General features: G+C 41.5%; 1 protein-coding gene across 6 annotated transcripts; it reads right to left on the bottom strand.

Moving 5' to 3' along the window:
- Nucleotides 1–11,117: 11,117 nt before the first annotated feature.
- On the bottom strand, nucleotides 11,118–55,740 carry LOC134208695 (serine/threonine-protein kinase 3). Of its 6 annotated transcripts, none has more exons than XM_062684502.1 (6): nucleotides 55,585–55,740; nucleotides 37,753–38,070; nucleotides 18,923–19,731; nucleotides 18,499–18,858; nucleotides 17,944–18,437; nucleotides 11,118–11,789 (listed from the first exon to the last, which is right to left on the bottom strand). In XM_062684502.1, the coding sequence occupies exons 2-6, from the start codon at nucleotides 37,764–37,766 to the stop codon at nucleotides 11,619–11,621; spliced, it is 1,848 nt and encodes a 615-aa protein (XP_062540486.1). In that variant the 5' UTR covers nucleotides 37,767–38,070; nucleotides 55,585–55,740; the 3' UTR covers nucleotides 11,118–11,618. The 6 variants fall into 6 exon arrangements, with proteins under 6 accessions (XP_062540486.1, XP_062540487.1, XP_062540485.1 ...); XM_062684503.1 differs by having other exon boundaries at nucleotides 37,753–38,067; nucleotides 55,585–55,722; XM_062684501.1 differs by lacking the exon at nucleotides 55,585–55,740 and adding an exon at nucleotides 38,520–38,663.
- Between the last annotated feature and the right edge of the window lie 3,584 nt (nucleotides 55,741–59,324).

The raw sequence follows: 59,324 nt of genomic DNA, 5'->3' as shown, positions 1-59,324 counted from the left end.
CCATCGTCGCCTTGATCAACCGTATCAGTTTATCCGGAAAACCGTGTTCGTGCATTAGCTGCCATAGCTGGTCCCGCTCGATTGTATCATATGCGGCTTTGAAGTCGATGAATAGATGATGTGTGGGCACGTTGTATTCGCGGCATTTCTGCAGTACTTGGCGAATGGCGAACACCTGGTCCGTGGTGGAGCGTTCGCCCATAAAACCCGCCTGGTACTGCCCCACGAACTCCCTTGCAGTTGGTGCTAGTCGACGGCATAAAATTTGGGAGTGTACCTTGTAGGCGGCGTTCAGCAATGTGATTGCGCGGTAATTGCTACAATCCAGCTTATCGCCCTTTTTGTAGATGGGACACACGACACCTTCCATCCACTCCTGCGGCAAAACTTCCTCCTCCCAAATCTTGGTAATGACCCAGTGCAGCGCTCTAGCCAGTGCCTCACCACCGTGTTTAAATAGCTCTCCTGGTAGTTGGTCAACCCCAGGGGCTTTGTTGTTCTTCAACCGGCCAATCTCCTCCTGGATTTCCTGGAGATCCGGAGCCTGGACGATTATGTCCTGCGCGCGTTCTCCCAGGTCCATCACCATACCGCCATCTTCGTCTGCCACATCGCCATTCAGGTGTTCTTCGTAGTGCTGCCGCCACCTTTGGATCACCTCACGCTCGTTCGTAAGAAGGTTCCCGTTTATGTCCTTACACATATCAGGCTGTGGCACGTGGCCCTTACGTGAACGGCTTAACTTCTCATAGAACTTTCGTGTGTTATTAGCGCGGTACAGTTGCTCCGTTTCTTCACGGTCTCGATCTTCCTGCTGGCGCTTTTTCCTCCGGAAAATCGAGTTTTGTCTGTTCCGCGCCTGTTTATATCGTGCCTCGTTCGCCCTCGTGCGGTGTTGCAGCAATCTCGCCCATGCTGCATTCTTCTCTTCCACTAACTGCTCACATTCGCCGTCATACCAGTCGTTTCTCTGATCCGGGGCACCGTGCCAAGTGCAGCGGTTGCGGTGCTACCAATGGCGGATCGAATATCTCTCCAGCCATCTTCAAGAGACGCTGCGCCTAGCTGCTCTTCCGTTGGGAGTGCCACTTCCAGCTGCTGCGCGTATTCTTGGGCTAGTCTACCGTCTAGTAGCCGCCCGATATTAAGCCGCGGCGTCCGACTTCGACGCGTGTTGTACACCGTCGAGAGTTTTGAGCGCAGGCATACTGCAACGAGGTAGTGATCGGATTCAATATTCGCACTGCGGTAAGTGCGGACGTTCGTGATGTCGGAGAAGAATTTACCGTCGATTAGAACGTGGTCGATTTGGTTTTCCGTTTCTTGGTTAGGTGATTTCCATGTGGCCTTGTGGATATTTTTGCGGGGAAAGAAGGTGCTTCGGACTACCATTCCGCGGGAGGCTGCGAAGTTTATGCATCGTTGGCCGTTGTCATTCGATACGGTGTGCAGACTATCCGGTCCGATGACCGGTCTATACATTTCCTCCCTTCCTACCTGTGCGTTCATGTCACCGATGACGATTTTGACGTCCCGCAGTGGGCATCCATCGTATGTCTGCTCCAGCTGTGCGTAGAACGCTTCTTTCTCGTCGTCGGGTCTCCCTTCGTGTGGGCAGTGCACGTTGATGATGCTATAGTTGAAGAAACGGCCTTTAATCCTCAGCTTGCACATCCTTGCGTTGATTGGCTGCCACCCAATCACGCGTTGGCGCATCTTACCCAGCACTATGAAGCCGGTTCCCAGCTCGTTGGTGGTGCCACAGCTTTGGTAGAAGGTAGCCGCTCGATGCCCGCTTTTCCACACTTTCTGTCCTGTCCAGCAAATCTCCTGCAGCGCCACGACGTCGAAGTTGCGGGGATGTAATTCATCGTAGATCATCCTGTCGCAACCTGCGAAACCTAGCGACTTGCAATTCCATGTTCCAAGCTTCCAATCGTGATCCTGTATTCGTCGCTTAGGTCTTTGCCGATTATATCGAGTCGCATTATCTCTTATATTGTTCGTAATGATTGGTTTTCTAGGCGGCTTATTGGGCCTGCGCAAACCTCCTGTCTCGTCGGAGGGCCGTCGTGTCAGGGCTGTTTAGCGTCCCACCTAACACCAGGACTTGGGCTTGTGCGCTTTGAGCGGCACACGGTCGCTTTGGTGGGGCCTACTTGCGGATACATGCAGCTTTTTATAGAGGTTTAACAGGGCCCACTGTCAAACCCCACCACATCCTAGGCAAGCCCCACAACTCGCAGATGGCCTGGGGAGGGATCGTCAAGCCCTTGGACATAGTCCCTGCTGCCCGCAAAATACAAATTCATACGAAAAAATGGCGTAAAAAATGTCACTCATTTTTCGGGAACTTATTCTCAACCGATTTGCTCGCAACAAGTTGCATTCGATGCAGAATCCTGTCCTATGTTTCCTGTTTGAAATTGGCCAGATCGAACTATGGGATCGAAAGTTATGGCCAAAATACAAATTCATACGAAAAAATCGCGTAAAAAATGTCACTCATTTTTCGGGAACTTATCCTCAATCGATTTGCTCACAACAAGTTGCACTCGACGCAGAATCCTGTCCCTTTGTTTCGTATTGAAAATTGGCCATATCGGACCATGGGATCGATAATTATACCATTTTTTTTATGAAAAAATCGATACAAAAAATTTTCCCTAATTTTCCAGGCACTTTTCCTCAACCGTTTTGCTCGCATTAAATTGCATTCGGACTATGGGCTTAGATGTTATGGTCAAATAACTATTTATTGTGAAAAAGAGTTCAAAAAAGTCTAGCTCATTTTCTTAGCATTTAGACTTCATCTATTCCCCAAGCAACACAATTTCAACAAATCTGGTTGCAGTAACCATATTGTGACTGAATCCGGTCATATATAAGTTACTGTGATTGATGTGCAATATGTGTGCTTCTTAGGTCTTTTGCAATTCGACGCAGAATCTTGTCCTATTGTTTCCTATAGAAACTTGGCCGGATCGTAAAATTGGGTCAAAAGTTATGGCGAAAATACTAATTTTAAAACTACTAAATAAAATGCCATTTTTTGCTCTTATGCTCATCCGATTTGTTTGCAACAAATTGCGTTTGGCGAGAATTTTCTTATGCATATAAACAAATATGTAAAATAAGACCAATCCACATATTGGTGTTATTTGAAATTTTTCCAAACCTTTTGAACGAACGAGAAAGGCACCATCACCGCTAGGTGGATTAATCTGGTTTTTTTTTTATAGTTTAACATAAAGAGCATGTCTGATCTCTAAAATATTTTTATTTTGTTTGTAAACCTTTTATTTACATTTTTGTACAGCAAACAATAAGCCATTTCAATCGATAGAATGGCACTAACATTCATAGAATGACAATTGGCCCATAAGAACAAATTTTTAGTCCCATATAAGTTTGAAATGTAAATTAAAAATAGTTCCGATGCTCCAAAAATCCTGAAAAATTGGAGTTTGGCTCAGTTTTTCATGCAGATTCAGAATATGTAAAAACATCTATACCCCTAAACAACCCAATTCTTTCGGAGATTTCTCCAGATTTTTTTTCGGAAGATCTTCCAGGAAATCCTTTGAAATTTATTGAAAACGAAGTTGTTTGCAATGTAGTTACTTGTTGAATTTTCGAAAAAAAATCCTGATAATAAACAACCAACACTAAAAGACTTTCGGAAAGATGAAGGCATTTTCGAAGAAATTTCTGCAGGAAGTTTCGTAAGAATTCCCGGAAAATGTTTTAAAGGAATTGCTGGAAAAAGTTCTGAAAAAATTCCTTAGGCAAATTTTGAATGTATTCCTCATGGATATCTAGAACATTTTTTCTCCAGCGATTCATGAAATAATTGCTAAAACAATTTCAAAAGGTAAAGTTTCCGAAGAAATTCTCAAAAAACGAATGGATTTTTTAAAGGAATTCCTTAAGAAATTTCTGCTTACTAAAGAGACGAAATTTCCATAACTAAAGAAACTTCCAAGAGAATACCCGAGTGCCCGAAGGAGAATGTAGGAATACGTGGAACAAAATCCGAAAGCATTCCTTAAGCAATTTCCGAAAAAAAAATCGTAAAGGATTTTCTGAAGAAATCCGTAATGAAAATTCTTAAGGAATTTTCGAAGAAATTTTGTAAGGAATATCCAAAGGAATACCCAAACAAATTTTAGGAATAATTCCTAAAATAATCTTCTAAGGTTTTTTAAAAGTAACTTTTCGGAGGAATATCTGAAGGAATTATCAAATACATTTCTTGATTTGTTTCCTAACTAATTTCTGGAGTATTTTTCGAAGGCATTCAAAAATGAATGTTTAAACGATACTTCTCAGAAATTCCAGGAATTTTATAATAAAGCTTTTATAATACAGTATTAAATCATTTCAAGACAATAAAATAAAATAAAATTTTCGTAATGTTAGAAAATACCTGACGTTTTAACTAAATAATTTGACTAAATACTATACAAGGCGACAATGCCCCAGTTATGGGTCACAATGGCTGTGAATATAAGTGTTTTTAACTTATGCTCGTAATATTTGCTCAGCAATATTTGCTTTGCTGATGCTCAGCAAGTGGGTTCGTCAGTTATATTCAGAAATTGATTTCAAAATATAAATTACTTACTCGGGATTAGGATCAAAAGAATCGGTAAAGCATTCACAACTATGGAAATTAGTTATTTTGCTAAATCAGTTTGCCTTATAAGCCAGCTGTCTTAATATCACAAATCTTCAAACAAAGAAAACTGATTAAATAGGTTGATTCAAATAAATAAAAAAATTATTACTGTCAAAATAACTAATGTGCAACTCAACTTGAAATTTCTAAACGTCAATAATTTTCCTGCACCTGTAAGAGGTGAGCCAGCCTAGGGCTGCAAACCTCTATAATAAAGATATAAAAAAAAAAAAAATCCTGCACCAATGCCAGATCCTTTAATAATGGGGACGGTTTGGGCATGCATCCAGGTCCTACAGAAGCTTATGAACAATAAACCCATTTTGCGAGTCACCTACAAGTTTTGGTGCCCGACTGAATGAAGCCTTGGCTTCATGACGCATTCCAAAGATCAGTTTAACAATTCATGTATTACAGTATCCCCCCGCTTACCCGGACCTCGCTAATCTGACGACTCGTTAGTTTCGCTAATTCAGAATTTTCCGGATTAAAAAATATCAACACCCATTTAAACACATTATGGTGCCAGTTTTCACTTCAGTTGTTACTTCACCGACTTAGAGACACCATCGCTTGAGGTAGATTTGAAATTGAATTTTAACGAGATCCACCTTAACGACATTTATGAACTGCCTTAAGACTAGTTTAATACTACTCCAATTAACTCCACCACGCTGTATTTCTTCACAGATACGTATTTCAGCATCAAGCATTAGGCCGTTTTCAGTATCTCATGCTTGACTCGACTCGACTTAAGCCTATTGATTTTTTTTATTACGATTAGTCATCGGCGTGGCAAAATTATGATCAGCGGCGCGCCGACCCAAAATCGTCAGCGGCGGCGGCGCGAGTAAAACCACCGGTGGCGGCGTGGCGCGGCGGCGCACAGGTCTAATCGAATAGATCGCTTCTCAAGGTGCGTATCGAACTATTTACAGTGGTAGTTCAGTTAATCAGACTGCTTCCATTTAAATATTTAGGTAAAGAATAGTTGTACGGATTTTGATCCTTTGATTCGAAATCCGTCCACGGTGGACGAATTTTGAGTCAGGAGAAGTTGATTTTATTCATGATTTTATCATGTTTTTCTTAGTTTTTAATGAGTAAATGTGAAACACTTCAAAAGTAGAAGCCTTCATGCTCCTGTGTCAATGACAAACGTTTTATTTACATTCGATTCCTATTTTCTAATGACTTTTTCATATATTAAGGTGCTTAAGTGTATGGATTTCGATGCCCCACGGTATGCTAAATCTAAAATCGTCGGCGGTGACGTTTGCCGTATTTTCGGGCATTCTTCGGTTAATTCTTCGTGGAATTCTGCAGAGTTTACACAACTTTTTATAGGAATGACAACCAAGGATGTTATCGATCATTTAGTAATCTGCGTTCGATCACTTAGTAATTTGTCAATAACTCATTACAAAGGCTAAATTACAAAAAAGGGTGTATGGTGTACTTCTTGACAACGGCTTACGGCTAGTAAATTTCGCTGCTGCCAGAGGGATGGCCATCAGTAGCACCTACTTTGAACGAATGAATATCCGAAAGCACACCTGGAGACACCCAAATGGTGAAACTTGCAACCTGAAAGACCATGTTTTGGTGGATGGGCGCCATTTCTCGGATGTTATCGATGTGCGGACATTCAGAGGTCCGAACATTGACTCTGATCACTACCTCGTTGTCAGTAAAATTCTACCACGGTTGTCAACTGTATCGAACGAAAGATAACAGCGAACGATGCGTTACAATATCCAGCGATTGTCGGCGGAAGGAGTATCGGCTGAGTACCGCCAGAAGCTCAACGAACGGATAAGTGCAATCAACGTTAGCGACAACATCAACGATCTATGGTGAGCACAACAGCACGAGAAGTGGTAGGCACTGCACAGATGTGACCAAGGACGGGTTGGTTCAATGTAGAGTGTCAGAGAGTGACAGACGAGAAGAACGTTTCCAGAAGCCGGATGTTGGTGTCGGGTAGCCGATCGAACAGAGATCGGTTCAAGGAAGCAAGAGCAGCCGAAAAACGAACCCACCGCAGGAAGAAGAAAGAACATGAAGAACAAGTGATTAGCGAGGCGCAGGAAAAAATGGAGCAGAACGATATGTGGAGGTTCTATGAGTCTGTAAATGGCGTGCGGAGAAAGACGGCGCCATTTCCCGTCATGTGCAACGACCAACCAGGTGGCTGCCAGGTGGAAGCAACACTTCGAGACTTTGTTGAATAGTGGAAGTGACGGTGCATCGGTGAGCAGAATAAATATTAGCGACGATGGACAAGCTGTGGAGTCGCCCAAGGTTTCTGTCAAAAGTATGGGCAGGGCTATAACGAGGTCTTCGCTCCAGTAATAAAGCAGACGACATTACGAACACTCCTGGCTATTGCGTCCCAACGGAATTTGATCTTGAAGCACTTTGATGTGAAGACTGCATATCTGTACGGAAGGCTAGAGAAGGAGCTCTTCATGCGATAACCGACTGGATTCGAGGTCAAAGGAAAGGAGAAGCAGGTATGTGGCTGAAAATCATTTACGAGTTGAAACAGTCAGCTCGTTGCTGGAATCATAAGCTGCATGCCGTTCTCCGAGGGCTGAAGTTCAAGCAGAGTTGAGCTGAGCCATGCCTATATACCATGATTGTGAACGGGAAACGTTTATATTTTTTGGTATATGACGTCGATGACATAATGATTAGATGCGAGAGCGAGGAGGAGATCGAAAAAGTTTACGTGGCCCTGAGGAAAGATTTTGAGATGATAAATTTAGGAGATGCGAACTATTACCTTGGGATTGAAATCTCGAAAGAAGATGGCAAATACGGTATTTGTCTGGAAAGCTATATTGGACGAGCTGTGGAGCAGTTTAAATTGGGTGACGCCAAGAATGCAAAGACCCTAATGAAGTTCTCTACTACAACCAAATATGCAATATCGGAGTCTGTTCTACATCGCTGAATGTGCTAGACCAGACATCGCTGCAAGTGTGTCTATTTTGGGAAGTGTATGTTCACCTACAGAGGCCCTAGCTGCTAAACGTGTGGTTCGCTACCTGAAAGAAACGAAAAAGTGGAAGTTACAATACGGAGATCCTGGAGGTAAGCTGACTGGATACTCAGATGCGGATTGGGCGGGTGATTTGAAAACTCGGAAGTCTACCACCGGAATTGTATACATGTATGCCGGAGGAGCAATTTCGTGGACAAGCCGTCTACAGGATTTCGTAACTTTGTCATCGTTGGAGTCGGAATATGTGGCGCTAAGCGACGCAAGCCAAGAAGCGGTTTGGTTATTGAACCTATTTGAAGATTTCGGAGAGCCGTCGTTCAAGCCAGTCACGCTGTGGGAAGATCGATCGATCGATCGAGACACATAGAGACACGTTAGTGTTAAGTTAAAGAGTTGTGTGATGTGAAATTGTTGGAGTTGCTGTATTGCCCACCGAAGACATGGTCGCAGACATACTCACCAAGGCGCTTGGAATATAAAACTGCGGAAGTTCGCCGGTATGTTGGGATTGACCGTCGAAGATCGTTGAGGAGGAGTATTGGAAGGAACAACGATCGAGATGCTCTTACTAACAGAGCTGTGCTGTCATGTTAGCGTTTTGCATTTGGTAGCACCGCCTTGTGCGCTTGTTACATTATTTATTGAAAGCGTTGTTCGTGTGTTAGGACGCGTGTTTCAAATTTAGTTTATTTTAATAAAGTGTTCTTGTTTAATTGCTATATTTCCTCGCATACCAGTTTCCATTGCCGAAAAGAAATTCCCAAGACTCTTATGAATTATATCAGGAAATTCTGACAAATGCTCATGTGAAATTCGTTTGGATTTTCACGTGATATTCTCTGAATTTCAAAAAAAATATCGGCTACAAAAAACTGAATAAGTTTTCAAGTAGTAAAATCTGTTTAAACAAAGTGATTATAGTGGATGTAAATGGAATAGTAAGTTATATAATTTTGTAACATTTTCCCTAAGACGCTCAATAAAAATTACCCATCATTAAGAGCAAGTCTTGAACTTTATGTGATTTCTTGTTGGACACGCAACGCCATGAGCTTTTTTTGTAGGGCTGCATTTTCTGTCGGAAATCGGCGGCATTCATTGGCTTTCCAAGAATCTGCCCAGCTAAGGCTCGTTTTAAATAGGAAGCTAAATTGAGAAGCTGAGGACGTAAAGTTGATGGAAGCCAATATTCGACGCTGGTCATCAATTACATATGAAAAGGTCTGTTTCATTATATTTATCAAACCAATGAAGGGCATGCTCGTTTGTCTTTTCGCGAGTCCTCTATTGCACGTCACACGCAAAAAAAAGCGTTCATGAATTCGTGAACTAAAGAGTTCACGGTGTATTTTTAGGAACAACGGTCACGGATTCGAGAATACAGTAACGTTTTCTGAAACGTTCTGGAAAACGTGACTGGTGTTCCCGAATCCATGAATTAAATCACGGTGTATTTTGCTGGTTCATGAATTCAGGTCTCAGGAACGCTTATTTTTGCATGATGAGCAGAATCCTAACCAAAGCGTAGAGGTTGCATGACTTCCTGCTGTCAAAAACAACAATAATTGTGCACAGTTTCTTATTTGATCCATCAAAAGTCTCGAGCGTAGGGGGGTCCCGTAGCGTAGTTGGCTACACGTTCGCCTTATAAGCGAATGGTCATGGGTTCGATTCCCAGCCCCTCCACAAAAACCTTTGTCAGTCGCCGGAAGCGCAGTTCGTACGGTGGCGTTTTGGGAGACGCGCCTAACCGACACAGCTGTCTGATGACGACTGACAAAACTGTTCTTCTCGGAGGCATTCCTCCAACGATCCTCGATAAATGGGCAACCGGACAAAGCAACGATTATTGGATACACCATACGGACAAATGGACACAATGGACTCACGATGCGATGAGCTGGCAAACGACAACAATAACGAATTAGGGATATCTAAAAACATAGATTCTGTGTGGATTCTGTGCAGCAGAATACCACAGTAGATCACAACACAGTAACGGTTAAGAACACAGAGTGCCTACCAAATAAATACACGAATAAAAAAAAAAGTCTCGAGCGGAATTGACTTTAAGTTCGGCAAATTTTTCTATTCTTAGCTCTGGTGGTGGATGCTTTTTCAGCTCATGAAAAGTTGATGCATTATTCACATAATTTGCGAGAGCCGTAACGTAGGCAAATATATGGTGGGTGTACTAATCGTCGCCATAGTTAAGAACAACTATTTTAAAAAATATAAATAAAAGGCATATGGGTGGTGTTGATATGTCATGCGAAAGGTTTCCCTTCCTGCTCCTTAGAACAAATGTGAAAACCGCATTAAAATTCGTGATAGTACCCAAAATTGCTTAATCCATAATAGAAACGCATGTACCAGTTGTGGCATTATTCTAAATTTTGATTCCTATTATGGCAAGTCCTATTGTTTTCTTATGGGATTGGCCATAATAGGACCAGTCTGGTGCAAAGGACGACAAAAATTAAGCAAAATCATGTTTAACAATTATGGTTTGTTTAATTTTGTATTATCGTGTCATATGAATATGATTCACTGAACAGAAAACATTTTGTGGTGATGTGATGTGCTATTTGGTGTATAATGCACTAGTGCGACAACTGGTGCTATAGCCACGACTGGTACATCTAGCCCTATTTGTTTACTTTTAATGAAAATCGCATGTTGCAATTTGGCAACGAATGCTACTAATATTGTCCCAAACAATTTTGGTTAATCGTGTCACTATACTAATGAAAAATGTGAATTTAATACGAATACTAAAATAGTGTTATTGTAATCCGTTCATCAAATGTGCGAAAATATGTCCATTCAGAAAACGATTTTGCTGAACCAAAGAATTCAAAGTAATTTTTCACGCAAGTTTATTGCGTTATCAGCTGAAAAAGTGCATGAATCTAGCGTACTATAACTAGAATATGCACCAGGGTTCGACGGGAAAATTTTAGTTTTGGGAAACTGGGTCAAATTCATTTTCATAGGTATCTCTGTTGAATATAGCAAAAATAATCTACTGGGCATGATTATCACGTGATCCTGAATGGTGCTTTTTCTGCAATAATTTTACTGCCCATTTCCATAGAAAAAGTGGTACTTACCCGGAATAAAATTATAATATTTTCTACCTACAAAGAGTTCGCCATTGTTATTGGAACAAATATTGCAATGGAGCACCAATTTTACCGAAAATATCTTCAAGTGAGAGTGTTGAAGAGACAATATTGTATAATATAGAAATTTTGGCATCGACAGATTTGAGTTTTAGATAATACGTGTTCCACGGGAAACAATTCTTTCCAATGAGGACGGAAGATAAGACAACAAAATTTTGATTCCCAACGACTTGAAGTGTTTGAAAAATGAGAGAATTGGTTTGACCTACTACATGAGAGAAATAAATAACTCACTCCATCAGTTTGGCTTACTTGATATTGTTCGAAGTAAAACAAATTTAATAGATATTTTATGGTTCATAAATTCTACAGATCTATGCTTTGCTTCACCGTTCGTTCTTTTTAAATAGCACTAAGGTTTTTTTTTCACTAAAATGATTCCGTTTCAGGCTTGCAGGCAGTCGGGAAATCGTTATTCCGTGGCGCGGGACATTTTGTATAAATAAACATGATCTAGGTAATTCACAAATTAAATTTTCTCTTAAATGCTATGCACCGGATGAGGGAGGTGATCCCTCCCAACCGAAAGAGCACAATAAAAACTTAGTAATGAAAACGTCAATCAATCAACGATTTGATTCGGTGAAAGCTCACTAAAATGGTTTCCTCTTAAAATTAGTCAATCTTCAACTAAACCAACCGCACTGTTGGTTCCTACGCATTCATATAGTTGTTTCCTAGGTGTGGGATTCTTCCTGTGATAGCACTTGAACTACGATCAGCACGACGCTGCGGGAACTCAAAATTCCTCATGCTTTTGCTGTCGCTTCTGCTGTTTGGCCTCGATGGCATCGATGATGGGCTTCCGCTTGGCGTGGTAGCGTTTATTCGTTTCCGCTAGTTCCTTCTCCATCTCCTTGTCGATGCTGGCCAGCCGCTGCTCGAGCTGTTCGTAGTTGAGGAATTTCAGCTGAATACGAGAAGGGGAGAAAGAGGGAACAATTACGCGACATTAGTCGTTCGTCAGCATGGACCTTAATGATTATTTGCCTATCTGATTATTTGTTGAATAGAAACAACAGCAAACTATGTCGAATTTGATACATTTTTTAATTTGATAGCAACTCTACTAATTGTAAAATGCATTTGAACATCAAATCATTATTAAATCAGCTATCATATTCCATTTTTATTTGTTTGAATAAGAAAAAGCGATGAACATGCTATCGAAAGTTAAATTTATTTAACAGTTTTTTTAATGAGTTCGAGACAGACGAGATGTGTCTCAAATCTAGTCATGGTTCATCTAATTTTTTTTGGGACTTGTTAATAATCCGGTTAGCATTCTAATCGAATCTAGTCATGGTTCGACTCAAATCCGGTGCGAATGTGGTTGGACCGAGAGCTGCCTTCAATCCATTCTGGATTCTTCTTTGACCCAATCGGACTAAACTCGAATCCAGTCGGAGTTCGTTTCAAATCAGGTCTTCAGTCGCTTCGAAATCGAACGGAATCATTTTGCAATCCGGTCAGTTTTCACATCGACTCCGGTCAGGATTCGTCTTGTATCCGATCGGCAATCTGGTTGACTTTCGTCTCGAATACTGTTGGGATTCGTTACCAACCAAGTCGAGACTCGAGTCAAACCCGGTCGAATAACGACTGGAATCCGGTCGGGCATCGACGAGAATTTGTTCTAGATAGACTCGAATCCGATAGGGTTTTGTCTCAAACCCAATTGAGATTTGTTTTCAATTCGGTCAGCTTTTGCCTTGATTCCAATCAGGATTATTCTCAAATCCCTTTTAGGATTCATCTTAATTCCGTTCGAGACTCGTTTTGAATCCTGTTAAGATATGTACTGCCGTGAATCGCATATCTGTCCCATCTTTGCTGGGTTTCCTATGCATATGGGACAAATATGCGATTCACGGCAGTGTACATATGTTGGGATTGAACCCGAATCAAGTCGGAATCCGACTCGCCATTATTTGACTCGAATTTGGTTGAAATCTGACTCGACTACAGCCTGTCTCTTATTGTGGTCGAGATTTGTATCCAATCTGGTCGAAGTTCGTCTTGAATCCGTTCGAGAATTGCTTCGTTTCGTTTCCGGATTTGCCAAACAAGATTTATCTCGAATTTTGTCAACCTTCGTCTCGAATACTGTTGAGATTTGTTACCAATCACGACGAGATTCGACTCAACATCGGTCATGAAATTCTAGAAATTCGATCGAGATTTGTCTAAAATACGGACGGCATTTGTCTCAAATCGCTTTGAATCCGATCATAAATATTTTGCAATTCGGACAACTTTCAGGATACGTCTTGAATCCAATCCGAAATCCTCTCGAATCTGTTCGGGATTCGCCTAGAAGCTGGTCAAAATTACTTCCGAACCCAATCATGAATTGTTTCGAATTCGAAAGAAATTCGTTCCGAAGCTGATCAGGATTTGTCTCTAAACACTTTCTTGTCAAATACTGTTGGGATTCGTCACCAACCAAGTCGAAACTCGACTCAAACAATTTGCAATTTTCGCCTTTACTCCGGTGAGGATTCATCTTGAATCCGATCCGGAATCCGTTCGTGATTTGACTTAAATCTGGTCGAGATTCGTTTCGAATCCCATCAGGAATTGTTTCTAATCCGATCAGGATTTGTTTTCAATCTGATCGACTGTCGTCTCGAATACTGTTAGGATTCGTTAGCAATGAAATCGAAATTCGACTCATACCCGGAACGGAATCGATCGACTCGATTTGAAACCGATCGGGATTCGTCTCAAATCCGGTTGGCATCCGATCGAAATAATTTCGCTTCGACTCCGAATTGGGTTTGGTCCGGATTCGCCTTCAATTTGGAATTCGTTCGGAAGCCGATCAGTATTTGTCTCTAATCTGGTCTCCAATCCAGTCAAGATTCAACCCGATCATTTGATTCCAATTCGATCGGGATTCGTCTCAAATCCGGTCGGCAGTCGTTTCAAATCTGGTCGGTAGTCGTTTCGAATTCGATCAGAATTATTTTGCAAGCCCGTCGCCGACTGTCGGTCTTAATTTCCAATATCGAAAATCGACGAGGATGGTCAGCTTTTGCCTCGTTTCCAGTCAGGATTCTCAAATAGTGCTAAAATCTGTTACCTTTCAAGTCGAGATTCGACCCAAACTCGGTCATTATTCGACTCAGATTCGATCGCGATCCGATTTGAATCCGATCGATATTCGCTTTCAATCCGGTCGGCATTCTTGTCAAATCCGATCGGTAGAAGTTTCAAATCTGATTGGAATTATTTTGCAATTTTATCAGCTTTCGCTTCGACTTCGGTCAGCATTCATCTCGAAGCCGATTCGGAAACCTCTCGAATCCGTTCGAGATTTGTCTTAAATCCGGTCGAGATTCGTTTCGAACCCGAACCGAATTACTTCCGAACCGATCAGGATTTATCTCCAATCTGGTTGACTTTCGTCTGGAATACTGTTGAGATATGTTGCCAATCAAGTCGAGATCCGACTCAAATCCGGTCATAATTCGACTGGAACACGAATGCGATCCGATTTGAATCCGATCGGGATTCGTTTTTAATCCGGTCGGCATTCGTTTCAAATCCGATCGGTAGAAGTCTCGAATCCGATTAGAATTATTTTACAATTTGATAAGCTTTCCCCGCGACTCCGTTCATAATTCTTGAATTCGAACCGGAAACTTATCGAATCCGTTCGGGATTCGTCTTAAATCCGGTCGAGATTCGTTTCGAACCCGAACCGAATTAGTTCCGAAATCGATCAGGATTTGTCTCCAATCTGGTTGACTTTCGTCTCGAATACTGTTAAGATACGTTGCCAATCAAGTCAAGATTTGACTCAAATCCGGTCTTGATTCAACTGGAATACGAGTGCGATCCGATTTGATTCCGATCGAGATTTGTTTTTATTCGTTTCAAATCCGATCGGTAGAAGTTTCGAATCCGATTGGAATTATTTTGCAATTTGATCAGCTTTCGCTTCGACTTAGGTCAGGATTCATCTCGAGTCCGATTCGGAAACCTCTCGAATCCGTTCGTGATTCGTTTCGAATCTGAACGGAATTCCGATAAGGATTTGTCTCCAATCTGGTTGACTTTCGTCTCGAATACTGTTGAGATACGTTTCCAATCAGGTCGAGATTCGACTCAAATTCAAGCTGCATTCGTTTCAAATCCGATAAGAATTATTTTGCAATTTGAACTGGTTTCGCCTCGATTCCGGTTAAGATTCGTCTTGATTAGAATCATTTTGGAATTCTCTTAGTTTCATAGGGGCGTAACTGTATTGATCGATTTCTCTTAATCGATTTTATGTTTTGTTAATATCTCAATGTTTTCAAAAGCTACAACCCTGATTATTGATTCTAGTGCAAGATACAATCATCCTTTGTCACACCAAACCATTAAATCATCGACAGACTGGCGCAATTCGGTAAATAAAAAGAAAACATCGACGAAGAGAAATCGATCAATATCGAGAATTTGATCAGCTTTCGCCTCGACTCCGGTCATGATTCGTCTTGAATCCGATCCGGAAACTTATCGAATCCGTTCGGGATTCGTCTTAAATCCGGTCGAGATTCGTTTCGAACCCGAACCGAATTAGTTCCGAAATCGATAGCGATCCGATTTGAGTCCGGTCGAGTTTCGTTTTTAATCCGGTCGGCATGATTCGACTCGAATTCGATAGCGATACGATTTGAATCCGTTCGTGATTCGTCTCAAATTTAAGCGGCATTCGTTTCAAATCCGATTAGAATTATTTTGCAATTTGAACTGGTTTCGTCTCGATTCCGGTCAAGATTCGTCTTGAATCTGATCAGGAAACTAATCGAATGATTCGTGATTCGTCTTGAATCCGGTCGAGATTCGTTTCGAACCCGAACCGAATTAGTTTAAAAATCGATCAGGATTTGTACCCAATCTGATTGAATTTCGTCTCGAATACTGTTGAGATACGTTGCCAATCAAGTCAAGATGCTACTCGAATCCGGTCATGATTCGACTGGAATACGATAGCGATCCGATTTGAATTCGATCGAAATCCGTTTTAAATCCGTTTAGCATTCGTTTCAAATCCGATTGGAATTATTTTGCAATTTGATCAGCTTTCGCTTCGACTTAGGTCAGGATTCATCTCGAGTCCAATTTCGAATCTGAACGGAATTCCGCTCAGAGTTTGTCTCCAATCTGGTTAACCTTTTTTCTCGAATACTGTTGAGATACGTTGCCAACCAATTCGAGATTCCACTCAAATCCGGCCATGATTCAACTCGAATTCGATAGCGATACGTTTTGGTCGAAACCCATCTAGATTTGTCTCCAATCTGGTCAATTTTTGTCTCGAATACTGTTGAAAATCGTTACCAATAAAGTCGAGATAAGACTCAAACCACGTAATAACTTAATTCGAATGCGATCGGAATTCGATTTGAAACCGATCAAGATTCATTCTAAATCCGATTCGGATTCGTCTCGAAACCTGTCGGTATTCGTTTCCAATCCAGCCGGAAATCGACAAGGATTCGATCTCGTTCAACCCGGCCTTGATTCAACTCGAATTTGATAGCGATACAAATTGAATCCGATCAAGATTCGTCCTAAATCCGGTTGGTATTCGTTTCAAATCCGGTCGTCATTCGTTTCAATCCAGTCGGCATTCGTTTCGAATTCGATTGGAGTTATTTTGAAATTCGGTCAGCTTTCGCTTCGATTCTGGTCAGGATTTGTATTAAATCCGATCCGAAAACCTATCGAATCCGTTCAGGGTTCGTCCTAAATCCGATCGAAGTACGTTTCTAGTCCGATCAAGAATTGTTTCGAATCCAAAAGGAATTCGTTCCGAAACTGATCAATCAACTTTTGTCTCGAATGTTGTTGGAAATCGTTACCAATAAAGTAAAGATTAGACCCAAACCATGGGTGGAATTGTGCATCTCGTTTGAAACGAGTTGACCATGTGCGATGTCGTACAAAAGTGCTGTCGAGTCGAGATGCGCAATGACGTCCCAGGTAATAACATAATTCAAATGTAATCGGAATCCGATCAAAATTCGTTCTAAATCCGATTAGGATTCGTATCGAAACCTGTCGGCATTCGTTTCCAATCCGGCTGAAAATCGATAAGGATTGGGTCTCGTTGAATCCGAATCCGATCGGGTTTTGTCTCAAATCCGGTCGGAATTCGTCTCCAATCCGGAGCTTTTGACTCGATTCCAGTCAGAAAACGTATCGATTCCGTTTGTGATTCATCTAATATGATACGTCTTCACCAATCTAGTCGGGATCCATATTTAATCCAACCGGGATTCAACAAATATTCAGCCGGAATCCGACTCGTCATGATTTGGAATATGGTTGAAATCTGACTCGAATCTGGCCTGGATTCGTCTCTAATTTTGGTCGTATTGGATTTGTATCTAATCCGGTCGAGGTTCGTCTTGAATCCGGTTAAGGTTTGTCTTGAATCCGGTCGAGACGCGTCTCGAATTCGATTGGGGATTGTTTCGAATCCATCTGGAATTCGTTCCGAAACCGATCAGGATTTTTCTCGATTTTAGTAAACTTTCGGCTCGAATACTATTAAAAACCGTTACCAATCAAGTCGAGATTCAATTCAAATGCCGTCATGAGCTCGAATTCGATAGCGAATTGATTCGTCTCAAATCCGGTCGGGATTCGACCTCAGATCAGGTCAGGAATAGTCTCCAACCCAGTCTGAACAATTCAACATCGCACATATCAAATACCCGTCATGTTTGCATTGCTTGCACTCGCGACTCGCATCGTGAAAAAGCTAGGATTGACTGACTACGAATGTATATCTTGTACGATGGCTGCTATGATCTGTCATGTGGCTGAGGAACGGAAGTATGTTAGGCTTGTTCATGTTATAGGCCTGTTTATGCCACACACGCAGTAAGTTTTCGCCTCGATATCGGTCGGGAATCGTCTCAAGTCCGGTGTGGATTAGTCTTAAATCCAGTCCAGTCGGGATCTATCTCTAACCCTGCCGGGTTTCAACTCGGCAGGTTGGAATTTGAGTCATGTTCGAGATTTAAGTCAAAACGATAAATGCTTCCCAACTATCTACTTACCGAATCATATTCACTATCAATCAGATTGATCCTATTATTATAAATTCGATTATGGGCTTCCATTCCACCCCCACCTCCACCACCACCGCCGCCGCCGCCTCCACCCCCACCATCCGGAGTTACAGCCACTGGGGACTGCTGGTACTGCACTTGCTGCTGCTGCTGCTGATGCATATTGGGACTAGCGGCAGATATCTGGTTGAGCTGCAACTGCAGGTGCGATTGAAATCGCTGCCGCTCCTCGTTCAGCTGCTGCTCATCGATACCCTGCGATAGTGGTGGAGCCGAGGGTTGCTGCTGCTTGGTCGGCGTTTGCACCTGCGGTTGTGGCCTTTGTGGAGACGCGTCCTGATCTTCTGGCGATGAACTGTCGTCATCGTAGCTCTGTTGATTACTCGATTTGGTTACGAAATTGGCCGCTTCAGCTTCCTTTTTGTCGAAGTGATCCAGGAACAGCGGTCGGTACTTGGGTTTGTCCGGATTGGTGTCGTGCCCTGTCAAAACAAGTCAAAAACTCAATAAGAATAACAGAACTTGATAGCCATTAAACCTTACTTTTCATCGTCGATTCCTCCGAATCGGAGTTGATCACCATCGTTCCGAGATTTGATTGGAGTTCCACCATCGTTGCACTGCCGGGGACAAGCGTCCCGCAATCTGTATGCGCTATCATCGTGCCATCCCCATCGTCCTGACCGGGAACCAGCGTTCCGCAGTCCTCCGGAAATTCCTTCATCGTCCTCGAGTTAACTTCGTCCTCGTCCGAATCGCCATCATGATTATTGTTGTTATTGTTATTCTGCAGTTGCCGGTTGGCCTGACTAATGGCCGCCGCATGCCGATAACTTTGATTTTCCCTGATTTCTTTTGCTTCAGCTATCATTTGACTGAGAATACTACATGGTTTAGAGTTTCCTGCAAAAGGATAATTATCGTATAATTAGGATTATGTAAATTCATAACTTTCTGAAGAACCTACCAATGAACTCATGTGTCAACAAATCCGTGGCTGTAGCACGTTCCTCCGGATTCTTGACCAGGCACAAACTGACAAAATCGATAAACTCTGGGCTCCAGATGTCCGGATCCCTGAATGATGGCGGTGGCTTTGTCGGGATCATGAAAATTGCCCTCATCGGGTGAATGTCTCCGTACGGAGGCTTCCCCTCGGCCATCTCCAGCGCCGTGATACCCAGCGACCAAATATCCGCCACGCAGTCGTACCCGATTTCCTCTATCACCTCTGGAGCCATCCAGAAGGGCGTCCCGATCACAGTATTTCGTTTGGCCATCGTATCCGTTAGTTGCCCGGCCACCCCAAAGTCGGCCAGCTTGGCGTGACCTTCTGAGTTCAGCAAAATGTTACCCGCCTTGATGTCACGATGGATCTTCCGCCTAAGATGCAGGTATTCCAAGCCTTTTAGCGTATCACTCATAATCGTGGCAATCTCATCTTCGGACAGAGTTTTCTTCCGTAACCGCATGATGTCGGAAACGCTACCCGCTCCACAGTATTCCATCACTATCCAGAGATCGGTATTCTTAAAATAACTACCGTAATACTTTACCACGTAGGGCGAGTCGCACTGCTGCATGATGGAGATCTCCTTGATGATCTCCTGCAGGTCGGTGTCCACCGGGACCTGCTTGATGGCGAGAACCTGCTCGCTCTCCTTGTGAAGGGCTTTGTACACTGATCCATAGCTTCCCTCGCCCAGTTTACAGATGATGTCGAAGACCTCCTCTGGCTGCCGGGTTAAACTCTCCTCGGAAAGCTTTTTCAGTTCGCTGCAATTGAGGTCAGAGAAGTGGATATAAGATTAGACTACGGTAACCGTTGATGAAAGTGTTGAAATAAAAAGCAAACTGTGCAGATGTCATTCTAAACATGAGAAATGGAACAAATAACGTATTTAGTGGAAGAAATTTCAGACTTGTAGCTGTAATCTTCATCGATTTTATAGTTCAATAATAACCCAATAATTGTTTCAATGACTACAATCTACAATCGTGTTTGTTGCTTCTGGTACAAGGGACAGTCACCCTTTATCACATCAATTCATTAAATCATCGGCAAACTACCGCAATTTGCTACAGTAATAAAAAGAAATGAACAGAAATCGATCAATACAGTTACACCCCTGATTCTAAGCGCGAGAATTGATAGCACACATTACGGAAGACTGAATGATATGAATGAGATGCCTACAACAGCGAGAGTCAATGAAATACGAAACTGGACACAAGGGATGATGGTCGGAAAATAAATCGATCGCTTATCCTTTATGCAGTACTACTTACGGTGTTCGGGTCATATTGACCGCCTTTTTTCAGCCTAATTCACATCTTTATATACCCAAAATAATCGTCAGCTCATAAATTTTCCAAAACTGACCTCAGTGATCGGCCACATCTGAATTTTGTAATGGTTGGAGGAAGGGTTGCCAGTAAGAAGGGTTAGAAGAAGGAGGAAGGGTTGCCAGTTGGCCCCTTGCCAGTTGGTGGAGAAAAAAATTGCATAATAATATTGCGCATGAACAATTTTATTGCTGTTTTTCCTCAAAAATGTGCCCAAACTTTTTTCAGAGAGGACGAATAATGAATGCAGACAAGCAACCCATGGTGTCCCTAAAGATCCTTATAGAGATCATCCGCCTGATCTACGATTTAGATATGTCCAAACCGGATGTTTTAAGTTCTTCAAATCATCCTTGAGCTAAGACCAATTGGTCTACCAAGTTATCTGGGGTCAAAACAGATTCAATAGCGACCCATTGTATCCATACAGGCCATGAGGCCATGCGCATAATTGCGCAGCCATGCCCATCAGTGGCGTAGCCACGGGGGTGGTTTTGGACATAACCGCCCCCCCCCCCAAGAGACAACATTTTTAGAAGAAATTTTTTTTTCCGAAGAAAAAAATGTTCAGAAACCAACCCCCTCCCCCGACCATTTTTCTGGCTACGCCACTGATGCCCATGATTTACGATTTAGATGTATCCAAATCGGATATTACAAGTTCTGCAAATCATTCTAGAATTTGGACCGAATATTGGCCTATCATGTCGATTGGGCTCGGTACAAAATCTATAGCAACCCATGACTTAGTGCCCCCCGAAAGCCGAATTATTCGCTCGATAATCTTCACGTGCGGCACAATCAGTTTGGGATCAACTTCTCCAGTAGCTTCCCTACCGTGTCTATTAGACAGATTGGTCTGTATGCTGGGGGGTCTCCTGGTGGCTTACCAGCCCAAGCAGCTTAACTTGTTTCACTACTGAACATTTCACTGTGTTGCAACTATTCGGAAAGAAATAGTCTTTGCGTATGTGCCATCAAATATAACTCTCTTGCAATCTAAAAAGCGCAAGAGGTGGAGCCTATGGAAACATCCTTAGAATGCAGTAAAATTACAATAATGTTGCGGCATACTACAGCGGAAAAAATAAAATAAAAATATAAAACTGGATTCGATTTATGGATCTTGTGATTGATAGTCCTTCACTCTACCACAGCACCATTCAACACTTCGAAGGGACTGCATGTTGACTCTCCATAAAAACCATAAAATTATGAAGTTTTGTACTCGAGTTTTCTGTTACTTGACTGCACCATCACCGGAAAAATTGTGAGTTGTCAAAACGTTGAACGATGCTTAATTAAACATGAAGACACACTCAACTTATCTGCAACTTAATTTAAACAAACAATTAAATTTTGAAAGACGCATTGAAGTTACATTGTAAAAAATATGCAACTTGATGATTTTGTTACGTGTTTGCAACATGAAGTGCAGTATTCTTTGGTTGTTTGTTTCCAAATGTCAAACGCGTACTGCATTGCAATGTTAATGAAACATTGACATCTTGATGCAACTTTTTCGTGCTTTGATGTTTTTCCAATGCCTTTAATGAAACTGAATAGAAACAAGGTGGTTTTTGGAAGAAGTTGCGTGTGCTACTTGGAGGCTTCGGTAACAGGACCAAACGCTGTCACTTTCTCTGCATGGCTGACCTAAACATGTCCGGTTTGGTCATTATGGCTGCCTTCAAAGCTATGTTCGGGATCCCGTTTGGACTAGACCTGTGCGCCGCCGCCGGTGATTTTATTCACACCGCCGAAGCTGACGATTATGAGTCGGCGCGCCGCCGATCATAATTTTGCCACACCAATGGCTAATCGCAATAAAAAAAAATCACAAGGGTTGTGTACAAGACACGACCGCCCGACGTAAACTACGTAAAACAGTTTGGTGAAATGAAGAATCTAGTGCCAGTGCAAGAATACATATTTGCAGCAGCTCTCTACAATACGCGCTCGTAATTATGGTACGAACGGCAACGTAATTCTTCTACGACGTTTTAATTTGAACAAATTCGTCTCGCCTCAATCTGCCTTTGTTTAAAATGGTGACCCTGAGAAGAATCGATTAATTCCCAATAATGCATATCGAATCACTAACGACCACACGTCCGTCGCCATTGGCTGGAATAACAAAACCAAATAAGAATCATGAAAGAATTTCACTTGAATGCCAGTGAAGCCATTCATGCGAATACATAATTGCAACTTCTCCTTCTGACGCGCGCTCGGACCGGCACTAATGCTATGATTCCGCTACCGATACCAAACAATTATGCTTTGTTCTATGAAAAAAGTTTGTCTTATATCAACTTTCTCAATCACTTATCAATCACTGAAGCATTGTTCAAAATGAAGTCCACAGCAAGAAGAGTAGTTAAGTGCTAGACAAACATCATATAATTGAGCTCAGAATCACGCTAGAATATTTCACTGATAAATTTTCTAGTTCCTAGCGGTCGCACTGTAGACAAATTGTTTCAACTTAACCTTCTTCCCAAACATAATGGTGGTTCTGAAAAGAACCGATTCATTCCCACTTATGTGCCTCACCAACAACAACTACTGGACTGCGTGACAGCCATCCGATGATTCGGCTCTACGCACGCCGTTAATTGCCAGATCCAAAAATGCTGCTCGTAACACGGATGTAAAGATGACCTGCTGTTGCCACGACCGCCACCACCATCGAACGAAAAATTTTCATCCGCACCACCCCAGCCGTTGTCGCTGGGACCGCTTCTGGACGCCTTGATCCGCTTTCCATGAAATCCAGAATGAAAATGACGCGCGCACGCGAAACACGGGCCTTTTTATACACAGGGAAAACGAAACAGTGGATCAAAAGGCCCGTACCTTACTACAATCTGATGTCCGTGTTGGGGATTTATGAACGGAATTGAATTTTTCACCCGGTTTGGAAAGAAATAAACATTTTCAATAGTTTAACGTTGATAATCAATAGTATCAATAGAATTGTCAAATTGCTGGAGAGTTTCCGAATCTATTGATAAGCAAATCTCGAAAATCCATCGAAAGATAAAGACGCTATTAGCGTTTGAAATCTATCCTAATTTCATGACGGTCTCGAATTTAGAAATTTCCGTTTTACACCCTGTATCTGAGTCTTCCCCTTAGACGTAGTTTACGTCAAAAATGCTGGCAAATTAATTCTTTTGTGTAAAATGGTGATTCTGAAAAATCATAATCTTGAGAGAAAATTTCACTTGGCAACAACTGACGCCATCCATACGAATACATATTTGCAGCACCTACGATGCGCGCCCGTAATTGTGCTGCTGGAATAACAAAACCGAATAAGAATTTCACTGCCACTGAAGCCATCTCCCTCCGACGCGCACTCGTGATTCTGCTACGGACGGCAGGCAACTTTATGGCGTCGCCAAGCGGTTAATTTTCACTTTGAATAAAATTCGCCTCGCCTCAATCTTCCTTTGTGTAGAATGGTGGCCCTGAGAAGAACCGATTAGTTCCAGATATGTCGACGACGACCACACGATCCACGACACGGGCAGGAATTCGTTCAGCAACTCTCTCGATGCTTGATTTCAAATGAAATGCCTCACGCGGGGGGGAAAGCAGTTTTCTTATAATGAATAAAGATGGCTCATTAGTCCCGCCTCTTTGTTGTCCGGTATGACTGAAAATATTGTGTAACCGTCACACACTCTCCAAAGGGGCGTGGCTAAAGGTTCAACTTTATTGATTACAAGAAAGCAGCTCTTCCGCGCGCGCGAGCCATTTCGTTCGAGATGTCACGGAGAGCAGACCGTGGTACCACCATTGGCATCGGCGGAGCTCCTACCGGAAATTTTTATTCCCGGTGATGGTGTGGGTCGCGCGGTCGTCGTCATTAACATTAGCAGCGCTCAGATTAAATTTTCTTGTATGAAGTAGGGGGAATGACGGCTTTGGCAGGTTTTGTTCTATTATTGTCAGGGAGTTTTTGTTGGCCAAATTTATGAAATTTGACCACAATATTCTTTGATATGCAAAGAATGTTTAGGCCAAATATGAGCATAATTAGTTACAGAAAACCCCCTGACAATAATAGAACAAAACCTGCCAAAGCCGTAATTTCCCCTACTAACGATTGGCTACCATCAATGAAAGTAGCTCTTAAGTCACAACTTGAGGCGAGATGAATTTTGATCAAAGTAAAACTTAATTGCTTGGTGATGGTAGATTGTTTTCCGTCGGTAGTAGAATCACGAGATCACGATTCAGAGAAAGACATAATTTTAGTGGATAGTCATCCATGCGAATACATTTGTGCAGCTTCTCTGTTTGACGCGCGCTCGTGATTCTACATACAAACAGAAAACATACGATGATTCAACTCATCCATGAGTTTTAGGTGCTGAGTTGGGCTTGATTTGAATCGTCCATGAGTTTTTACCACAACAGACCAAACCACAGGCGTTATCGCTTAAACCGCGCTGGTCCGTTCTCCGTGACATCCAGAATGAAAATGACTCGCGCACGCGAAACACGGGGCTTTTTATACACAGGGAAAACGAAGCAGTGATGTCCGTGTTGGGGATTTATGAACGGAATTGAATTTTTCACCCGATTTGGAAAGAAATAATATTTTCAATAGTTTAACGTTGATAATCAATAGTATCAATAGAATTGTCAAATTGCTGAAGAGTTTCCGAATCTATTGATAAGCAAATCTCGAAAATCCATCGAAAGATAAAGACGCTATTAGCGTTTGAAATCTATCCTAATTTCGTGACGGTCTCGAATTTGGTTTTTTCGGTTTTACACCCTGTATCTGAGTCTTCCCCTTAGACGTAGTTTACGTCAAAAATTAATTAACTTGAATCGAATCGAGTAAAGTACGAACCACTCAAGATGGCCTTACAGTTGCTGTAAAGCAATACAACGCGTTGGAATTAATTGGAACAGTGCTAAGCTCGTCACTGTATAGTGTCAGCATCGAGAAGGCAGCCCCTTCAACACGTGTAGGTAGCGAAACCCTGGTAAGGTAGCCTATCGAAGATTATACAGTTACCAATTAAGGCAAAAGTAGAGCCAACGGATTGATTCAACGGCAACAGACCCGGCAACGAACAAAGGACAACGATTGGAAAGTCGGATCTTGGAACGTATAAACTTTGAATAAACCCGCACGTATTGGGCTTCTACCTCGTCAGCTGCGGAAGGTCGGCGTGAGTGTGGCAGCAATCCAGGAAATACGGTGGCCCAGAACTGGAGAACGTGAACTCGGTGGTGGATCCCATAGCGAACACTTCATTCAAGTACCACATCTAGTATAGCGGCGGTGACAGAGCAGAACGAGGAGTTGGCTTCATGGTGATCGGGAAGCAGATGAAGCGTGTTATCCCGTGGAAGCTGATATGCGACCGCATTTGCGTGTTGAGATTGAAGGGCAAATTCTTCGATTATAACCTGATCTGCATCTAAGCCCCAACGAACGATAATCCTGATGACGTGAAGGATGATTTCTATGAGAGCCTTGATAAGGCCTACGGAGAGTGCCCAACACACGATGTAAAGATTGCCATCGGGGATGTAAATGTGCAGATCGGAAGAGAAAGTTTCTTTCGCCCTGTCATTGGTACGGAAAGCCTTCATTCCGCTACCAACGATAATGGTCTGCGACTTGTAACCTTTGCTGCTGCTAGAGGGATGGCAATAGGCAGTACCTACTTCGCACGTAAGAATATCCGCAAACACACCTGGCAAATTCCGAGTGGAGACACTTGCTCACAGATAGACCACGTGCTGCTCGACGGTAGACATCTCGGATGTTATAGATGTAAGGTCCTTCAGAGGCCCGAACATTGACTCGGATCCCTACCTTATAGTTGTAAAAATTCGTGCGCGACTTTCCAGCGTCACGAATTCACGAAACAACAGAACGATGCGCTTCAATATCCAACGTTTGTCAGTTGAAGGAGTTGTTGAACAGTACCACCAGAAGCTAGACAAGCGGATAGGAGATGCCACCGGATCTGGCGACGTCAACAGATTGTGGGAAAATATCCACGAAGCTGTGACTACAACAGCGCAGGAAGTGTTAGGCACTGCTCATCGACGCCAACGAAATGGTTGATTTGATGAGGAGTGTCAACGACTGACGGACGATAAGTGTGTTGCTAGGAGTCGAATGCTAGTGGCTCGTGCCCGTTCTAACAGAGAGCGGTACAGTGTAGCAAGGGCAAAAGAGAAACGATCCCACCGCGAGAAAAAAAGGCAACACGAAGAGAGTGTGATAGCTGAAGAGCAGGACAACGTGGATAGAAACAATATGCGAAGGTTTTACGCAACTGTCAATGGCGCGCGACATAAGACTGCGCCAGTGCCCGCCATTTGCAATGACCGAGAGGGGAATATGCTGACAGACAATACAATGGTGGCAGCTAGGTGGAAGGAGCACTTCGTAGATTTGTTGAACGGTGGAAATGAAGGTGTATTAAGGAGCTGGATGGACATAGTCGACGACGGTCATGCTTTGGAACCACCAACGCTGGACGAGGTAGAGAAGGCTCTAAACGAGCTGAAAAACAGTAAAGCTACTGGGACGGACTTCTCAAACACGGAAGTGAGGAACTGCTTCAATCAATGCACCACATTATCCAGAAAATATGGGAGGATGAAAAATTGCCTGCCAGCTGGTTGGATGGCCTCATATGCCCTATCTATAAGATAGGGCACAGACTAGAGTGAGCTATTTCCAGAGGGATCACCCTTCTGAACTCAGCGTACAAAATCCTGTAGCGTATGTTATTTGACTGACTGAGACCGCTTGAGGAGTCCTTCGTCGGCGAATATCAGGCAGGTTTTCGTGAGGGCCGATCAACGACGGATCAGATGTTTGCGGATGATCCGTGATAAAATCCGGGAGTAAAACTTGCAGACTCACCATCTGTTCATTGATTTCAAAGCGGCGCACGATTCAGTGAAAAGAAATGAGTTGTGGCAGATAATGTCCTAACATGGTTTTCCAGCGAAATTGATTGGACTGATACGTGCAACGCTGGATGGCTCGAAATCGAATATTCGGATTGAAGACAAAGTGTCAACCTCGTTTGTGACCTTAGATGGATTGAAGCAAGGTGATGCACTTTCGAATTTATTGTTCAACATTGCACTCGAGGGAGCTATTAGGAGATCTGGCATGCAGAGGAACGGCACTATCATCACACGGTCGCATATGCTCCTGATGTTTGCCTCATTGGAATCGATTGCAGAGCAGTAGTGGAGGCTTTTGTCCCACTGAAGAGGGAGACGGCGGGGATAGGCTTAACCATTAACTCTACCAAGACAAAGTACATGGTGGCAGGTAGGGATAGAGGAAGACTTAGTGGTGTTGGTGCTGAGGTAGTGATTGATGGGGATGTGTTTGAAGTTGTTGAAGAATTTGTTTACTTTGGAACGCTTGTGACATGTGACAATGACGTTTCCCGTGAGGTGAAAAGACGTATTGCTGCTGCGAATAGGGGCTTTTATGGATTACGTAACCAGCTTAGGTCCCGCAACATGCAGACGGAAACGAAATTTGCTCTATACAAAACTCTGATTCTACCAGTGGCCCTTTATGGACATGAAGCATGGGCATTAAAAGAGGCGGACCGGAGAGCTTTCGGGGTTTTCGAGCGAAAAGTGCTGCGTACAATACTCGGAAAGAAATTAGAAAATGGTGTGTGGCGCAGACACATGTCAGAAGAAAGAATAGCGAAAACAATATTACACAGAGAACCAGATAGGGATCGGCGACTTCGTGGAAGGCCACGAACACGCTGGCTGCACGCTGTGGAATCGGACCTGGGGGCCCTCAACGTTCTGGGAAACTGAAGAAACATCGCCAAAATCGACGATTATGGAGCTCTACAATACGCCAGGCATAGGTGTATCGACGCTGTAGCCAACCAGGTATCCAGGTAGGAAGGTTCAAATGACACTATGTCGAATGGAACGTGACATTTTGGAGAGATTTCACTCCATCTCTGGTTTTATATTTAGATCAAAGTACCCTTCTGCCCATGATCGCATATTTGTAACACACGCATTTTTGTTCATTGTGCAGAAAGTCTGTGAATCGTTCAGCAAGCTCAATTTACTGCATCTAATCCCACAACAGTAAAATAGGCTTCACTATCTTGCTTATCTGTGGTAATCTGGAAATAATTGAGTTTGTAGTATCGTTAGTAGTTTATTAAAAAATATGAAGTTGAAAAGTTGAAGTTTTCATCAAAATCGGAATATTTTAAACAAAGTTAAACTAATTAGAATTTTGAAAAAAAAATGCCATTTAAAAATGTTTTTTGAATTATTATACTCAGGTTTAAGCAAAATGGGATTCTAACAAATCTCGCGCTTAATTTCATAGGGGCGTAACTGTTTTGATCGATTTCTCTTAATCGACTTTATATTTTGTTAATAACTCAATTGTTTCAAAAGCTACAACCGTGATTATCGATTCTGGTGCAAGATACATTCATCCTTTACAGCACCAAACCATTAAATCATAGACAAACTAGCGCAATTCGCTACAATAATAAAAAGAAAACATCGACGAAAATAAATCGATCAATACAGTTACGCCCCTATGAAACTAAGCGCGAGAAATGTATTCGTAAAAAATTACTTTAGAATCAAAATATTCAAAATAAAATTGAATGGACCTCTACATTGGCCAACAACCAATGCCACTGCTTTCTTATGAATATCAGAAAAAAAAATCGGAATTATTGATAATAATTTTGTTTATTTTAACACTCGAGCGCGCGGGCTGTTGTATTTTGTACAACAGTTACGAAAACACATCGCTCACAATGCATACCACGAGCGAGCCGCTTGAGCTTTCCAGAACCGTGCGAGTGCTGAACTTGTAATTCGAGTGCTGAAATTGTAATTCGGAGTAAGCATCATAAACATAGCAGATTCTACACTCGCTAATCACATCTATAACTTACGTAACGCTTAGTGGGGAAGGGGGTTACCTGAAGTGTGACGATTCATACAAAATATTTCAGATGCTTTATACAAAAAGTGTGAAATAGGGGGAAGGGGGGTTGAAAATGGCCAATTTCTGCGTTACGTAATTCATGGAACCTCCCTTATTCAGCAAAGCTACAACTGCACTTAACTCCCCGGATTAAAGACCTGCCGATCTTGATCATTGACATTGCTAAATTGATAATTAGTTCCAAAGCGAAAAGCCTATAATCTGGTCCAACAAAGCCGGCTCTAAAACATTGACTTGTATGAAGGACATTACCGGCACATTACCGACCGTAGGAAGAGGTGTTACATGGTGCCACCGCCACTTTTCGGTCTTCTTTATAATTTGTATATCTTCTCATTATCTAATTACTTGTTGCCTTCCTGATGGCTTTGCGTATATCGACAACAAACACAGGATCCAAACTAGACACTGCCTCGCGCCCGTTTAATGTCAGCGTCGTTCCTGGGCAGTAGTGGTCAGTGTGTAACCGTTTTTGTAGGATTGCTCTGGACTTGGACACATTGCATGGCACAAGCCTCACTGGATTGTGGCGCGCTGTTTGCATGTACGTATAACAAAAAACGGTGATACGTAACAACATTTATCGATTATTTTTACGTCTATTTATAATTCTCGCCTGGTTCTCTTGCGGATCTTTTTAGCACATGTTTCGAGCATTCCTGTTTGCGTGCAAAAAATAGCACGATTTCGTCATGTTTCCATCGAACCGCAGGCACAAAGTAGGCTTGGTGTGACTAACTTTGTTAACAGTTCACCTACTTTGTTATAATTAGGAAAATCGATGACGTTCAGGGAAACTACAGTTTCAACTCCTAGAATAAATTGTACCAAAATCAGACAATTTAGTAAAAAATTAAATTTCAGAGCGTTTTTCTGTAAACATTTATCTTAGAAGTTGTTTTGTGAATGAACGCGTTTTTGGTTGAAATTTTTAATGTAGCTTTCAATGAAAGTTGTTCAATGACCTGCAGAGTAGAAGTTAGTGTGCTCTGGGAGGAAATTAATTAAAATTAGTTGATTGACATTGTGCCATCTGACTTTTACGAAGCTGTTCACAGTCGATTGTTAGTTTATCCAAGTGATATAATAAATTAGTTGTCAGTGACGTCATTGTCTTTCCATAGAAACAATTATCAGAAGAGAACGACATTTGATATGAATGTCTTTCAGTTTCTTTGCGTCATTTCTCCTGAAACATTAAATTATACAATTTTGTTTCAATTATTGATCGCAAGTCTAACTTGCGTAGAGGACAATAAAAAATTGACATCGTTTGTTTAACAAAAAAAAAACCACGAAAATTAAAAAAAATCGATTGTTATAAAAATGCGATAATTGGCAGTAATCCATTTTTATAAATGTAATTCGTCTTATTTCAAGCATCGCCTATTAAAATGTGATACTTCCAATCCGGGCCATATTTTTGTTTTCATGAATTCTATGAAGGCAAATAAGACTTATGCTACAATAATTTATTATTTACACATACTATGGCCTGTGCAGTACATAAAAGTCTTCTCCATTCTACTTGGTTCATGGCTGCACGTCGCCAATCACGATCCGCCTTGCTTGCTGCACACCCCGTCTTCTTGTGTCCGTCGGATCGCTATCGAGAACCATTTTCACCAGGTTATTGTCCGACATACTGGCTATGTGCCCGGCCCACCACAGTCGTTCGAATTTCGCGGTGTGAACGATAATTGGTTCTCCCAGCAGCTGTTGAAATTCGTGGCTTATTCAATCCAGCTTATCGCCCTTATTGTAGATGGAACACACGACACACGACATTCCATCCGTATAACTTCGCGTGAGCTCCGAGGTTCGTCATCATAGCGTCCTCGTTTTCTTCCACAACGTCAATCAGGTGTTCTTCGTAGTGCTGCTGTCAAGTTTGGATCACCTCACGCTCGTCCGTAGAAAATTTCCGTTTATGTCTTCATACATGTCAGGCTATGGCACGTGGCCCTTGCGTAAACGGTTCAACCTCTCATAGAACATCCGTGTGTTATAAGCGAGGTACAGTTACTCCGTCTATTCATGGTCTCGATCTTCTTGCTGGCGATTTTTTCTTCATAAAATTTTATCTGTTCCGCCCCCGTTTATATCGTGTTCACTCTCGAGCAGTATTGCAGCAATCTCGCCCATCCCGCATTCTTCTCCTCCACTAAGGGCTCACATTCGCCGTCATATCCAGTCGTTACTCTGATCCGGGGCACCGTGTCAAATGCAACGGTTGCTGTGCTACCAAAGACAGATGAAATGTCTCTCCAGCCATCCTCAAGAGATGCTGCGTCTATCTGTTCTTCCGTTGGGAGTACCACTTCCAGCAGCTAAATGCTAAATCGCGGCGTTTGACTTTGACGCGTGTTGTTTACCATCGAGAAGCGCAGGCATACTACAACAAGGTAGAGGTCGGATTCAATATTCGCACTAAGGTAGGTGCGGACATTCGTGATGTCGGAGAAGAATTTACCGTCGATTAGAACGTGGTTGATTTGGTTTTCCGTTTCTTGGTTGGTGATCCCCATGTGCCCTTGTGCATATTCTCAAGGCGGAAGAAAGTGCTTCGGACTACCATTCCGCGGGAGGCCGCAAAATTTATGCATCGTTGGCCGTTGTCATTAGATATGATATATAAACTGTCCGATCCGTACATGTACATTTCCTTCCTTCCTAGCTGAGCCTGGATGTCGCCGTCAATGTCATGCTACAATAGAAGACACTTATTCCTGTATCGAAAATCGAAAAGAGATACCATATCCGGAGACGAGCCAGCCTAGGGCTTAAAGTCTCCTTAATAAAGACAATAAATAAAAGATACCATGATATGTGGTTCGACGTAAATAAAAGCAAAAAAAGTTAATCAATCAAAGCTTTTTTTATCATGTCAATTTCGACGAAATTGATGGGACAAAAATGGGCGAGTATTGTGTGCGTCATGTTTCAGAATCGACTAAGAAGAGACAACGAGTTATTATTTTAGACCCCGATTTTATGAATAAATCCACTTAATGTGCGTTTTAAAATTTCCATTTTTTCATATTTACTCATTTCATCCGACTTCTGTGAGACAATTGCATTTTATGCAGAATATAAATTTTATGTTTTAACAACGGGATAATAAATTGAGTGTCTACTAAACCCAACCAGAAAGTCCAAGATTTAATTATGCTTTTCCCAGAAACAAGAACTAATTTGCCGCCCAACTCTGGTTGCAGATCAGGAATACGCAGAGATATACCCATTTCCTTGAGAACGGTGCGAGATTTGACCCTATGTACTTCCTAAACCGATGTCACTTTCGCAGAACACGCGGAACCTGTTATAAATGTGGTAATACGTCTTACAGTCTCCAAAGTGTATCTTTAAAATTCATTCTATATCTATCGTCTTGGAAAAACACGAAATTCGACATCCATATATGCGTGGTTTCTTTCATAGTGATGAGCGATATGCAAAGGCGCGTGATCGGGTGGTGGCCATTTATTGAGAGAATGTGCAGGTTGAGGATCAAAGGTCGGTTCTTCAACTTCAGCATAATACACGTCCATAGCCCACACTCCGGAAGCACTGATGATGATAAGGACGCATTCTACTCGCAGCTGGAACGTGAGTACGACAGCAGCCCAAGCCACGACGTCAAAATCATCATAGGAGATTTGAACGCTCATGTTGGCCAAGAGGAGGAGCTTAGAGTCTAGAGCGATTGAAGCATACGAGCAGTATCTCGAGGTAGCGTTGCCGGAAGAGGGTGAGCTCGATGGGGCCCCTCTTGAGGACTGCTGGAATACAGTCAAAGCAGCTATTAACGACGCAGCGGAGAACAACGTCGGGTATATGGGACAAAGTCGACGGAACGATTGGTTCGACGAAGAGTGCAGACAGATTCTGGGGGAGAAGGACGCAGCGCGGGTAGTCGCGCTGCAGCAAGGTACCCGGCAGAACGTGGAACGTTATAGACGGAAACGGGTACAGCAGGCCCGCCTTTTTCAGGAGAAGAAACGCCGCCTGGAAGAAGCGGAGTGCGAGGAGATGGAACAGCTGTTCCGTTCTCAAGAAACACGCAAGTTCTATCAAAAACTCAACGCATCCCGCAAAGGCTTCGTTCCGCGAGCCAAAATGTGCCTGGATGGGAGCATCTTAACGGACGAACGTGTGGTGATCGAAAGGTGGAAGCAGCACTACGAAGAACATTTGAATGGCGCTGAGAGTACAGGCAGTGAAAGTCAAGACAACGGAGGATGACTACGTCAGTTCAGCGGACGATGGAAGCCGACCAGCCCCCACCTTAAGGGAAGTTAAGGATGCCAACAGCTAAAGATCGATTAAGCATCTGGTAAGGATGGTATCGGAGCTGTGCTCATCAAGATGGGCCCGGAAAAAATAGTCACTAGCCTGCACAAACTGATAGTTAGAATCTGGGAAACTGAACAGCAACCGGAGGAGTGGAAGGTAGGGGTTATATGCCCCATCTACAAGAAAGGCGACAAGCTGGAGTGTGAGAACTTTCGAGCGATCACCATCCTTAATGCCGCCTACAAAGTGATATCCCAGATCATCTTCCGACGTCTGTCACCATTAGTGAATGAGTTCGTGGGAAGTTATCAAGCCGGCTTCGTTCACGGCCGCTCGACAACAGACCTGATCTTTACTATACGGCAAATCCTTCAAAAATTCCGTGAATACCAGGTCCTAATGCACCATCTGTTCGTCCACACCACACCAAATGGGTCATGTACAAGACGCTAATGAGACCGGTTGTCCTCTACGGACATGAAACATGGACAATACTCGAGGAGGACTTACAAGCACTCGGAGTATTTGAGAGACGGGTGCTTAGGACCATCTTTGGCGGTGTGCAAGAAGACGGTGTGTGGCGGCGAAGAATGAACCACGAGCTCGCCCATCTCTACGGCGAACCCATTATCCAGAAGGTAGCTAAAGCCGGAAGGGTACGATAGACAGAGCATGTTGCAAGAATACCGGACAGCAACCCTGCAAAGATGGTGTTCGCTTCCGATCCGGCAGGTACGAGACGGCGTGGAGCGCAGCGAGCGAGATGGGCAGACCAGGTGCAAAACGACTTGGCGAGCGTGGGACGCATTCGAGGATGGAGAGATGCGGCCTCGAACCGTGTATTGTGGCGTCAAATTGTTGATTCAGTGTTATCTGTTTAGATGTAAACTAAATAAATGAAAAACAAAATGAAAATGAACCCTAATTCGGCGTACAAAATAATGTCTCGTATTCTGTTCAACATATTGAGACTGCTTGAAGAGTCCAACAAATCCTTGATAAATTCCGGGAGTACAACCTGCAGACACATCATCGGTTTTTTTGATTTCAAGGCGACGAACGATTCAGTGAAACGGAATGAAGTATGGCAAATTATGCTAGAACATGGTTTTCCGGCGAAACTGATACGGCTGATCCGGATCGACAAATATCGACATCATTTGTTACCTTAGATGGATTGAAGCAGGGTGATGCACTCTCGAATCTACTGTTCAATATAGCGCTCGAAGGAGCGATTAGGAGAGCTGGTATGCAAAGAAGCGGTACCATTATTACAAGATCGCATATGCTCCTGAGATTTGCGGACGATATCGGTATTATCGGGAATGATCGCCGTGCCGTGGAAGAGGCTTTTGTGCCTTCTATGAGGGAGACAGCGAGTAAAATTGAGAGATTTTGAAACATGAAAAGATAGTACAACTTCAAGCAGGTTAAGTGCATCATCATGGTAGTGGTACGCTCCCAACGTAATACAACACTCAACTATGTGTACATATATAATCAATCAATAGTTAGATATTTTCGCTTGAATACTACATTACAAATTTTTCATCGGCTATTTGATAAATAATTAAATATCTGTTGGATTATGGATAAGTCTCTGAAAATCAGAGCGATACAAAATATCATATTATGGAATAGGTACTTTATTTTATAGAACGCCTTGGTCGGGCAAGAAGCATTTTTTTTGACGCGCTGTCATTATTTTGTTCTAATTCTTAGCTGGAAAGTGATTTACAATTTGAATTCAGATTCCAATATATTTTTGGACATGTCCTTTCGGACAGCTGCTGGAGCCAACGTGAGCAGAACATCAGGAATATGTACATGAATCAATAAAACACTTTGCTACTATGTGCAGAGCTTCCACAAGTATAATTTTTCATATTTCTATACATACTATTATTGGTGGAAGAATATTTTATGGTTCAATTTTGTCTTTATCGGTCACTCCTAACAGATACAAAAGCTTTGATGCGTTTTGAGACACGTACAAATAGTAATTCCAAATAGCATACATCATCTCCGTTTCTGTCTTCCTTAGTTACGTTCTGCAACGTTTATTATACGTACGCTATGTAATAAAAAGCTTATTTTTACTTTTTTTACGCTCAGAGTTTTAAATCTAACAAAGGTTGAAAAAAAAGTTCGTTGTACGAGAAAGGCAAAAAAGTCAGAATACATATTGATATTAATCAAAACAATTATGTTATTATGTATGATACTGCCATCCGTCTTTTTATTGCATCTTTTCAGAAATCAAGATATCAATTTCTCGATCTTTGAACCAAAATGAAGCATATTCCCCGATGAAAACCAAAACATTTCTTGAAGAGCTATTGGTTTTCTATCTCTGAAGGCATAAATCTAAAGCTAGCTGGCGTTGAAGAAAGGTCCTTTCTCATCCAGGACATAGAATTGAAACTTGGTGAGAGAATTTCATTATATATATATTTACCAAATTATATTGAAACTATATGATTATATACCATAAAAAAAACTATCAGGGCACCCGATTGAAGCGATTTGGATAGGAAGAGTGGAATCGCCAACTTCCTATTGTTAACATCTCGTGGATAAAGGGCGGGCTCTTCTCCCCATCTATTGGGCCAATCTGGGAAACGAGGGCTAGATTATAATATTGTATGTACGAACTTTTTTCTGAAAGGAAATTCTCAATTTATCCCGTGGATTCGTAAAAGTGTCTTTGCTCATGGAACCAACCCACCCATTTTTGGCCATTCATACAGAAGTCTGATGAAATACAAACAATAGTATAATCATGATCAAATCGTATGTCAGATATGGTCAGTGCTATCGGCAGGTGCCTTGCTACAATAGATGGTAGTATCACCATCATCATCATCATCATCATCTATGAGGGAGACAGCGAGGATTGGACTTATGATCAATACCAGCAAAACGAAGCGTGGGTTCATTAGTGGCGGTGGTAGTGAAATGGTGCTGGATGATGAAAAATTTGAAGTGGTGGAAGAATTTGTGTATCTTGGAATATTAGTGACGTGCGATAATGATGTTACCCGCAAGGTGAATGGCTTATTGTGGGCTTTGTAACCAACTTATGTCCCGTAGTCTGCAAAGAAAGACAAAATTCGCGATGTATACTACTCTAATTCTTCCGTTGGACGTTAAAGGAGGTTGATCGGAGAGCTTCCGAAGTGTTTGAGCGTAAGGTGCTGCGGACAATACTCGGCGGTAAACAGGAGAACGGTATCTGGCAGCGTCGCATGAATCACGAGTTGTACCAGGTGTATAAAGGTCTGGATATTATTAAGCTTATACAACACGGCAGACTAATGTGGGCTGGAAATGTTGTTCGTATGAAAGACAATCTGCACCTTTACGGGAATTCCTGTTTCCAACGTACTCATATATTTTTAAGAGCTCCATGAGCAACGTCACGGAACGATTTTCCGCAAAAATTATTGTTTCCATAGTAATTTTCATAGAAACTTCAAACTGCACGTCAAATTACTTCCAAATTAGCGGAAAATTTAAAAGGATTATGAAAAAAATAAATATCTTTGTTAAGGCAAAGGCGAGCGAAAAGTCAAAATTTTAATCACTCTAATGTTCACCTTTCTCTTGCGGATTCTCCTGATAATTCCCTAATTTTCCTAGATTGACAATAATTCCCTGATGATTCCAGGTTTTTGAGGTTGTTGGCACCCTTATAGAGCCGAATGGTGACAATGTCACTGAATGTTTGTGAAATCTGTAATAATTTAAAAACGGGTGGAGTTTCCTTCTTTTACAGTTTTACATTATACCTTTGTATGAGGATTTTTTTCTAAGATACTGTTCATGCATTCGTGTTTCAAGTGATGGCGCACATAAAGTGTCATACGCAGCGGAATCGAGAAAATTTCAGATAAATTGGACTTTGAATCCAGTAGCCTTCAACATGGTATAAGTACTTTGTAGTTGTAAATATGTACTTCTTATGCCTGAATATCGGAAAGCTGAAGACAAGCTTATAGCAGCCAAAATCTACAAAACCTGATATGGGACAATTATGCACATGGAGTAGAGAGTAAAAATGTACCGATAGTTTAATGGCTGTAGGGAAAATTAAATTTTACAGAGAATGTAATCCACGTATATGTACTCACTTTTTGGAAGACATTTTTCTCGTTGCTCACTTCCGGTTTTACTGGCAGCCGTTGATAAAAAAACAAAACTATACACTGCCGCTGCGGTTGAGTCGTCCTATCGCCTGAGCCTGTTGTCACACTAAATTCGGTACGGTTCGTACCAGAGCACTTGTGTATTATTTTGGTTCGCGATATAATCGCCGATATCACATTCACAAATGAAACAAACAAAAAAGCACTAGATTCCAAAATTTCTGGTTGGTGGCATTCCACTGTCAAACCGACATCATAGTAATCACACCATCGCTGAGCTCGCTGCATGCACTTTAGGGACTGCTATGTACGGAAAGGGAAACACATTAAATTTGTATGCACCACTACTACAACTCCCTCGCCTGAATCCACACCGCAGCCTGGCGCGTTGCACTCGTTCCACCCGTCCACCGAAATTGCAGTGAATGAATGATGGCAAAAATCTTCCTATGTCTTCATTTGAATTTTTCTTATGCTCATGAAAATGATTACCACATGAAATCTAAACGAAGTAACACAATCACACGATCAAAGTCGCACGCCGTTCTTCACTCCATCCGAATTACCACCTCCACCGAATTATAGGCCGAATGTCTGTCTGTTCTCCGCGCATCCGAGGTACTACTTCAAGGCCAATTTGAATAAATTATGAAGAACAAACACTAGCGCGACGTAAAATCGGCACAATGAGCTAATGGATCCGAAAGCACGATGTACTAATCACTCCGATATCCGGATTCGTCGAACTCTACCTGGAATACTTTTTAGTAGGCCACAGTCCGTGTTCTTCTGCAATCAGGTAGCTGCTTACCACCGTCGAACCCGCATCGACAGCCAACCACTTCAAGTTCAGTTTTCGCACAAACTGATGTAAAGCGAGAATCATGTCATGAGGCGCAGCTGAGCCAGACAAACAGAAGGAAAAAAAGCCGGACACAACAGCGAGAGAGAAAGAGTAATGGAAGTAGAGAAGATATTAAAATGTATGCGCGCTGTGGTTGTTATTCTCTGTCGCGGAGTGATATACAGAGGAGCATACGGTAAAGTCGGTTTGAACGCTAAGGGTAGGCGGACTAGTACTCGGCAACATTAGATATAGGAATAGGGAAAGGGGGACACTATGTCCTAGTTAAGCAAATACTGCATTAATGTAATAATAGCTGTAACAATTTTCATAGGTATTTTTACCTTATGCAACAGTTAAACAGTACGGCTAGCTGATGCCATCTTAAAATTGTGAGGAATCTGTATACCTATCTATGATATGAATATTTTGAAAAGTGATAATATCACGTTGCCGAAAAACTCATGAGGCAAAACGCCTTGCAGCTGGCTGCTTTTTGGGAACAACGCACCACGCGTCGGCGAATCAGCATTCTAATAAGAACAGTGCGTGGAGACGCGTAGTACATTGTATTGGTCCCATTAGGGAGTTTGGCTTTGCCTCACCAAAATGTTAGATGTTTCATCCGAGGCTTCATCAAAATGTGGAAAATTCTGGTTTTCTCTACCTTCCTACCTAATATTTTGACACTTTTGTCGCCTAACTTACACAATTTTAGGTCTAGTTTTATTACAGCTATCTCAAACACCGTAAATATAAGGGAATACCAAAAAGGCATTTTCCCTCGGGGCAGGGCCGGAACTTTCCGGAAGGGGGGGGGCCTAAATATACGAAAAAGGTTGATTTTGGTACATAAGATTATGTGGGGCCCGGCTTAGACATGTTCCGAAATATCTCTAGAATCCTAAGAGTATTTGGGGCCTTGCGTAGCGCTGGAGGTACTGGAAATTCTTAAGATATATTATTTCGAGAAGCTACTGAAAAAAAAAAATTGTCGGAGTTCATAAATATTCAGGAACCAGAGGGTTAAAATGTAATCTCAGATATGCACATATATTCCTACTGTTGTTTCTTGGCGGGCGTGAAGGGCATTCGAGATGCGATCTCGAACCGTGTATTGTGGCGTCAAATTGTTGATACAGTGTTATCTGTTTAGATGTTGGCTAACAAAATGAAATGAATGTTGTTTCTTTTAGTAGAATTTTTGTAGAAATTCCAGTAGTGTGGTCAGAAACATCAAATTAGTTTACCTTCTAATATTCTTTAAGATTTCCTAAGGGCATGCAAGTGTTAATCAGAATCTCAACACTCATTTCATTATGCTAAGATTTTATTATTCTAATTTATAAAATTATAAATTCAATGTAAACACGGCAAACGGGATTGGGCGTCACTGTACATCATTTATGATGTTCAAGTTGAAATACACGTGTTCAAATGGCTGTCAGTTGACCCAACTAAAAACCGAATTCGTTAGTTGGGCCGAGGTCGTGGCCCAACCATCGAATCGCGACTGTATTTTTCTTACTCAGTGCCAGAAGTTTTTACAATTCAAGTATTTAAATCAATGATTGATGACACCTAAGGTTTCCTTGCATAGACATTGAACTTTTATAGCTGATGATATTTCCAGATTTATATACTGAGCTTCACAATCCGTCTAGGTATTCTTTGTAATTTCTATTTTTTTTAGCAATATTTAGATCATCCTAATTGGTCATCGGGATTATCTTCACAAGTTTTATTCCCACGGAAATTGGAAAAAAAATGCAGAAAATTTTCAGTAAAGATTTGCAATGTTCAACTGAAACTACCAAAAAATCAAAATGACTTCCCGAAGATGAATGAATTCTCTATTTACTTTCGGAAGAATTTGTAGTGAGAATTTAACAAAAAGTCATAGGAATTCTTAAAATTTATTCTTTGAAATTCCAAGCATAATTCAAAGATTCTTTTGTGGATATTCTGAATAATCCCAACGAACTTTTTTTTTTCGAATTTTACACTGGAGATTATTTTGTTCGTAGTAATCTCCAAGCTATTTTTTTTTTCTGATTTGATTTGATCTGTTTGAAAATCATTCTTAATTTCAGCACTTCATCAGGATTGTTTGAAGTAATTTCAAAAGCTCTTACAGGAAATTTCGTAACGGGATTTTTTCCTGAAAATGCACATGATATTCTTTTGAAGTGTCTTTTTAAAATTTTTTCGGGAGTTACATCCCGCTGCTGCCGATCCAGTGCGGCGGAAGATTACCACGTCGATAATCTGCTGTCCGGCGCATCTGACGTTGAATCCACCAAAACTCTTTGCCTTCAAGTCATCACCGTACTCAGTTCCACAGGGTTTTTGCTGAAAAAATGAACTTAAAACTCCTTAGAAGTTTGTCATCCACTCCTCGGACCCCAGTCCAAGGGGTGGATGACAAATGGCGCCCAACGTGGGGCATTTTTAAAATGATGGACATTGTATTTCTTTAATAATTCCTGAAATTTGTTTCTTAGGAAGATAACAGCGTTATCTGAAATCAAAGTTTGAGGGACTCCCAACTTGAAAAACCATTCCGTTTCAATTAATTTTGCTAAACTGTCCACATTTATCTTTTTCGCTGGAAACAAACGAATTATTTGGTAAAAATGTCCAAGCATACCAGCAAGTCGGTGTTACCCAATTTGCTACAAATAAATCCACTCAAATAGACAAGCGCAATCATTTGGAACAGGCGTGTAGCGTTTTTCTGCTCTCCCAAAGGGGGGATCGATGGAACGGGTTGGGTTGATAACCTTCCTCTGAAAGAATAAACCCTAAGTATTTAATCCTTTTGAGACAAAACTTGGATTTCTGTAAGTTCACCGGAAGATTTGCTTCTCTAAGGCATTGCGCAACGATTTTCAGATATTTTATGTGGTTCTCAAAATTATCTGTCGCAATAATGATGTAATCAAGGTATGAAAAGATGAATGGTTCATACTTTCCTTCCTTCAGAACAATATCTAGAACTATAGACATAGTTGCACCGCTGTTTATCAGGCCAAATGGAAGACGTTTATACTGATAGAGTCCTCGGTCTAGAATTTTAAAGCTAGTATACTTTTTGGAACTTTCTGCAAGTTTTACTTGCAAAAAGGATTCCTTCAAGTCAATAACAGTGAAAAATTTGTTCCGACCCAAGTTATTGAGTATCCTTATGGAACTTGCTAGTGGATATGCATCCCGAATTGTTTTGGAATTAAGCTTTCGAGCATCCAGACAAAGTCTTATGTCTCCATTTTCTTTAGTCACTGGCACTACTTGGAGTGCCCAGTTGGAGTTTAATTATATCCATCTTCAGCAAACTGTCGATTTCAGCATTGACCTTATTTTCTAACTGTAGGGAACCACGGATGTGGGTTTAGATGAAGGGCTGTATTATCTGATAGTTCAATATTGTGTTCCATTTCATTACAAGTTTCAAGTGTATTTGATTCAGATGTTTTGAAAGAATTGTTAACTTCTTCCAGCATTCTGGTTTGATCATCCGTTAGAACATGAGTGATTGTCTGCATATCAGTGTTTTGATCAATGTTGCAGGTTTGCGGGCAGCAGGGACTATGTCCAAGGGCTTGACGATCCCTCCCCAGGCCATCTGCGAGTTGTGGGGCTTGCCTAGGATGTGGTGGGGTTTGACAGTGGGCCCTGTTAAACCTCTATAAAAAGCTGCATGTATCCGCAAGTAGGCTCCACCAAAGCGACCGTGTGCCGCTCAAAGCGCACAAGCCCAAGTCCTGGTGTTAGGTGGGACGCTAAACAGCCCTGACACGACGGCCCTCCGACGAGACAGGAGGTTTGCGCAGGCCCAATAAGCCGCCTAGAAAACCAATCATTACGAACAATATAAGAGATAATGCGACTCGATATAATCGGCAAAGACCTAGGCGACGAATACAGGATCACGATTGGAAGCTTGGAACATGGAATTGCAAGTCGCTAGGTTTCGCAGGTTGCGACAGGATGATCTACGATGAATTACATCCCCGCAACTTCGACGTCGTGGCGCTGCAGGAGATTTGCTGGACAGGACAGAAAGTGTGGAAAAGCGGGCATCGAGCGGCTACCTTCTACCAAAGCTGTGGCACCACCAACGAGCTGGGAATCGGCTTCATAGTGCTGGGTAAGATGCGCCAACGCGTGATTGGGTGGCAGCCAATCAACGCAAGGATGTGCAAGCTGAGGATTAAAGGCCGTTTCTTCAACTATAGCATCATCAACGTGCACTGCCCACACGAAGGGAGACCCGACGACGAGAAAGAAGCGTTCTACGCACAGCTGGAGCAGATATACGATGGATGCCCACTGCGGGACGTTAAAATCGTCATCGGTGACATGAACGCACAGGTAGGAAGGGAGGAAATGTATAGACCGGTCATCGGACCGGATAGTCTGCACACCGTATCGAATGACAACGGCCAACGATGCATAAACTTCGCAGCCTCCCGTGGAATGGTAGTCCGAAGCACCTTCTTTCCCGCAAAAATATCCACAAGGCCACATGAAGATCACCTAACCAAGAAACGGAAAACCAAATCGACCACGTTCTAATCGACGGTAAATTCTTCTCCGACATCACGAACGTCCGCACTTACCGCAGTGCGAATATTGAATCCGACCACTACCTCGTTGCAGTATGCCTGCGCTCAAAACTCTCGACGGTGTACAACACGCGTCGAAGTCGGACGCCGCGGCTTAACATTGGGCGGCTACAAGACGGTAGACTAGCCCAAGAATACGCGCAGCAGCTGGAAGTGGCACTTCCAACGGAAGAGCAGCTAGGCGCAGCATCTCTTGAAGATGGCTGGAGAGATATTCGATCCGCCATTGGTAGCACCGCAACCGCTGCACTTGGCACGGTGCCCCGGATCAGAGAAACGACTGGTATGACGGCGAATGTGGGCAGTTAGTGGAAGAGAAGAATGCAGCATGGGCGAGATTGCTGCAACACCACACGAGGGCGAACGAGGCACGATATAAACAGGCGCGGAACAGACAAAACTCGATTTTCCGGCAGGAAGATCGAGACCGTGAAGAAACGGAGCAACTGTACCGCGCTAATAACACACGAAAGTTCTATGAGAAGTTAAACCGTTCACGTAAGGGCCACGTGCCACAGCCCGATATGTGTAAGGACATAAACGGGAACCTTCTTACGAACGAGCGTGAGGTGATCCAAAGGTGGCGGCAGCACTACGAAGAACACCTGAATGGCGATGTGGCAGACGAAGATGGCGGTATGGTGATGGACCTGGGAGAACGCGCGCAGGACTTAATTCTACCGGCTCCGGATCTCCAGGAAATCCAGGAGGAGATTGGCTGGCTCAAGAACAACAAAGCCCCTGGGGTTGACCAACTACCAGGAGAGCTATTTAAACACGGTGGTGAGGCACTGGCTAGAGCGCTGCACTGGGTGATTACCAAGATTTGGGAGGAGGAAGTTTTGCCGCAGGAGTGGATGGAAGGTGTCGTGTGTCCCATCTACAAAAAGGGCGATAAGCTGGATTGTAGCAACTACCGCGCAATCACATTGCTGAACGCCGCCTACAAGGTACTCTCCCAAATTTTATGCCGTCGACTAGCACCAACTGCAAGGGAGTTCGTGGGGCAGTACCAGGCGGGTTTTATGGGCGAACGCTCCACCACGGACCAGGTGTTTGCCATTCGCCAAGTACTGCAGAAATGCCGCGAATACAACGTGCCCACACATCATCTATTCATCGACTTCAAAGCCGCATATGATACAATCGATCGGGACCAGCTATGGCAGCTAATGCACGAACACGGTTTTCCGGATAAACTGACACGGTTGATCAAAGCGACGATGGATCGGGTGATGTGCGTAGTTCGAGTTTCAGGGGCATTCTCGAGTCCCTTCGAAACCCGCAGAGGGTTACGGCAAGGTGATGGTCTTTCGTGTTTGCTATTCAACATCGCTTTGGAAGGTGTAATACGAAGAGCAGGGATTAACACGAGTGGTACAATTTTCAATAAGTCCGTCCAGCTATTTGGTTTCGCCGACGACATAGATATTATGGCACGTAACTTTGAGAAGATGGAGGAAGCCTACATCAGACTGAAGAGGGAAGCTAAGCGGATCGGACTAGTCATCAACACGTCGAAGACGAAGTACATGATAGGAAGAGGTTCAAGAGAAGACATTTTGAGCCACCCACCGCGAGTTTGCATTGGTGGTGACGAAATCGAGGTGGTAGAAGAATTTGTGTACTTGGGCTCACTGGTGACTGCCGAAAATGACACCAGCAGAGAAATTCGGAGACGCATAGTGGCTGGAAATCGTACGTACTTTGGACTCCGCAAGACGCTCCGATCGAATAGAGTTCGCCGCCGTACCAAACTGACAATCTACAAAACGCTCATTAGACCGGTAGTCCTCTACGGACACGAGACCTGGACGATGCTCGTGGAGGACCAACGCGCACTTGGAGTTTTCGAAAGGAAAGTGCTGCGTACCATCTATGGTGGGGTGCAGATGGCGGACGGTACATGGAGGAGGCGAATGAACCACGAATTGCATCAGCTGTTGGGAGAACCATCCATCGTTCACACCGCGAAAATCGGACGACTACGATGGGCCGGGCACGTAGCCAGAATGTCGGACAGTAACCCGGTGAAAATGGTTCTCGACAACGATCCGACGGGCACAAGAAGACGAGGTGCGCAGCGGGCAAGGTGGATCGATCAGGTGGAAGATGACTTGCGGACCCTCCGTAGACTGCGTGGTTGGCGACGTGTAGCCATGGACCGAGCCGAATGGAGAAGACTCTTATATACCGCACAGGCCACTTCGGCCTTAGTCTGAATAAATATAAATATATATGCAGGTTGTAATATCTTGTGTAACCCCAATATTTTCAAATGTTAGTTCAATATTAAAAAATTTAAAGAAATCCATGCCTAAAATGCACCTATTTCCGAATTCAGGAACAACCGAACATGGAGGAATTTTGGTTTTTTGATTGACATTGAAAGGGATATCAACATGGTTTCTCTTGATTTTTTCGCGGATTTTCAGCTGAAAAATTTCAAATAGATTTAGTGTCCAATACCCATTTAAATGAAGAAAATGGAAGATATCCCCCACAATCCCATATTAAGACAAGGACGCGCGCTAGAATACCATACACTATTAAATCGTTTGAAAGAATCGTAAAGAAACGGCATGTGATCTTCAGTTCACACATCTCTGCACATCCTAGCTTAATCATACGTTGGTGTATCTTGTCCTGTCCATAGTGAGTAAAACCGATACTCAGCGAATTGGTGTATCACAGTGGTGTTGGTAGTGTAAAAAAAGTGCAGAAGATTCAATTTGCGACCCAAACTATGGCCTCATGAATGCCGGGAATGGAGTAATTTTTGACTGTTGCAACATCCAGGGTTCCAGGAACGCCGTCCGGCAATATCTAGGTTAATGAAATAAACGGCCCTCAATCAGAGCGAGGATAGCGATGTCCAGTAATTATTCCCGAATCTGAATGGGAGTTGAACAGCAAAACGGCAGATAAAATCGGTGAGAACGTTCCAGTTACTTAAATGCTTAATTTACTGATATAATTGCAAACTAAATACGTACAGGGCATCGTTTGCTGCTATTGCCGCGGATATTGTGGGAGTCCCAGGTATCCGGTTCAAGCTTTAGTTAGCAACGGTGGCTCTTCTCGACCTTCTATTCCCTGAGTAGTCAGTATGGATAAGGGCGTCCTTGTGATGTTTTGCTGCACCTGTTCTGAATAGCTAGTACATCCCCATTCCCTACACTTCATGAGGACACCTGTTAGCTTCAGAAGTGATTCCTTTTTTTTTACGGTACTAGTATTCATAATAAAAAGGGCACCATTAAGGAACATGAGATTTGATCAAATTATTCGTAGTGCTACTTGATCAACGCCCCCGGATGGGCGAGGGATAGAGGATGACACACACACACACACACATTGAAAGGGATATCAACATATCCTGTCCACTAGCGTTTGATATGCTAATCTCTTTTTCTATTTGTAAAAAACTAAGTAAGCCATGAAGCTGAAATCCCAGAATATCAAATTTCAAAAAGTACCTAGCGTCTCCATTTAAGTTCACAAATACTGAGTAGATACAGGGGTTAGACAAAAAGGTTGAGATAGGTAAAAATAAGTCGAAATTCAAATCAGCATAACTGTGCGTATAATAATCCGATTTTGATAAAACCAGGACCAATAGAAGCGCACACTCTTCTAGTATACTGTCCCCCTGCAAAACCTGAGATTGGTCCTTGGCCACCGGAAATGTTCCGGGTTTTCCGAGGGTATGTTCAAGCTGCATTTTTTCCACTGCTTGTCATTTTATGTGACGTTAACTTTTATCATGTTTTATGCTTTCTCCGAGAACTAGAACTAATATGCCGACCAATGGTGGCTGTAGATCGAGAATCCATCTAAACTACACAGAGATATGGCCATTTCCGTAAAAACGGTACCGGGAACATGATTAAATGATAACAGATCGGAATAATGCAAATATGAGTATCTGACTTCATGGATTTGCGAGACGATGATTACAGAAACATTTCCAGAATGATAATGTCCACTGCCACCCTTATAGCAGGTTCCATGGGCTTTCCGGGAGGGGCCGGTTTTGGCACCATCTGGAACCATACATATATGGTCGTCAAAATTCATGTTTTCCCAAGACGATGAATATAGGACCTTTATTAGAGATATATTTTGAGGACTGTGAGACTCTTTGGCCAATTTGTAACAGGTTCCGGAAGTTCTGCGAAAGTGACATTTGTTCAGGGTGTATGGCCAATCCCGTACCGTTTTCACGAAAATGGCCATATCTCTGCGTATACCTATCGGATTTTCGATCTGCAGCCAGCATTGGTCAGCATATTAGTTCTAGTTTCTAGGGAAAACATAAAACATGATGGCAGTAATCGTCATATAAAATGACAAGCAGCAGAAAAAATGCATTTTTAACATAACCTCGAAAAACCCGGAACACCACCGGTGGCCAAGGGCCAATCAGAGGTTTTGCATAGGGCCAGTATACTAGAAGAGTTTGCGCGTCCGATGGTCCCAGTTTGATCAAAATCGGATCATTCTACGCAAAGTTATGCTGATTTGAACTTCGACAATTTTTTGCCTATCTCAACCTTTTTGTCTAACCCCTGTATGATGAAAAAAGATTGTGATATTTTTCCAAATTAACAGAACCGTGATGATCAATTTCTGTGATTCGCTTCTGAAATTCTCCTATTGCAACTTTAGATGCATATTCTTGAGGATTTTCAGTGGCAGGGAAAACAACCTCCTTTAATTTTCCCTTACTTGGTCGGGGTTCAGCCTAACTGCACCAAGCGGCTTTTCAACCGACTTGTGATATTTTGTTCGTTCAAAAAAAAGAAAATTGTTTCATATCAATTTAAGCATGAATTTGCAGTAGGATATCCTCAGTTATGGGGTTGAGGGATATCCAATACTATTTTCGATCAATTAAAGTAAGTTTGTTACCGAAAGTTTGAGCAGAAAAATCGGTAATTTTTCGTTGGCGCTTGGTGTGCTTTGGCTGAACCCCGACCACTTGGTTTTTTGATTCACAGTAGTATGGGCATTCCTCATAGTGAAATTCTGGAAGACCACAACTGCAACAAAACACAGTCCGCCTTGAATAGCATCTTGTGTAATGATGTACAAACCACTCCAAACTTCCGACAGTTGTAGCATATTTTGCGATCAGGAATTTTGTGAAATTTCAGAATATCGTCCAACGATAATTCTCTCCAACCGTTCCTATTTTGTATCCATCTGCTACTCTATTGTGATTACTCATAAAGCGGTTTTAATTACCTCGCATATTTTGATTTTGAGACTGAGTATTGTTATTAGTTCTCCTGTAATTCTTTTGGATGCTTCTGGGATTCTGCTGAAAATTCTGTTCCGAATTTCTGGTGTTCAACCGTCTAAGACGAGTTTAGTACTCTCCATTTAATTCCACTAATTATTCTGTTATCTTTGTAGATACGTATTTCGACTACAACTGTGTGGTCGAAATAACTATCTGCAAATAGCATAGCATAGCATATCTGACCGCACACTATCCTGGGTTGGCTGTCGATAGGGACGTTAGATGCGCCAGAAAAACAGCCTGGGGCTTGGCATGTTTTTCATTCAACGATCCCTTTGTTCAACACCTGGCCAGGTCCTTACGATCAGTGGGGATTTGGGTGGGAAGTGTTGATTAGATACCTACTTAAGAAGATGCGGAGAACTCGCGCGACCTTCATAGGTATCTGGAGTTGGAATTTGGATGGGTTATTGAGGGGTGCTTTTCTTGGCGAAAAAGCGTGATTATATTTTTATTAGTATTGATATTGTAAAAGGTGATGTTTTGTTCTTGAATGTAATATGAATGAATAGATTTTGGCAAAACAATTCCATTGATTTTGCATTCTGCAGCATATAACTGAAATAATAAATTGCAGTAATATTAGAGTGTGATGTAATGTGATGCGTCTTCAGAATCTACGTCAGCACCCAATGTTTCTGAAAGTGAAGATAATTGTCATTTGGTTAGGTAAATCGTTTATGACAAGAAGATTGTTTATAAATGTTTATGCGAGATTATTTAAAATATATGGTAATTTGAGAAAATGTATGGGAATATTAAGAATAAGTGTATAAAAAACGTAGAAATTTATGAAAATCAAAGGAGAGCAAATTGATCCTTGGTGTGAAACAAACTTCACCAGCAACACTTGTTTCAGCTGAAAAGAAAATATAAATATTTAGATTGGGATTACAATATTTGAAAAATAGTTCACAGTGTCCCTGACCGAAGGACCTCTGCTTCAAGAAATCAGCGTCACTAGATCACCGTGTGTCAAAATTATAAAATACGAATGGTAAAATAATTAAAATAAATATGTTTATTCTATTGTATTGGAAATGTTACCTTTCCTTTGTATCTTGTCAGTTCCTCCTGTTTTTCTAAAGTTTAATCATCGAACGTATTAAAATTTTGTCAGATAATAACGTCTTAGGCAAATGATGCCCTCTCGATCCGTATTTTTTAGTAAATTTTAATAAATATTTTAATGAAAATGTGGAAAATAGATATTAGAAAATGTGACAATATGAAGGGATCAAAATATGTATATATGAAAATATGAGAATATGAAAATATTAAAAAAATAATATGAACATTAAATGAAAATTTTGATAATATAAATAATAATGAATATGATAGTAAATAAAAATATCAAAATATGACAATATGGATATATGAAAATATAAATCATGAATATATGGAAATATGTTATATAACTGAAATATGAAATATAAGAAGTAAACATTGAAACAAGCAAAATTATGAGAATATAACACATGAAAGCATAAGAATAAAAAAGTGTGAAATATGAAAATAACTTCACTCTTTCACACTATTATATTCACATACTATAAAAATGAAAATATGAGAAAACGAAAGTATGAAAATATAAATGTATATGAAAAAATTAATATATGAAAATAAAAATATATGAAAATAAAGATTATGAAAATATAACTAAATGAAAACACAAACATATAAAAATATGAACGCACGAAGAAACAAAAATATGAAAACAAGATAAAATGGAAATATAAAAATTTGAACATAGGAAAATATGAATAAATGATAAAATGAGAACGTGATAGTATGAATACATATTTGAAAAATATATAAATACAAATATGAAAATATATAAGTCAGAAATAGTGTATGGCAGTCAGTATAAGTCAGCAGTGTATGGCAGCATAAAAATACAACATAATGAAATTATGAAAGCATAAACATAAAAAAAAATATGGAGATAAAAAAATAGCAAAATTTGAAAATATGGGTGTATAAAAATATGACATTATGAAATTAATTAAATATAGAACATATAAATATGGAAAAGTGAGGAAATAATTATACGAAAATAAGAAATTATTCGAATTCCAAATTAATGAAAAAATAAAAGTAGAGTAAAACTCATTTGAAATTACTGTCCAGATTGCTATCAGAAATCAAGGTAGGTGTAGTCCTTGATTTCAATCTAAGACAAAAATTACAAAAGCGTGAGGATTACTATTCCGTACTACGCCCATCTGTACCGCAACTAGGGGAGGGAAAGGAAATGTTGATGTGATACTTAAAGAGAGGCTCTTCCCTCAGCGACACCCTCATAAGTACCACGGAGTTGGATATTGGGAAGGTATTCGTTGGGTCAGGATTTGCCTGTAGCTGGCAATGTGACCGTGAGATCTTACCCCGTAACACACCACGTAAAGGTGTCTACCCAGCGTTACGGGTAATGTGGTCGAAATAACTATCTGCAAATATAACAAAATAATTAGTGGAATTAAATGAAGAGTACTAAACTCGTCTTAGACGGTTAAATACATTCCACTAAATAGAGCTTAAAATATTTTTTTTCTGTTTCTAGTGTTGTTACTAGATTGGTTATTAGAATGATTTGTCTCTGTAGGCAGGTGTCATTGTATGCCAAATAATTTCAAATTTATCTTGTTCCGATAATGGAGTTGTCCTACATAGAAGAAATTGTTCCATGCGAAACAGAAAATAAGAAAATAATTCAGATTTAGCCTGGTACACCAAAAAGGATCTTATTTTGATGTGATGATCAATGGGGTAAGAATTGAAAAGCTTTAATAAAATAATTCCAGTCTTTGTAACGCAAGACAGGCCATTTTGCCCCAAACCAATCTTAAGCTGCCCCAATCAACAAAAAGTGTACAGACTGAAATAAATCAGCTTTAGACATATTCTCTGATTGGGCAAAGAAGTCAACTCTCCATAAAAACAAATTTAATTCAATGCCATTATCACTTCCAGCATACTTAATTGGCCACTGCGATACTGCTAATGCTTTTCGATTCGTAACCTGATTTTCACTAAAATTATGGAACAGAGGATTACTATGCCAAGAAACGTGATTTGATTTTATATTAAAACCAGGAGGAAACTTAGTTTCACTACTACTAGTGTCAGCAAAATCAGATAAGCGCGGATCAAGATTTGGAGCACCATTTTCTTCCAACAAATCTTCCATTTTCCTCTCCGTTGTTTTCGGTTTTGTTTCCGTATACTTTTGTGCACTTCCCTCCATTCCACATGCTTTCATTCCTTCCGCCATTTCACATTTTTGCGGTGCCTTGGGTGGCGCCGGAATATTCAGGTTCTGCATCGCGTGGCCGGTAATTGCAGGCCGGTAATCGTGGCCGTTGCCATTCTCCTACTTTGTATCTTTCTCTTTATTTCTCATGTTCTAGCAATCGCTAGAACTGGAAATGGACTTCTATACCGTTTCCACTACTATTCCAATACCTTCAACTTGAGTATTCTAACAGTAATCTGCTAGAATTGGAAATGAACTATAGAGCTCGTTTCCTACATCCAATTAGAAATTCCATCAGTTACCTTCTCCTATCTATCACATTGGCAGCTCGTTAACCAAGACGGACCTCTGCCTCTCTAACCTAACCTAGAAATTCCAACAAATTCCGCATGAACTCGTGGCAAGTGCAGAGGTATATTCGGCTTGCAGTGGGCGAGTGATTGCATCATCATTTCCTCCCCCTTCCCTACATTGAATTGCATTCTGACGTGGCAGGCGCCAGTATGACCTAACAAAAGAGATCACCAGTACTTGTACATTGAAGATGTGTGCTAGTCCCAAGCAAACATCTGTTGGTTCCCTGTGCAAGAACAGCTGATCTGGTCATAATGGAGTAGCAACTACGAGCAGTCAATCAAGCTCAAGCTCAAGCTCAAGCCTTGGGTGGCGCCGGAATATTCAATCGCGAATTGTCACGCTCCTTTTTCTTACTATTATTTTGTTTTTCAACACTATGATTCACATCATCACCTTTTTTCTCGAATACTTTATTCAATTCTTTTCAAACTTCTTTTGTCTCCGTGTTTCATGCGCCCCCTTGGACTGGTTCTCCAATTCGATGTAGATGCACCTCTCCCGCCTACCATCCTACCCCGGCGGAAGATAATGTCACACATCGCACAGATTTTCGACCCTCTCAGCCTGTTGGATCCAGTAAACACTAAAGTGGAGCTCTCCATCATGCAGCGTCTGTGGGCACATTCCCGCCACAGTTTATGTTCCTTGTTCCGTGTTTTTGTTAGGTGGTACTACTACTATTCAACCCCACCCGAGCAACACACATGTTGTAAATCAGTCTATTATACTCATATACGACTAAATTTGGTCATATATGAGTTATTTCAACCAAATCAACGTGAATTGTGCTACTAGGGCATTTTTATTGCCGATGCATTCTTTGGACATTCCTCTAGAAATTCTTCGGGACTTCCTCGACAAATTCTTTGAAGTTTCTTCGAAAAACGCTTCAGAATTTCCTCGGCAAATTCTTTGGGATTCATATGACGAATTCTTCGGAGTTTCCTCGGAAATTCCTTCGATATTTCTGCAGGAAAATTCTTTGGATTTCACCAACTAAATTCAGCATGTTGAAGACTCAAACCTCCGAAATCGGCTTAACACCACATTCTGAACGTAGATTGCATTGTTAGCCCTGCCTCTTCTGACCTTGTCGGTACAAGCGGATATGTGTCTGAGCCAGACATTGCAATACAACATTATCTAAGAACAGGATATTATTTTTGCTTGCGCAAAGATATTATCCCTAACCAAAAAGCACTCTGAAAAGATATGATCATTTGAGCAGCAAAAATCATTTTATCAGTATCTTTGATCACAAGATCGAATGATAGGATCGTTTGCAATGTTTGCAAGTCTCGACAGCGGTCACCTTATCCTAGTACAGTTCTTTGTCGGAAGCAATCTCCAAGTGGTTCCGCAATCCAACTGGAAGGAGACCACCGGCAACCGTTGCATCTGCAGTAAATCTGGTCCCGCTCGTACCTCGAGTACTTGCAACAGATGCAGGCCCGTGCAACTAAGAGGTTGCAATCTATCCGTCACTATCGAAAGTTGGCATCATAAAGAGGGCAATGTCCCACAAGAATGCTAAGTTCCACTCCAAAATGGTTGCCGTCGTTCGTGCGGTGACTTTAAAGACAGCGAACCCCAACGAAGTGGTAAACCGACACCAGCACCGACACTGAGAAGAACGTAGCAGGAACCAGGTAGGGCAATCATTTGTAAGAAAGCTTGCTTGATGCTCACCTGCGTTTGATTTCTAGTAATGTTGTGATTGAACCAAAACGTGTCTAATTTTACGTGGTGCGTGGTGCAGACTAAGGATTTTTATAGGCTATCAATTAATTCAAATGATGGGCTACAGCTCTTCCTCGATGAAACTAGTGGAGTATCTTTCTTTACAGGACTCGATCCAGGGCCAATCTCTCCCAATCGCCCTGAGCAGCCTTTCACGAAGCCTACGGCCTCTTCCGAGTTCTCTACTGAATATTCTCTCATATGATGCTGTTCCGGCATACGCACAACGTGTCCAGCCCACCGTAGTCTGCCGTGTTGTATAAGCTTAACAATATTCAGCCCTTTATACACCTGGAATAACTTGTGATTCATGCGACGCCACCAGATGCCGTTCTTCTGTTCACGTTCAAACACCCCAAAAGCTCTCTGATCAGCCTCTTTCAACGTCCATGTTTCATACAGCGCGATTTTCGTCTTTGTTACGCCTTTTCACCTCGCGGGTAACATAATTATTGCACGTCACTAATGATCCAAGATACACAAATTCTTCTACCACTTCAAATTTTTCATCATCTAGGTAGTGAAATACCCCACGCAATCTATATTCGAAGCCTGCTATTGTGTCGATATTGAATGAAGTATGCTTGATACATAGAATGTATTTTTAGAAACCTATTATTTACTTAGTTCGTCCGTTCATTCATGTATCTCGTGAGTTCATTCGATCGTCGCATTATTCCATTTGTCACTTGAAGATATGCTTCCGAAAAGAATGTCAGTTTGTCAGTCTCCGCCAGGTAGCTGCGTTCATTAGATGCATTCTCCTCCCCCATTACGCCATCATACTGTCGCACTTCGTGTCGAACCCACGACCATCTGCTTATAAAGTGAACGTGTAACCGACTAAGCCGCGGGACCATCTGGGTATTAGATTATATTTGAAATTCTAGACTTGAACTATTTTTGAACCGATTACAGACCACCGTACCCTACAACATGAATGACAAGGGAAGAAAACGGAAAAAAAAAGTCGGCGACACGAATGCCACACGAAAGCCTGTACGGATTTGTATGCATGATCCTGTTATTGTTGCCGAGTGGGGGTGAGACGGGACCAGTTGAAGCAGTACGGTATGCAGCAGCAATATCGTCCGAGTACCGCACACTCCAATCGTCCGTGTTTGTGCTAATGAAAATGGAAGTGTCTCGCAGTGCATCGGTAAGCGCCTCACTCCACATAAGGACAGGGACGACGACTCCTTTTTCGATGCGCTGCATAACCTTTTCCAGAATCAGCGAACGTTCACCACCCTCTCCGCAGTGGATGGTGTCTTTTTTTGCGAATAAGAAGTCGGCTCAAACGTCGACTAGGGTGGGCTTGAGACAAGATTTATGCTTTAAATCAGAAGGATATTGAAGATTTGTAATGCAAAAATCATATTCAGTTGATTTTGCAAAAATGAATGTTAAAAATATTTGCAGACTACTATTTCCGGCAAAAGTATGAGTCAAAAAGGAACAAAAAACTTTTAAAAATCCCCACCCTAAACCACAAACGCAGACTAAGCCACGGAATGCAACTAGATCACAAAGAATGCCTGAATTTTCGGAATCCTATCTTCAATTCAGCATTCCACCAATTCGAAGATGCAACACTCGCGAAACCGCACCAACAGTATTCACATTATTTTAATTCTTCAATCAATATACACTTCGATCCACATGGATACGACAATAAATATACCTCACTGAGCGGAGCCGAGTCGCCGCTGGTTATTGACAACAAAACGGCACGGTATCGCGACCAATTTTTGCAAACTGGATGTACCAACACGAAGCGAATGACTGAATGAATGTTACTCAATAAACTGCTACCAGGGTAGATTACATATAGAAATAGAATAGAACTGACTGACGGGTTGCCCGCCGGTTCAAATGGACCGGAATATGTGTGTGCGTGTGTCGACGATAGGAACAGATGTCAAAAGTATGAGAAAGAAGGTATGACTGGCTGCGTTCCGATGTTGGCAGTTTGGCACACTGTTTTCTTGGGGTGCTCAAAAGTTGTGAATTCTTCTATTTGTATTGTATTTGTATTGTATTTGTATTGTATTTGTATTGTATTTGTATTGTATTTGTATTGTATTTGTATTGTATTTGTATTGTATTTGTATTGTATTTGTATTGTATTTGTATTGTATTTGTATTGTATTTGTATTGTATTTGTATTGTATTTGTATTGTATTTGTATTGTATTTGTATTGTATTTGTATTGTATTTGTATTGTATTTGTATTGTATTTGTATTGTATTTGTATTGTATTTGTATTGTATTTGTATTGTATTTGTATTGTATTTGTATTGTATTTGTATTGTATTTGTATTGTATTTGTATTGTATTTGTATTGTATTTGTATTGTATTTGTATTGTATTTGTATTATTTGTATTGTATTTGTATTGTCTTTGTATTTGTATTTGTATTGTATTTGTATTATATTTATTGTATTTGTATTGTATTTGTATTGTATTTTGTATTGTATTTGTATTTGTATTGTATTTGTATATTGTATTTGTATTGTATTTGTATTGTATTTGTATTGTATTTGTATTGTATTTGTATTGTATTTGTATTGTATTTGTATTGTATTTGTATTGTATTTGTATTGTATTTGTATTGTATTTGTATTGTATTTGTATTGTATTTGTATTGTATTTGTATTGTATTTGTATTGTATTTGTATTGTATTTGTATTGTATTTGTATTGTATTTGTATTGTATTTGTATTGTATTTGTATTGTATTTGTATTGTATTTGTATTGTATTTGTATTGTATTTGTATTGTATTTGTATTGTATTTGTATTGTATTTGTATTGTATTTGTATTGTATTCTAACATCATGCAACGAAACATATCTGCAGGATTCACATCATAACAATCCTACCCATCAGAGACGCGTTCACGTTCTAATACATGGGTAGGACAAGACAAATATTTTCCAAATGGCTAAAATAACGAAATCAGCGGAAAACCATACATGTATTGTCACTCATCAAAAATATATGTTCTAGAAATAAATTACCGTTGATTTTTGAAACCCTACACAACCCTACACAATTTCTAGTTGAATCTTTGATTAAGTTTGGAAATTCTGTAAGTTACAGATTCTTGTGAGTTGTGACTGCATACAGGATTTGGAAAAAATGTCTTCATACAGAGTTGCATAAGCTTAACTGTTCACTATTGATTTGAAGAAACTAAACTCCTTAAATAATCTACATTCGATGCTCCTACTCCCTGCTCCCAGGTACTCTCATGCGTAGGATATGTCCTTCTTGTCCTTCCCCTCCGCGAGGTGAACCGGCCCAGGGCCGAAAACCTCATTAATAAAGATAATAATAATAAAATTGCCCTTCCCACTTCCCGGCGCCACTGCTATCCGTCGTCATTCATCACACACGCCAAATAAGCCACACATATGTATAGATATTCCACAGCTAATGCACTAGTGTAATAGATTTGGACAAATCGGTGTCAGTATGAATGATAATCATGAATAGATTACTTTTTAAAATACGCCAAGTATAAATTTCAAAAATATGATATTTGTTCCAATTGCAACCCCAAATCGATCGTCCCATTTCTTATTTCTCACATTCCGCCCTCTCGCGCGCACTGTGACTTTGGCTCGCTGTGCGTATCCCGCAACTCCGACAAGCTGAACGGTCGCTTCGCTAAAATTATTACTTCGTTGGAAATCAACCATCGCTACCAAGAGCCACTTGAGACATACACCGAAATTGTCTGATTCTGCGCCTTGAAGTTTATGAAGAAACATCCAAACCACTTCCGCTTTGAAAGCAACTTCGAACCAGTCTATGCAGATGGACGGCACTGAGTTGAAAAATGATGAATCGTACCTCGGCGAGCGTTGATGACCGTTGAGAGACCGGTCCATTCTCTTGTCTTTTGGACCATCATCAAACCACATTGCGTCGGCGTTGTCGTCGTCGTCGATCATCTTCGGCTTCGGTGGTCTCTGGCGCTGAAATAGGTCAGCAGATGCTGGATAGGTCATTGCATTGTCCTCTGGCGTTTCTCCGATTTAATCTTCATTGGTAAAAACTTCTCGCATTTACTTGGGTTGATGGAAGTCAGCGGCATCGCACTTCAAGAATAAAGGCGAACCAATATTTTTTGATAGATTTTTAATGGGCTATCAACCTCCTCCTTTCACAGTAAGAATGTTTGCCATACGTTTAATTTGCTTCCAATGTTAAGTGAAACACTACATTCTCTTTACAAGTCCTGACTTAAAAAGTGCATTTGCTAATTAATTTATTCCCGAAAAACAAAACAGCTAACAAATTTTATAAGACAAATAAGAAAAATTAGACAAATAACACAAATGGAACAACCTGTTACTTGGAGCTATTCTCTCTTGATTTCGTCATACTGAGTCACTCGACAGAACTTGATGGGTGGCTTGGTGGGTATTGTACGGCGAAGCTTCCGAGTACTCGCATGAGTTGGTTGCACAAACAAAAAACCTAATCTGGTGTTGACCCAGGAAAATCCCATTTTGTGAAATGAAAACTCATCCGTGCGCAAATAAAGCTGTAAAGCAGCGGTTCTCAACCTGGAGTACATGTACCCTTATGGGTACCTTCACTGGTCTCAGGGGGTACCTCTGACAAATGGCGGATGTATTAAAAACTTATTTATACTATTTTGATAATTGTGTAATTTTTTATTCCAAAACTTTGTATTGCACATAATATGTGCAACATATTGTACATAAAATGTGCGATCAGTGAAACAAAAACTATTGAATCCTGCCGACTAAAAGCAGTAGAAACAAATAAGAACAGTAAACGATAATAAACACTGAATTATAATTCAAATAGAACCTCACTAATACCAGCTAAATGAAAACAGTTTCGTCAAATCTTCTATCAAGCTTTATGTTTTCGTGGTAAGAAGGAAGAAGAGTTCAAAAAGTAAAAGTAAATGCTGAGTGTTGATCAACCCAGATTGTTTGAAAATTTGATTTTTACCAACACTGGTTTGGAAGACTCCATCTGAGAGGCAGGAAGACTTTTTCCGAAAAGCTCTGTAGCTTCGTTGCAAGAAGCTAGGAAGTCTCCTTCCAAGAGGCTCGGAAGCCTCCTTTCAAGAGGCTCGGAAGCCTCCTTTCAAGAGGCTCGGAAGCCTCCTTTCAAGAGGCTTGGAAGCCTCCTTTCAACAGACTCGGAAGCCTCCTTTCAAGAGGCTCGATAGCCTCCTTACAAGGGGCTCGGACGCCTCTTTTCACGAGGCTCGGAAGCCTCTTTTGAAGAGGCTCAAACGCCTCCTTTGAAGAGGCTCAAACGCCTCCTTTGAAGAGGCTCAAACGTCTCCTTTCAAGAAGCTCAAAAGCCTCCTTTCAAGAGGCTCGCAAGCCTTCTTTCAAGAGGCTCGGACGCATCCTTCCCAGAGGCTCGGA

The sequence above is a fragment of the Armigeres subalbatus genome, chromosome 2 (assembly GCF_024139115.2).
Source record: "Armigeres subalbatus isolate Guangzhou_Male chromosome 2, GZ_Asu_2, whole genome shotgun sequence".
NCBI classification, from domain to species: domain Eukaryota; kingdom Metazoa; phylum Arthropoda; class Insecta; order Diptera; family Culicidae; genus Armigeres; species Armigeres subalbatus.
This window is presented reverse-complemented; position numbering and strand designations above follow the sequence as displayed.

Excerpts from the sequence above, each read along its gene's own strand:
- LOC134208695 (XM_062684502.1), bottom strand. Across the intron at positions 18,438-18,498 it reads GGAGGAATCGACGATGAAAA|GGCACGACACCAATCCGGAC; the intron begins GTAAGGTTTAAT and ends TTGTTTTGACAG. Across the intron at positions 11,790-17,943 it reads TTGATAGTGAATATGATTCG|CTGAAATTCCTCAACTACGA; the intron begins GTAAGTAGATAG and ends TCTCGTATTCAG.